Raw genomic sequence first — 60,714 nt, forward strand, 5'->3', positions numbered from 1 at the left:
CAACCTTCATAGGTTTGTTGGCGGCAATATCGTGTGTGAAGTATTCCGCTTTTGTCTGCTTCAGATAGCATTCCACTCCTTTGTAGTGGTTCAAAGCCGGAACAGTTATTTTGTAGCCTTCAGTACATAAACGGATTGTTGCCTGTAGTCCTTTGCTGATCAGTGTGTTGAAATCCGAGCGTAGAGTCGGTGGGAAGCCCTTCAGGTAGAAAGGCGGCATTTTTTCCTTCTTCTGCAGTTCCTCTTCGACATCTACTGGCAGATCAGCATATTGGTTTTTACTCAGCAAACGGTCGTTTACCTGTACATCACTTGGCTTCAGACGCTTAGCATCCTTTGGATCCTTCTCGGATCTATGGCGGTTTTTACCCATAGCTTGGGTAGGTAGACAACTGCGAATAAAAAATAAAACAAAATCGAAATTAGTCGTAGTAGGTTATTCGTCTATCAACATCGAGTGTTAGATGACGAATGATCGATTTTCGACCACGGTTCCCCTTTTATACGCATTCAGTTGAAGATATGTGCCTGACTATCTCAAAATCGTCGTCCTTGCGCGAAAAACCCAAGCGAAAGTAAAAAGTTTTCCGCGTTGTTTTCAAATTTTAAGAAAACTTAATTTTTGAGTTGTTTGTGGTTATCGCACACTGTTCAAAATATTATCCTGAATTCCTGATCATATTTTTGATGAAATGGTGAAAGAATTATGTTGCTACCATTAATTCAAGTCGAGATATTCGCGATTAAGTTCTGCCCATTCTTCCATATGGCTAATTTTGAAAAGGCGCCTCATAGTAAAGTAAGTCGTATTCACGACAAAAATGGGAAGCGCTCATAATTCCGGTTAGCCGGAACATTTGACCGACGACATTTGACCTTTTTTTTTTTTTTCGTGCAATAAAACCATAGCCACAACAGGTTGGAATTTTCTGCATTCGTTTTTGTGAATTTGTGTTGTTTTTTAATTTGATTTACAGTTTACGGTGGTTGTTTGACAGTTCAGCAATTAGGTTTATTTTATTAATGATATTACCTTTACGAATTTCGCATGTGCATGTGGATTACTGAGCAATCAGCAAAATGTCGTGTTGTCTATCTACTTCGGCATTTGAAAATGTCGAGCTCGAGAATCGGTTTTAATTGTGCATGTCTTCAATGAAATCAAAGTGTGCTGGTTGTAAGTTTAAGTTTTTTTTTCCTCGGTGTGGTTGTAGCTACACGCTCATTCAATGTTACTCTCAAGTGAGTCATTTGTACTCACTTTTGCTTATTTGGTTCAAATGTCAAAAAGTGAGTAATATTGATTTATAAGAATGAGTAACTTCGACTCAGTTTCTAAATTGACAACAAGTTTTACTCACAGAGCTTTGAAAACGTTGTGTGAAAATTTACGTGCACTGAACTTTTCCCTTTGTCGGAGGCGGAACTTTTCCCTCTGTCGGAGGTGGAACGGAGGAAGGCAGACGGATCCTTTCCAATGAGCGATGAACAGGTAACGGCTTCCTTCATTCGTTGGAAGTAAGTCAGCAAAGCATTCCTTATTCGAATCCCTTATTCAATTCGCTTGATATTGAGTAATATTTACTCACTCGAGCTAATTTTACCATTTGTAGCACTGAGTAAATGTTACTCAGAATTTGACAAATATCATATTTACTCAAAAGTGAGTAGACAAGCTTTGCTCACTATAGTCCAATCCACGTGCGAATGTGTTGGTGAGGTTATTTTCAGCAGTTGAAAGGTTAATGCTAGTGTGAGTATGTCGATATAACCCAGTGAATTTTGTCGAGCCGCATCGTGCCAATTATCGAAGACATATATGCAATAAAAAAACACTGCAATGCCAAGAGAACAGTTGAGAAAGACATAAAATCGTTCATGAAACTCTATATCACGCAATGGGACTGACTTCTGCTTGGTTCATTAGTTCATAGCTTACGAAATTCTATATGCATTTTTCGCAGTGTATGAATATGAGTCAAAAATGTTTTACCTCAGTGTAAAATTGAACCCACAACAAACTTTGACTTCGGCTCGCACACATTCTAATTTCGTATATGAATAGATCTGCGCACTCTGCATCGGTGTGAGTAACTGAGACGTCAAATTGCTCAATAGAGTAGTTCCACTTTTAACGAAAGTGAGTGAAATTGTACTCACTTTAGAGTAACATTGAACGAGCGTGTATGGCATCACTGAAAAACGTCAAACGTACTCAGAGATGCCAGGTCTGCAGATTTTTCCGCGAGCTGCAGATTTATTTTGAAGGCCTGCAGACATTTTTTGTTGCAGACTTTAGAAAATTGAGTTTTCGCACACTTTTGTCCTACAGCCTGTAATTTTAGGCTTTTAAAATGACCGAGATGATTTTTTGACCGCAAAGTCAGTTATGTGTAACATATCTTATAAAGAAATAGAAATCCGCAGACATATATGTATTCGGTTTTACAGACTTATGGAACCTTGTCTGATGATATTTTAAAATTTTATCTGGCATCTCTAAATATACTGTATTTTTCAATATACAACAGCAAAAATATTCGCTTTCTTTCGGTAGTAGTAGCATACTACGGGAAGACGCGTGTGTTAACTTTTTAAAAAGAATTTACGTTGCTGGAACTTGTTTTCCTTGTATTGTGCTAATACTGCTAAAGACAAAAATATTTTTGAGCAAATGGCCAAACGACGAATTGAAGTAATGGATCCATTCATCAAGAAGCGAAGGTAAGTGATACATTCCGATTATTTTAGTTAACGTAAAAGTCAATATGGCGGCGTTTGTAATTCATTTCAGGGAAGAAAAAGGAATGTTGGATGAAGGAGCTTCCTCTAGCAAAAGTGCAAATAGTGTCCTTTCAACCGGAACCTCGGCTTCTGGCAGAATAAATCCATTGAATGGTCAACCGTTTTCACAAAACTATTTCAATTTGTACAAGAAGCGTATCACTTTGCCGGTTTTCGAATATCGAGCGGATTTTATGCGATTATTGTCGGAAAATCAATGCATCGTACTCGTCGGTGAAACCGGTTCTGGTAAAACAACTCAAATTCCTCAGTGGTGTGTGGATTTTGCCAAAGCTAGTAGTAACAAAGGGGTTGCTTGTACTCAACCTCGTCGTGTTGCCGCTATGTCCGTAGCACAACGAGTTTCTGAAGAAATGGATGTCGTACTGGGATTTGAAGTTGGATATAGTATTCGTTTCGAGGATTGTTCATCTCAGAAAACAATTCTGAAGTACGTATTGTTTGTTTATATAAGTGCACTTAATCAATTTGTAATTATGATTAGGTATATGACTGACGGTATGTTGCTTCGTGAAGGAATGAGTGATCCAATGCTAGAGGCATATCAAGTTATTCTTCTTGACGAAGCTCATGAACGTACATTGGCTACGGATTTACTAATGGGTGTTTTGAAGGAAGTAATTCGGCAACGAAAGGATTTGAAGTTGGTTATTATGTCTGCAACTTTGGATGCAGGCAAATTTCAACAATATTTTGACAATGCGCCGTTGATGAATGTTCCTGGTCGAACACATCCTGTAGAAATTTTTTACACGCCTGAGCCGGAACGAGATTATCTCGAGGCTGCTATTCGTACTGTAATACAGATTCATATGTGCGAGGATATTGAAGGAGACATTCTAATGTTTCTCACAGGCCAAGAAGAGATAGAAGAAGCATGTAAACGCGTAAAGCGTGAGATAGACAATTTGGGTCCAGAGGTGGGCGAATTGAAATGTATTCCTCTCTATTCATCCCTTCCTCCAAATATGCAACAAAAGATTTTTGAACCAGCTCCCCCAAAGCGATCAAATGGTGCAATTGGACGAAAAGTCGTAATTTCTACAAATATTGCTGAAACATCGTTGACAATCGATGGAGTTGTGTTTGTGATTGATCCAGGGTTCTCCAAGCAAAAGGTATACAATCCACGTATCCGAGTGGAAAGCTTGTTAGTATCCCCAATCAGTAAAGCTTCCGCACAGCAACGAGCTGGTCGTGCAGGTCGTACCAGACCAGGCAAATGTTTCCGTTTGTACACAGAAAAGGCTTACAAAACTGAAATGCAGGAAAACACTTATCCAGAAATTTTAAGATCTAATTTGGGTAAAGACAATGTTCAAGTTCTTAAAAAATCAACCAAGTTATATGGTTTTTACTTATTTTAGGTACCGTTGTTCTACAGTTGAAAAAGCTAGGAATCGATGATTTGGTACATTTTGATTTTATGGATCCACCGGCACCAGAAACTCTGATGAGGGCACTCGAACTTCTCAACTATTTAGCAGCATTAGACGATGATGGAAATTTAACTGATCTCGGGGCCGTCATGGCGGAGTTCCCATTAGATCCTCAATTGGCAAAGATGTTGATTGCGAGTTGTAATCACAATTGTTCGAATGAAATACTCTCCATCACTGCAATGTTGTCGGGTGAGATATATATTCCAATAATTTTTAGGAACATTCGTAATTAGATTACCAACTTTTCATCCAAAGAAAAGTTTGCCGTTGAAGTGATTATTTGGATATGTTTGATAGAATAAGTTGTATGCGACCTGAATCTATTAAAAGGTGCATTCTCATCATACCATTTCAACGAGCTCAGTTTAATTTTATCGTTTTTTTTTTTCGAGTATATCAGTTGTAGTGCAATTACACCAATAGTCATTTCATTAGTCAAACTATTACTTTATTTCACTGAATATCCGGCCTGCAAACTCTGGCTTGTGGTGTAATCGCAAGTATAATTTCTACGGCCCTAACAAGTGATATAGTAACATTGGTAACATGCTTCTGTTATAACGACGCGAAAATTCGAAGCGAATGTGCCAATTTTCATCTCATCCTTTCCGCGACTGCATAGCAGGGTTTGGAATATGCATTCACCGGTAAATTAAAATATAGTTTCCATTGCATTGTAACCAAACAATTTAACCGCGCACAAAGAGGAAGCCTTGCCAGCCAAAAAGAACCACTCAAACAAAACGCTGATGACTGGCTCTTAAGGTTCTACTTACAGTCTTAGGAAAACAGCCATTGTTGAAAAACGCAAAAGCAGTTTACTTCGCGATTGTTAGATGAACTCTCAAGAAAAACATCATATTAAGAAAAATGGACTTCTCTTTCGAATTTATGCTTAACGACAGCGAAGAAAACTGATGCGTTTTGCAACAATGGCTGTGTGGAGGGTTCTTGTTCGTTCTTTTAGTTCTACGTATTTTAAACGCAATGTTGTAAGAGTGACTACATTGAAATGACTACGAATTTCTAATATCATAATACTTAAATACTAAAATTAATAACAGACTTACACGTTTATTTCACTCAAACGCTCAGCTTGTAGACGTACCTTCCCTCCTTCAGTCATGCAAAGCAAAACAAAGCTTTGGTATTACATTCCTGTAGTGGAATTTGACCTTCTGTTTCAACAGACTTCGCAGACGATTCATTGTGTACAGAACCATTGCATGGCTGGTGCTACTATTCTACTGACACTACGAATCCTTCCAGGTCGGGGCTCGAACATACGACAACTGGTTTATAAGACCAGTGCCCTATGCATTGAACCGTCAACCCGGGATAGTCACACACTGAACCTATTGCTCAATAATGAAAAGTCTTTTTCTTTTTCATTCCAATCTCAATTCTGGAAACTTCCCTTCTCGAACGCGATGATGCCGTCACATGTTCGAGGAGGTCAATAGCCTGCCCAAACATATGTATTTGTATTATTTCACCTCGTCCCTTTAAACCCGGCTGACATTTAATTTCTCTGTCGTGGGAGGTTTAACTTAGCTAGTTGAAATTTTGATTCAAATCCCAGTAGGAGACTTAAGATCTAACAATACTGGCTTGGCCACAGGTTTTTTCCCAACATTGTAAATTGCCCTTTAAATTTCGAATTTTTGTGTGGGCTCTGAACGCGAACTGCTGTTAATGATTACTTTATACAACGAAAACTGTTGCATATCACTTATTTAATTCGTGTCAAGTTACAAGAAGTTATACTTGAACATTATAAGCAGTAGTAGCAGTAGGGCAGGATTAGCGACGGCGATCTCAGCAAATACTGCGAACAAACAAGCGCTTCGATTGTTTGCTGCTCGAGAGAAACTAACTTCTGCACTTTTGTTACTTCTGTTAATCAAATTTCAGCTAAATAGCGTTTGATTGGGTTTAATCGAAATTGTGAGAGTGAATCAAACAGCTGGATAAAAAATTATGTCTTGTAATCAATATCCAGCATGGAATATTTTTTCATTGAATTTTCATTGCGTATTACTATGGCTTGTTGAGAGCTGTAAAAACCCTTGTCCTCATTACAGCAAAAACTTTATTCAAATGAACGCGCTAGCGGTGATAGTTGACACAAAATGAATTCTGTATAAATGAATGTAAAGCGCGTTCGGACCTCAGAGAAACATTCCACAATAAGAGTCAGTCATCAGTCTGTTGAGTATAAAATCTTCAGCACTATCCAGTCTAGTGAAGATAGTTGCTTGTTATGAATTGTGGGGTTAGACATTCTCTGTTACTGAGAGAAGGAGAAACAGTAGTATAAGTGAACATCTTTCGCTCTTCCATTGTCGCGCATGGACAGCCATTCCAATAAAACAACAAGGCTCACGCTTCCTTAAAAGCGACATATTGAATATCACACACCGTGAAGCATGTATACTCATCTTCACTGCTTCCTTCATCCAAACCCTGTTGTATAGAGATAGCAGATTTCACTTATTAATAGTTTTATATGACATGATTGGTGGAGCTGAGATGACTAAGGGTTCCATTATCCTAGTTAACATTTATAGCTTGATATTGATTCAGGTCGTATACGAAACAAACTAAATAATTAAAGTCTTAGGTTAAACCATTGAAACTGTTTGCCCAATGCAACTATATATGATGGGACGCGCGCGGTATTTCTTGCGGTGTGCCTCCCAAACCCTACTTGTGTTTAGTCCCGCAGTGTTTCGTACGTCCGAATGAGATGAAAAAGGCAGCCGATGATGCCAAGAAGCGTTTCGCCCACCTTGATGGCGACCATTTGACGCTTTTGAACGTCTATCACGCCTTCAAGCAGAGTAAGTGAAATGGAAGACCATTATTTCATAACTCAGCAAAATAATGTATGTTGTCTTTCTGCAGATAATGAAGATCCCAGTTGGTGCTACGATAACTTCATCAACTTTCGATCGCTGAAATCTGCTGACAACGTACGTCAACAACTAGCCAGGATAATGGATCGGTTTAACTTGAAACGTACAAGTACGGACTTTAACACGACTAATTATTATTTCAATATTCGGAAAGCTTTGGTGCAGGGATTTTTTATGCAGGTGAGTAATGAATGAATAATCTACATACTGAAAATTGGATCAATCAGAAATCGATATGATTTCCCATCCCGGATCTTTTTAAACGCAACTACCGACACTAGTTATCAAAAATCAATATAATTAATGTTTTCTCGGTTAACCTATTAGCGTCGAAACTTGCAAATTTCAGCTATTCTGGAACACATGTTTTTAAGCAATTTGTTTGCATTTATTTCTGAGTAGAGTGAAGTAGATCGCCCGTAGTTGCACTTCGCGATTGACCGAATGAGTGGAAATGTACAATGAACCAAAAAAATGAAGATTGGAAGAAAATCATTTTCACTGTACATACCCACTCACTCCTATTTTTTTTATTAAATGATCAATAAAGACGCTGGCTACGACCAAAGGCTGTGCTACTGAGGGAAAGGAAGGAATGTTAGTCCGATACTCGTTGTTTCTAGAGACCGCGGGTATCTCCACGAGCATCACGGGATAGGAGATTTGTTAGTAGGGAGGGAAAGAGATTCGGATATGTTTTGGTAAACAATATGATCTCAACAAAACCTGATTTTCGATTTTCAGGAGAAATATAAGTAAGAAAAATATAAAATATCTCCAAGGAACGATCTCACCAGTATCCCTTTTCTCCTGCTCGCTCTGCTGTCAGCAACGCGAGATGAAACATGACTACTGAAAGAATAAAACAAAAACACTCGCGAATGGGTCCGCTGCAGACCTACCCTAGACCTTCAATCTGAATGACACGATCGACATGTAAACTTTCACACATTCCATAGAAATCCGACAACATCGACAATGACATGCAGACGGCGCTTCGATCGGTTAACAGGTTAACGTCGTTGAATTTTTGGGGGGCCAATTTACAGTATCCGCCGCTTGAGCATCTTTAGTTTCGCGCTAGGACAGGACCAGACAACTGGCTTCTTTTTCCAGAAAAATATTTCTCTTCTTATTCCGGTTGCTCCCTGCTGTAAATAATAAATGCCTCGGGATCACTGTTGCCAGTAGAGATAATTATTCATTCTGAAAACTTTCTCCCCTTATAACATGCAATTATTTATCATTTGAAAACACTCAGACAAATGTTATATAGGTCAAAAATATAGCTCTGGATTCATTTTGAACAGATGTTTGTTTTGAAGAAAACGTTTAGTTGAAACAGCTTAATAAAATTTTTCTAAAACACTCAATTTTGGGTAATTAATTTTTGCAGCTTTATTAACTAAAGTATTCAACATATTCTATTTGAGAAAAATAATAACATACAGAAGTATCCAAAGATTCGGTGCTATTCTCAACCAACATAATCAATATTCTCGTCCATATAACACTTCGTGATTTCAGGCTTTCTCTTTGTATCATCCAGTGATTGTTAAATGTACTCGTATACTTTCCGCATTGACAGGACTTAAAATCAAATTGAACTTAAATCCTATTGAAATTGATAATTTTGAAAAGATGACCAAAAAAATAAAATATCCAATATCAAGCTACATTGTTACCGACGATACTGACAACACTTTTTCTACCACCCTACAGTAATATTGATTTCAACAACTTGTACTTGCTTATGTCAATTTCAACCAATCACGAGCTGGTCCGAAATTGGTTCTAAAAGTGGATTAACAATTGTCAGGTCCTGTCCTAGGTTTCACGGATCAATATTATTCAATAAATAGCACTCTCACTACTAAACACACACTTGCCACAACTGCACTGTCACTCAAAATAACTATTTCAACAAAAAAACTATACGTATCAAATAACACATTGAAATTCTGGGTACAAGTTGAAGGTTTAGGGCTCATAAAGATGGTTATTTAGCGTGATGGTTTGGATGTGTTGATTTTAGCTTACCCGTTGTATTACGCAATTTTTCTGCACTCACTCCTGTTAGTCTGTTGGCTTGTCGATTCGAAGTAATCGTCGGTTAGTCGTAATGCTTGTCCAAAATGTTGCTCGAATATAAAAAATGCATAGAACGCCTTTGTTCGATAATCTGCTATTCGGACTTGTCCGTATATTCGGGTACAAACGAAGCCGACGCTGCTTCGTTGCTCTCATGAAGATCTATTCATTGCAGCTGTTATTCGCATTGAACATACCCCTGAATGACTTAACGCGAATATGGAACAAATATTCATGCAGCGATCAGCGTTTGTGCTGTCTTTGAAACAAGCAAATTAAGCCGTTTCCCCCTGCATTAGTACCACAGTCTTATGTGTATGTGATGAACCATATCCCAGCACTCTCCCATTGCTGTTACCTCACGAGAAATGATGATTTTTTAGATGAAGAATGCTTCGCGAAGAATGGGATCCAACGATCATCGCAGTGACACTAATCAAACTAATTAGAAGAGTAAAGTCAATCAGAACAAATTGGCTCAAATGGCACGTTCCCCTTGTTCAAAAAGTAAATGAACGAATGACAAACGAATGTATAAAACGAACATGCACGATGTATACCAGCAGCGAAGAGAGTATTAGTAGATTCGGGTTCTCTACGATTATTGCTTATTCATTTTCACCCTTCTCTCTTTCATTCAGTGAATAGTTCAACGTTGTTCAAGACAAGCATGAGTATATACAGGATATTCGCAGCGAGGAAGGGTGAATGTATTAGTTACACGAAGAATATGTGCAACATTGCTTGTCCATAGACGAGTTCTGATACTGAGTAACCGAAATCGGTTTGAAAGGCCGCGCGCAATCCTACCATTATCATGAGAAGTTGGTCGTTTCAATGCTTTGCATCGACAGCCATAATTGCAGCTTGATGATACGCTATTGTGGGCCCATTGTTTTCGATAATTTCCTGAAGAGTTCGGACTCGAATTGTCTACCTTGATCGGTAGTAATCGTCTCGGGTACGCCAAATCGTGAAATCCACATCGAACACATGCGCGTGCAACAGTTTCGACAACATGTCATGCATGGGAGCCACCTCAGGCCAGTGAGAGAAACGGTCAACCATCGTCAGCAAATAACGATAACCATTCGATGGTGGAAGTGGTCCAACGATGTCTACATGGACGTGATGAAAGCGTCTATCTATTAATATACATCGTACTCGAGACTAAACGTTTACCTCATGACAGCGCCCCCTCTAGCATCATCAGCTATAATTTTAATAGAGCCGACTATAATAGCATGACTGCCTTCCTAATGAGTATCGATTGGGATGACATTCTCGACAATGATGATGTTAACGCAGCTGTACAGACCTTCTCCAATGTACTAATCTACGCGATTGATTACTTTGTTCCGAAACAATCTGTCCGACAATCCAAGCATCCGCCGTGGCTAACCGCTGAATTGAAACATCTGAAAACATCCAAAAGAGCTGCTCTGACACGATACTCCAAGTATGGAGGTTACGTTTTGCGCAATAATTATATTCAGATAAATAAGTTATACAAGAAAACCGTGAAGCGCTGCCATGCCAATTATTTGAAAAAGGCATAGGATAAAGTCTAACCCAAAAGCTTTCTGGAAGCACGTGAATGAGCAAAGGAAGGAATTTGGATTACCATCGTTAATGCGATTCGGTGAGCGTACCGGTTCGAGTACTCAAGAAATTTGTCAGCTCTTTTCGGAACAATTCGCTCGTGTTTTCTCTACTGAAGCATTATCCCCACAGCAAATCGAACGAGCGGCAATCAACGTTCCGGTATCTAATTGCTTTTTGCACTCCATTGACATAGACGTGAATTCGGTACAGATGACTATCGCTGTATTGAAGTCTTCGAGTTCTGCAGGACCAGATGACATACCGGCAGTTATTTTGAAGAAATGTTCGGCTGGAATAATATCACCGCTTTATCGTTTATTCAGAACCTCATTAACTACAGCAGTGTTTCCGGATTTATGGAAAGCTTCGTTTATGTATCCGGTTTACAAGAAAGGCGACAAAAGCGATATGAACAACTACCGCGGTATCACTTCTCTTAGCGCAATTCCTGAATTATTCGAAAAAGTCATTCTGACTCTAATTTATAACCATTGCAAGCAGTACATTGATGATCCTCAACACGGGTTTATGCCGAAGCGTTCAACAGCTACTAACCTCGTATCTTTCACATCTTACATAACAAACGCTATGTCAGACGGGTTGCAGACGGACGTTATCTATACAGATCTCTCTTCTGCTTTCGATAAAATCAATCATGACATCACAATTGCAAAATTAAATCGACTCGGCTTTGGTACAAACGTCATTCAATGGATACGATCATATCTCAGCAATCGACGTCTTACTATCAAAATTGATGATTGTGTTTCCGAAGAATTTGTTGCAACGTCTGGAATTCCACAGGGGAGTCATCTTGGCCCTTTGATTTTCTTATTGCACTTCAATGATGTAAATCTTTGTCTGGATGGACCACGAGTTTCTTTCGATGATGACCTCAAGATCTATAATACCATCCGCAGCTCAGAAGATGCGGCATTCCTTCAACGGCAATTGGAAATATTTGCGAATTGGTGCAAAATCAATCATATGACAGTGAATATCGAGAAGTGCTCAATCATTACGTTCACAAGGAAAAAGTTACCGTTCAAATTCGAATATTATCTTGAAGGATTCATGATTAGTAGATCGACATGCGTCAAAGATCTTGGTGTCTTTCTCGATGAGCAGTTATCATTCAAACAGCACATTAACTACATTGTTGTGAAAGCTTCACGCTGTTTGGGATTCATATTTAGAATGGCTAAGCACTTCAATGATATTTATTGCCTGAAGACTATACTGTACACTCCTTCGTTCTACTTTGGAATATTGCTCAGTAGTCTGGAACCCTCTTTACCTCAATGGGGCTCATAGAATAGAATCTATACAACGAAGATTCGTACGTTTTGTTCTTCGACGATTACCTTGGAATAATCCACATCAACTGCCGAGCTATGAAAGTCGCGGATTGCTGATTGGTCTTGACACACTACAAGTACGACGAGAGCTGTCGCGTGCTTTGATGATAGCTAATATTTTGAATGATAGGATTAACGACGAAACGAGCTTTGCTCCGTGAGGTTAATATCAATGTTCGTCCCCGTGCTCTCCGTAACAACGCCTTTCTTCGACTACCTCTACGTCGCACCAATTATGGAACAAACGGTGCCGTTATAGGCTTGCAAAGATCGTTCAATCGTGTATCATCTGGATTTGACTTCAACCTTTCACGGAAAACAATTCAAGCAAATTTTTTATTTAGTATTAGAAACTATCATTAGGACTACAATGTGTCTGTTGATTTTACAATAATAAAGAATAATAAAGAATATTAATAGAAAATGTGTCCAGGAAGCTTTAGTGTGGCGTTAAACTTTAGAACGTTGACAATGTATGCACGTTTCGACGTAAAGCTAAATGCCCTTATACATATATTTTCCCACAAAACGATCTGTTACTAGTCGTCGAATAATTTGCAGTCCAGGATGAACTGTTCCATGCACGTACTTCAGTGCTGATTGTATGCACTGGGGTGGTATGTATCTTACTTTACTGCATGATGTATCGAAGTACAGAGATCGTGTAGCTAGCGGTGTTTTGCGAAACATCAATTTCATCGCTGTCGAAGAATGAAGCGGACTTTTAGTTTCATCATCAGTTTCCTGGGCGACCGCTATTCCTTCGTAATCAATCGGCATCGGTGTAGAGATAGTGTCTGTTCGGGAAAGAACGTCTGCTACGTTATTTTACTTTTTTTAAAGGTTCGGAAGATGTAATCTCATAGATGGCGTAGCCGACAAATCGAAGGATAGACCGATTTCAATCAAATTAAATGTGTTCAAGCTTAAGCTTACTGATCAAGATCAAGTATCAAATGAAGGGCTGAAAGCAAAAGTCGGATGAGTGCAGCGTAGTTTGGGAAACCCGTTTCAGTATTTTTGAATGCAAATCCGGATAAAAATATTGAGCGCAAAAGCCGGACACGAACTTTGCAATTCAAAAATCGTCCAAACACATTTTTATTGCAAGAACCGGACAAAAATACTTTGAAACAAAAGTCTTTACAATAAGTTATTAGAGAGGAATCACTATTGTATAAAACTGTAGGTACAAAGATGAAACGTGAAAAAATAGCTTGAAAAACTAAGTTCGTATCTGTTTACATCATGACGGAACTATATTCTCCATAACGGATGCCACTGATATACTTTATTAATGGCTCGTAGCTACGATGCATAAATGTTCCCTAAATGTATGATGTTTTCGCCAATTAACAAACAAATATGTATTAAGGATTACTGAAAAAAATGAGAACAGATACGTGTTTCTTTTAATGAGGTCAATACTTCCGTTAATCATATGTACAGTCAAGTATGCGTATTATTGGTTTCAATTCGAGGAACATCATAGTTGTGTTGAAGACATTAAACTCTGGAACATTTTTCGCAAAAAAAGAAGGCTTCACTTGATTTCGATTACTGTGAATTTCACACAGCGAAAAGTGCACAAATCTAACCAACTGTTCTTGATTTGCACTAAACTGAGGATAATTATCTTCGATTTGCGAACAACAAATCCTAATAGTTCTTTAGACAACTTTTAGAGCCATTAGAACGGCACTTTGTGTCCTTTCGTTTGTAGATAATGTATTCCGATCAGAACAGGAAAAAGTTACAAGAAAAAGAAACGCCTTGGCTTTGCAATCCTTTAGTAGAATTTGACCGTCAAGAAGAGATTGATAATTTGTTGAAAAGGGAAAAGGAAACTAGACCAGATAAATTATAAGTTGGACTAATGAACCGATAGTCATCTCGTTCGATCATTCGTTTTGTTTTTTTTAGCAGATAACTCGACTTTCAATCAACAAATTGCGATAAAATCGAATTCAACATCTTTGTTTTGGCTCTAATGTTGCTGTCAGAGTGAAAGCGTCACGTGATTTCTTTTTGGCGCGCGTGCGAGCTAGTGCATTTAATCAAAGCAAACCTGTCAGAGTGAATGCGATGCGATAACAGTACATTGCATTGAATCGCTTCGCTTCGCATCGCATTCCGCGTTCACTCTGACATCAACCTAAGAAACAGTATCACAGCTTGAGAATTGAGCAACACTGCTTTTTGCCTTTCTCATATAGAAATGTTATACAATCACTGTGAAAACCGACTTTGGAACCGAGGCCCGACTCAGCTCGACGAACTGAGCAAATGTCAGTGTGTGTATGTGTGTGTGTATGTATGTATGTGTGTATGTTACAAATAATGTCATTCGATTTTCTCAGAGATGGCTGTATCGATTTTCACAAACTCAAAGGTCTTACGGTCCCATAGATTGCTATTGAATTCTATCCCGATTCGACTTCCGTTTCCGGAATTACAGGGTGATATGCACAAAAAAAAGTACGGGTGTGTAATGTCAGAGACATAACTGGATGTCGTGAATACGAATAGAACTGACACTCTTTCTTTATACTTCCGAATACAATTAGTTGATCGATTGTGTGAATTCTGCAAGTTTTTCCCTTTTACACTATTTGAAACGATACATCTAAACTACAGTACAGATTAGCTACATTAAACATTCTTTTTTCCCCCTTTATGGGCTACTCTGGCCGAGGGGGTTGGTTACAACGATCCGCACTTTCCATACCGGACGAACTAGGCTATGGTGCCCAAATGAACACTAGTAACGAAGGAGGAAACCGACCTATCATTGATAGGTTCCCTCCAGCATGTAACCCAAGCGACAGATTCCTTTACGGTTATCAATTTGCAACGAAAGATACGAATATCTTCTATTACAAGTTCGCCAGAGAATTTGACACTTGAGCAGGAAGTGTGTGCTTCACCCTGTAACCAGTCAATCATTGAGTCGTGCGTCTGTATCGTATTGGTATTTTGTCATCCTATCAACTACTTCTGTGTCTTAAATGTCCTCGTCGATGAAGCTTTTCAAAATTTCGCATTGTATCCGCTTCGGTCTTGGCCCTGCTTTCCTAAATAGTCTTTTATGTCTGAAGCGGTACTTACGATTATTACTTTAAAGATCCTAAATCAATGTAGATATGTTTGGTCTACTAACACTATCCAATCTAATCTATTCTGATTGTTTCTAACTTTGTCGATGTTACGTTACGTTTCCTTTTGCCCCATTGCATTGCTTTTTACTATACCGGAAAAACCTGTTAATATCACAAACTAATAGATTATCAAGAATAAAGGAATAATAAGATTGACAATAATAATAATAATAATAATAATAATAATAATAATAATAAAAGTGATTTTAAAAAATAGTGTTGCACTCACCTTTCTCCTTCAGCACACCACAACTTACCGAATGTTAGGTTCTTACATAAAATGAAGGATGATCACTATCGTGGTACATTGCAGGGGTCTTCCTTCTCACATCTTCTGGGCCTTGAATCCTCCATGACAATCCTCTGCTTCAGCAGACTCATTTAATTTAGTTTTTTATGATGCACATAAAATAAACTAAAATCAGATGTTAGTGATTTTGTTAAATTATATAATGTAAGGGTGCGCATTTAACACTAGCTGACCCAGTAAAGTCATACTATGAACACAATGGATGGATTGCTTAAAATTCTGTGATCTTTATTTAACTCTTACTTTAACTCTATAAGCACTAAGGCACTCTGCACCAGCTTTTAGTTATTCTGTCAGTTTTTTTTGTTTTGACTTTCTTTCTTTCAATCATTTTGAATGATTTTGAGCAATTTAGGTTTATACTAATTTTTGGGCCTTCTAGTGTTGAGCACGCATCCAGGAAACAAGAACTACATGTATTTCGTGAAGAAATACTAGGTGTGATTGGATGAAATGGTCCACGTAAACCGTTCTCTTCCAGAAACACACATCTCACACTCTTAGTTAGAAGGTGACATCTGTGTCCAAGTTGAAGAAATCTAAGTACATTCAAACCTTTCCCGATTTCAGAGTGCATTTACACCTGATTAATCAGTTCCGCCGTCGTGACAATTTGTAAGCATTACCGATACCGAACCGGATCGGAAAGGTTTGAAAGTTCCTAAACGGTTCATAAGATATCAATTTACTCCTACTCCTGATAACACTACTCCTCCTTTTTGAATTAAATTCACCAAGTTCAGGACGAATATGATATATTAACATTAATCCCAACTGGATCAAGATAATTCAAATTGGTGACCAAATCCAGGCATAAGAATGGTCGAAACCACCTAATGACCTATTGTCAGGCGCGTAGCCAGAGAAAATTTTCGGGGGGGGGGGGGGGGGGGGGGGGGGTTTAGAACATGGTGATAAATCAACACATGTACAATTTATATCACAATGTTTCCCATGGGTTATAATTTTTTGTTTAGGGGGGGGGGGTGGGTTTGAACCCCTAAAACCCCCCCTGTGTACGCGCCTGCCTATTGTCAATTTCAAGCAGTATTAGTCCAGTCCACTCCGAGATCGATCCAGATAACATAACAATTTTCATCTTTTTATTTTTATAAGCGAACGATCGATCGATCTCGCTATGGTCCGACTTTGTCAATACGAAGTGTAAATTGACTCCCACCCCCATCCACCAAAGGGGGGTACGCGCCCTGTAGCTCATCATCCAAAGCCTAGGGAGTAACATTAAACATTCTGACACACAAATATTACAAAATAACCAGTATCGTATTTTATGATAAAATAATGGTGCTTCTGGAAAGAACCTTTTATGAAGGCGTTCGTGATGGAGAGTGACGAGTTGAGTTCAAATTCCGATAGATACCGCTTACTTCCGTCATCTATTTCCAGGCTGACCTGTTGTCCGTGGGTGCGATACTGATATGTGTTCTGTTGGAGTCTCCTGCTTCTTCCGCTTGCGGTAACAAGCTTTGTATTTCGCTTAGAGATTCCTGGATCGCACCATAATTAACACGATGACAACGACAGCCAAATACGAAATGAATGGCTTCAGAGTCAGTTCTATGCATTTCATATATCAAATCAGCAGAAAGTTTACTACAAACTACAACTGGTTGAAAAATGGGCCGTATACAGTATAGTGAAGCAAAATTTCTCATAATTCTTTGGGCATAAAATTATGGTTCTAAATGGCACCTTAGAGAATTTTGATGTCGATTAATTCATTTCGGATTTCAATATATCAGTAAAAGAAGAAATGTTGTACCGGATTAATTTCTGGCATCCCAGAAGGGCCAAATTGTATAATTTTCTAAGATATTAAACACTGATTGGATATAAATGATTTTAAACACTGTTGCGAATTAAGAACTGTGAAAATTGCAAAACAATAATCAAATTATCTTAGTTTTGCACTACACTGCTAATTTTAATTTTCGATTTACAAAGAAGCAATCTTTATAGTTCTCTAGGTAACATTTAGAGCCATTAGAACGGCTGATTTTATATAATGTTGTCCACTTTTCGTCTTCTTTCTCTCAAATGCAAACGACCAGAGCTCTGTTGTATGATGCAATCGCTTTTGCTTGAGATGAAATTAGCTTTGCGTACAAACCGCAACACATCCGCTCGCGAGAAGACCTCAAAATCGTCGTCCTTGCGCGAAAAACCCAAACAAAAGTAAAGAGTCTTTCGCGTTGTTTTCAAATTTTGAGAAAACTTAATTTTTGAGTTGTGATGGTTATTTCACACTGTTCAAAATATTATCCTAAATTCCTGTTTGAATGCGTTTTCTCGCCCGGACGTCTGCTTCCATCCAACGCACAAGAAGAAATGATCGATTTTCGACCACGGTTCCCCTTTTATAACGTTCAGTCTACGTTCTGTGCCTGACTACCTCAAAATCGTCGTCCTTGCGCGAAAAACCCAAACAAAAGTAAAGATTCTTTCGCGTTGTTTTCAAATTTTGAGAAAACTTAATTTTTGAGTTGTGGTGGTTATTTCACACTGTTCAAAATATTATCCTAAATTCCTGATCATATTTTTGATGAAATAGTGAAAGAATTGTGTTGCTGCCATTAATACAAGTCAAGATATTCACGATTAAGTTCTGCCATTCTTCCATATGGCTAATTTTGAAAAGGCACCCCATAGTAAAGTAAGTCGTATTCACGACAAAAATGAAAAAAAATGTCACTAACTTTTCTCAGAGATGGCGTGACTGATTTTCACAAACTTAGATTTAAACGTCTTATTGTTCCACAGATTGCTATTGAATTTTATTCCGATCCGACGCCCGGTTCCGGAATTACAAAGTAATATGTGCAAATCTATGAGAAAATGCGCATTCAATTTTCTCGGAAATTTCTTAACCGATTTTTTCAAACTAAGACGCAAATGAAAGGTCTTGAAATTGTTTAAAGATTCCCCGAAAATTGATCCAGATCCGACTTCCGGTTCCGGAATTACAGTGCGATTAGTAAAAAATTTTAATTTCATGTGTATTTTTTCACAAGCGATGGCGAAACGAGGTGCTCATTTTCATAAAATGTACTCAATTTATCTAGCAGACCTTGTTAGTTGTTGGATATATAAATCCACTTTTGGACTACTAGTGCCCGGTTTGGGCTTCCAAACGCACCGGTAATAGTGAAGAAAAGTTCAAAACCGGAACAGACTTCGATTTCTCAGCAACGGTTAGACCGATTTTCACAAATCATGATTCAAATTAAAGCTCTCAGTGTCTTAAAAAATACTGTGCAATTTCATCCTGATCCGACTTCCGGTTCCGAAATTATAGGGCAGTATCAAAACTTTCAAACTGTCATACAAAATTATGCAAAATACACATGTAAACATAAATGCGTCTGTATCGAAGTAAGCTACAGCTAAATTAACTGTGAAGTTAATGTTATAACTTATCTTTACATGCTTTAAATTGTGATGTAAGTGTAAGTGATTCGCGACGCTCATTTTATGTGCATCTATGTAACATTTTCTAAGTGTGCAGTTATCACATAGTTGACTGCACAGATGTTTGTTAATTGGTGAAAACATTATAAAGAACATTTATTAATATTTATGCATCGTAGCTACGAGTGATTAATAAAGTATATCAGTTGCATCCGTTATGAAAAATATAGTTCCGCCGTGATGATTTATTGTTTATTGTCTATTATTGTAAAATCAACAGACACATTGTAGTCCTAATGATAATTTCTAATACTAAGTAAAAATTTTGCTTGAACTGTTTTGCGTGGAAGGTTGAAGTCAAATCCAGATGATACACGATTGAATGATCTTTGCAAGCATATAATGGCACCGTTTGTACCATAGTTGGTGCGACGTAGAGGTAGTCGAAGAAAGGCGTTGTTACGGAGAGCACGAGGACGAACATTGATATTAACCTCACGCAGCAAAGCGGGGCAGTCAATCCTATCATTCAAAATATCGGCTATCATCAAAGCACGTGACAGCTCTCGTCGTACTTGTAGTGTGTCAAGACCAATCAGCAATCCGCGACTTTCATAGCTCGGCAGTTGATGTGGATTATTCCAAGGTAATCGTCGAAGAACAAAACGTACAAATCTACGTCGTATAGGTTCTATGAGCTCCATTGAGGTGAAGAGGGTTCCAGACTACTGAGCAATATTCCAAAGTAGAACGAACGAGTGTACAGTATAGAGTCTTCAGGCAATAAATATCATTGAAGTGCTTAGTCATTCTACATATGAATCCCAAACAGCGAGATGCTTTCGCAACAATATAGTTAATGTGCTGTTCGAACGATAACTGCTCATCGAGAAAGACACCAAGGTCTTTGACGCATGTCGATCTACCAAGCATGAATCCTTCAAGATAATATTTGAATTTGAACGGTAACTTTTTCCTTGTGAACGTAATGATTGAGCACCTTTCGGGATTCACTATCACATGATTGGTTTTGCACCAATTCGCAAAGATTTCCAATTGCCGTTGAAGGAATGCTGCTTCTTCTGAGCTGCGAATGGTATGATAGATCTTGAGGACATCAGCGAAAGAAACTCGTGGTCCATCCAGACAATGATTTACATCATTGAAGTACAGTAAGAAAATCAAAGGGCCAAGATGACTCTACTGTGGAAATCCAGACGTTGCGACAAATTCTTCGGAAACACAATCATCAATTTTGATAGTAAGATGTCTCTTGCTGAGATATGATTGTATACACTGAATGACGTTTGCACCAAAGCCGAGTCGATTTAATTTTGCAATTGTGATCTTATGATTGATTTTATCGAAAGCGGAAGAGAGATCTGTATAGATAATCTGTATAGAAACAATTTTGGTCTCATCTGCGAAATAAAACTTCTTCCCGTGGAATTCCTGTCAGTGTCCACTATCGTCACCAATCTTCGTCGACAGTTTCGGATTCAGCCAACCTATTCTCGTCATTCTTTCAAAGCGTGCTAAGTAATAACTCACCGCCTTTGTCAGAATCGTACCTGAGTAGTTTGCCGACGTTTTCTTTGAGTATACCTGCTACTGCCTTTACTGAACGCGAGGTGTACAACAATCTACGACAAGTCGATGGATCGAAGGGGCCAGGATCTGACGGGTTACCTCCGACGCTCGTGAAGGAATGTTCTTCTGCTTTGGCTTTACCTGCATCTCTGCTTTTCAACCGCTCGCTTGCCGAGCACTATTTTCCAGCGAAGTGGAAAGAAGCTGTAATTGTTCCTGTTCGCAAAACTGGAAACGTGCACGATGTCACCAATTATAGAGGAATTTCTATCCTAAGCTGTTTACCAAAAGTATTCGAACGCATGGTGTTGGATGTTCTTTACCCATCAGTAAAGCATATTATCTCCACTGATCAGCATGGGTTTGTCAAAAAGCGGTCTACTACCACCAATTTAATGAGCTACGTTACTTTATTGATAGACAAACTTGAAAAACGACAACAAATCGATGCGGTGTATTTTGATTTTTCAAAAGCATTCGACCGTGTTCCTCATCAGTTCGCTGTGGAAAAATTGAGGCGTAGTGGATTCCCTGTTTGGTTAACCAATTGGATTCTATCATATCTCACGGATCGTAATGCTTCCGTACGAATCGGATCTGCACTCTCGGATTCATTTCACGTTACTTCGGGTGTACCGCAAGGGAGCCATCTCGGACCACTTCTTTTCGTGTTATTCGTGAACGATCTTTACAGTGAATTGTCGTCATTTAAAGTAACGTATGCTGACGACCTCAAAATTTATCGCATCATCACAAGCCTTGTGGATTGCTGTGCTCTACAAATGGATATTGACCGAATCCTTGATTGGTGTGACAGAAACGGTATGACAGTAAACGTTAAGAAATGTAATGTGATCACTTTCTCACGGGCACAGTCTCCAATTATTTTCGAATACTCCATGATGATGGCTTCAGTTGAACGAGTTTCGTCTATTAAAGACTTGGGCATTATTCTCGATTGCAAGCTCCGTTTCATCGAACAGTTTTCATTCGTTACTGCGAAGGCCTATGCAGTTTTGGGACTAATCAAACGAAACACTCAAAACTTCAACGACGTGTACTGCCTCAAAACAGTTTACATCGCACTAGTACGCAGTATTCTGGAGTATGGAGTTACAATTTGGGCTCCGTATCACGGTGTTCACATCGATCGGATCGAAAGGGTGCAGAAGTGCTTCGTCCGATTCGCACTCCGAAGACTACCTTGGATAAATCGTCCTCAACTACCTCGTTACGAGAATCTCTGTGCTCTCATCAACCTACCTACTTTACAAAACAGACGTATACTCCTTCAACAACTCTTCGTGTTCGACCTACTAAATGACAACATTGATTGCCCCATACTACTGGAAAGAATTAATTTTAACGTTCCGGGAAGATCATTGCGAAGAACGGATTTTCTTCGTCGCTCACTTCATCGCACACAGTATGGCCAAAACAACCCAATGGATGTCTGTTGTCATCGTTTCAATACCGTGTATCATTTATTTGATTTTAATATGAGCAAAGACACATTCAAATCGAAAATAATATTTTTAAGTTAACATAAGTGTATAGCAATAAAGTAAAAGTCTGTGCGATAGGTCACCTCTAGTCGAAGACAATAAAGAAATAAAGAAATAACGGCCGTCTGCAACCCGTCTGACATAGCGTTTGTTATGTAAGATGTAAAAGATACAAGGTTGGTAGCTGTTGAACGCCGCGGCATAAACCCGTGTTGAGTATCATCAATGTACTGCTTTCAATGGTTAAAAATTTGAGTCAGAATTGCTTTTTCGAACAACTCAGGAATTGCGCTAAGAGAAGTGATACCGCGGTAGTTGTTCATATCGCTTTTGTCGGATACATAAACGAAGCATTGCATAAATCCGGAAACACTGCTGTAGTTAACGAGGTTCTGAATAAACGACAAAGTGGTGATATTATTCCAGCCGAACATTTCTTCAAAATAACTGACGGTATGTCATCTGGTCCTGCAGAACTCGAAGACTTCAATCCAGCGATAGCCATCTGTACCGAATCCACGTTTATGTCAATAGAGTGCAGAAAGCAATTAGATACCGGAACGTTGATCGCCGCTCGTTCGATTTGCTGTGTGGATAATGCTTCAGTAGAGAAAAAACGAGCGAATTGTTCCGAAAAGAGCTGACAAATTTCTTGAGTACTCGAACCGGTACGCTCACCGAATCGCATTAATGATGGTAATCCAAATTCCTTCCTTTGCTCATTCAAGTGTTTCCAGAAAGCTTTTGGGTTAGACTTCATCCTATGCTGTGCCTTCTTTAAATAATTGGCATGGCAGCGCTTCACGGCTTCTTGTATAACTTATGTATCTGAATATAATTATTGCGCAATGGATGTTTTCAGATGTTTCAATTCAGCGGTTAGCCACGGCAGATGTTTGGAGTGTCGGACGGATCGTTTCGGATCAAAGTAATAAATCGTGTAGATCAGTACATTGGAGATGTTAACATCATTATTGTCGAGAATGTCATCCCAATCGATACTCATCAGGAAAGCAGTCATGCTATTATAGTCGGCACTATTAAAATTATAGCTGATGATGCTGGAGCTGATGAAAAGAGATACGAACTAAGGTTATCAAGCTTTTTTTCACGTTTCATCTTCGTACCAAGAGTTTTATACAATAATGCTTTCTCTCTAATAACTTATGGTAAAGAGTTTCCATTCAAATTTATAAAGTAGAGTTGACATAATTATCAAATCATATTCGATTTTCTCTGCGGAACCAGACGGGACTCAATGAAAATGAGCTTACATATCACGTCACCCGTAGCACACTAGCGATCCATGCTTTATTTTGCAGCGACAGTAGGCCAAAAATAACTTTGAATCCAAAACTCGGATAAAAACATTTGTTTTGGAAGAACCGGTTAAGTTTTTGTCCGGTTTTTGCATTCAAAGTATATTTGTCCGTCTCTTGCAATAAAAATGTTTTTGAACGATTTTGGCATTGCAAAGTCCGTGTACGGAAATTTCCCCACCGATATTCCGGATACATCTTTCGAATAAAATTCCGCTGAGGTAACGCATTCCTTGAGAACTGAAAATAGTTTTAAATTTAGATACCTTATCGTAATACCAATCAAACGGGTCGTAGAATGTAAAAACCCGTCAACTATTCACGGAGTTATCGAACTTTCACCATATTCCAATAGTTGGTGTTTTGAACTAAGCACGATGAAATGACGCTTGGAGTGAAAATTAGACACAATTTTTCAATACAATCATTTCTGAGTGATTGAAAGATTGAACAGTACTCTTCAGCGTAGTAGTTTGGCTCGATTTGTTGTCAGCACGATTTCTTTTAAGCAACATAATTGTTTGAATGTGATGTTAATGCTTTTATTGGAAGTTCTACGTTATATTCGAATTCAAAGTGATAACCCCATACATTTTTTATAACTAAAAAGATTATTGCTATCTTTAACTACTACCACTAAAAAACGAAATTTGCATATCACTCAACTATATTAAAAAAGGGAACCACAAAAATGGCCGAATACGAAAGGCGGAATACCGAAAGGTCGAAATATACAAGGCCGACGATGATGGTCGACCTACCACATAAAGTCGAAAATTCGGAAAGCCGAAGCATAATAGGCTGAAATATTTACATAAAGCTATTTTTTTTGTTGATTTAATTTTTTACCGGTTTATAGCGTTGTGTAGTGCTGTGTAATAGTGGTACAAAGTATTTGTTAAGAATTCTAACAAGATCTTATATATTTTATATAGGGCAACGGCTCCCTATTTCATCTGAGCTCCTGTTTCCATCTCATCTCTTCACCTCATAACTTTGAACATGAATAATATTTCACAACCTACCGGAAGCAAACTGTGAAATGTTTTAAAATGATTCGAAAAGCTATTGTCACACTTTTGCTATTGAAAGAAATGGTTTGAAATTCTTCGGTGATCGTTTTTTCATATAAAATAAACTCACTTTTCAATTTAGGACACATTTTCGTCTCAAAATTTTCAGTTCGTCATGTTTCTGAATATCTACTAATCGATTCGTCTCAAAACATGATCACTATTTCGCACAATTACACTACTATTGAATGCTGGATGACTTCATAATTAGTTATTGTCACTTGCCACTTGTTTAGTTAACGATTAAAAACTTTAAATATTACCCGACAAGCAATAAAAGTCTGCAAAAATATGAGATGATAGTTTTGTCGTGAAAACGACTTACTTTACTATGGCGTGCCTTTTCAAAATTTACCCTCTGAGAGAGTGATAAGTTTTTGATCGTGAATATCTCTTGTTGTATCTAACGAATCAACATAATTTTTGCTACACGCCATCGGAAATATGATCACAATTTGATGATAAAATTATCAGTTGTGTGACATAATCTCAAATAATTCAAAATTAAACCTTTCTGAAATGTTTGGTATAAACGAGTATCAAAGAGGATAATTCATAAGGCGCGTTTGCCTTGCTCGTATTTTTAAAGCTCATAGCTCAGTGATCTGTGAAAGGATTTATATAATCCAACTACCAATAGAATCGAAATTTTTCAACTTAAACGTGTAAAGAAAAAGCATTGAAGTATTTCAATAGTACACTATTGAAAAACCTGTCTCATTTGACCCATATCAACACCAGCCAATCAGAACGCGTTCTGAGGAAGAGAACAAAATATCTGCTACTGTATAACTTCGTGAAAAATGTTCCGAAAAGTGGTGAATATCGCAGTGAGTTCCTAAATTTGGTTCTTCTGAATGCTAGAAACGAATCCCTACAACATATTGATAGTTTCTTTCAATAAATTATGCAAATTCGAAATGAAATAATCGACATTAAAATTCTGTATGCGGCTGTTTTTATAGCCGTTAGGACCGCCCATTAGTGAAAAAGCTACAAACGAAATCAGGTAAAAACAACCCTCTCAACAAAAATTGGTTAAGTTTGGATTCTATCGCCACTGCGAGCAGATGTATTTTGTGTCGTTTGCAAAGCTAGTTTCGCTTCCGACAAGAGCGATTACGTCACAGCTGCGAGTCATTTACATTGGTGAAAATGCAACGGTGGAGAGCATTACACAAAATCAGCCGTTCTAATGGCTCTAAAAGTTTTCTAAAGAACTATTAGGATTTGTTGTTCGCAAATCGAAAGGAAATATCCTCAGTTTAGTGCAAATCTAGAACAGTTTGGTTAGATTTTTGCACTTTTCGCTGTTTGAAATTCACAGTAATCGAGATCAAGTGAAGCCTTATTTGTTTTTGCGAAAAATGTGGAAAAGGGGAATGCTTGCATAATTCATACAATTGATCAACTAATTGATATTCGGAAGTGTTAAGGAACATGTCAGTTGTTTTCGTATTCACGACATCCAGTTATGCCTCTGACATTACCCACCCACCTTTTTCACTTCGTTCACTTGATTGCGCTTTGTTTTCATCTCATTTGGTTTCGCAAAGTTGCCAAGTTATCTCATAATGTTACAAAACAAAAATTGTTTATCTTCTTCAAATTATCATCAAAAAGTATGTTTTTGGTATCCGTGACGTTAGTTTAATTATATTATTGATATTATTATTTCAATAAAACTGTTTCAGCTTTGAATATTACCAGCAAGAACGTGTTAAATACTAATGAAATAACCATTGTGGCAAATCTAGTAGCACTGGTTTCATTCCGCTATACGCCAACATAAAGCTGTGAAGTGTGTGTGTGTGTTTCATCGGCTGTGCACAGAGATGCCAGATATTTTCATAGAAAATATGTATTACTTTGCATAGAAAGTCTATATCTGTTCTATTCGTTTTCACTAATAAAATGATGTTAAAAGATAGTTCTTTAGATCTCCGTAAGCCATTGTCCCATTAATTAGATAATTCAACGAGTAAATTTTTTACCAATAATAATAATGTGGAAAAATCCTGGTGGGTACGGTTGTATCGTTTGAGTTGTATATCTGACAGCGGTGAAGCAGTTGGTCACCAGAATGTCTGCCCAGCCATATTTTTCATAGCTGGCAGCGTTTAGTCAGCCATCTGGCAGCCATGCGTATGCGGGTGAGAGTGTAATAGTGGAATATTTTGTTTTGATTGCTGTCGCCATTGCCAATTCATAGGATGAATAAAAGATCAACAATAGGATGGATAAAAAACCATTGAGATGAAATTAGGAGCAGAGTAGTGAAAACATCATTAGTGTTTTTAGCTGTTTTTTAAATATTAGTTGAATTTTCAAGAAATGTGAATCAATTTTCAACGTGGAGCTAGGCGAATGAAGCAGTAATATGAAATAGTTACAGTGATTTTAGTGGCTGAATCGGGGTTTGAAGGCGACGTCCTTACAAATGAGATGAAATAGGGAGCCCTTACCCTACGTAAACATAACTATCAACTAGATTTTCTAATTTCATTCTAAAAATTGTAAATTGATTTTTTTTACTGAGAACAAGGCAGCTTTTCCGATTTTCTTACATATCTAGGAAAGCCAAGACGATTCTTTTGCCCGTTAAAAGAATCGTTTCGGCCTTTCTGAGTTTCGGCTTTCTATGATGTACGGCTTTTTGTGTTTTCGGCCTTTTGTATTTCGGCTTTTCGTTTTTCCGCCTCTCGTATTTCGGCCTTTTGTAGTTGTAGTGAATGTTGATATATGGCTTAATGGCCGTTATGAAGAAAAATGCGGTATGCCAATACTTGTTAAAAGTGCTACATGACAAAATATCATATTCTCAATAGCCGTACTAATACTAGTTGTTTTCGAAATAATTAAGTTCGTCATAATTTCAGGTTGCCTACTTGGAACAAACAAAGCACTATGTTACTATTAAGGATAACCAGATAGTACAATTGCATCCATCTACTTGTCTTGGACACAGGCCGAATTGGGTTATGTATAACGAATTTGTGCTAACCACAAAGAACTACATTCGAACAGTTACCGACGTTAAGCGTAAGCGTAGATTTTCTTAAGTATTGACTAGATCTAAGTAATGTTTTCATTTCAGCGGAGTGGTTGTTATTAATAGCGCCACAGTATTATGATATGAACAACTTCCCGGAATGTGAAGCTAAACGTCAACTAGAAGTGATATCTGCGAAACTGGAATCGAAACAATTTCAACAAGGATTCTAGAAAAGTTGGTTTTTTCATCTGTAGTGTATTCGTACTTTTAGCAACACAAAAATCCTGTTCTAGATTAATATTATTTGGGATCCCCGAGTGAAAAGCACACACCATCTCACATATGCGTAATGATATGAGCTACAAATCCACACATTGCAAATAGTAATAAACGTATAGGTATCATTTCGAATTAGGAACGTTAAATGAACTAAAGAGTATACGTCTTGTCTAATTATTCATTTATTCTATCACATGGCTCTTGACATCATATTGTTTTATCAGGTCATAGAAAAAATGTTTACTCACACCAGCATTCTCTGAAGCCTCGTGAGAGTTGCATTGGAATTGTGTTTCACCAGTAAAATCTACTTCGAAATTATCCCTTTGATACGCCTACAAGTGCTGGTCTTATGCAGCGATCATGTAATTTGTATCCAATTTTACTTACAACAACAACGGTATTGGGATCGACATTTTGCACCTCCTTCAAATGGGAATTATTATCATTAAATAATTTTGTTAACATATTTCATATACATACCTGTTGGAACAACGCTTCATGAAGGTTCGGGTTGAACTTTTCATTCAATGGATTAACTTGTTCTAAACCATGGCGTTTGAAAACCTGATTGAGTTGAGCTTTTGTCATTGTAAGACCTTCATACAGATTCTTCAAGTGAGGATTTTTATCTGAAATCTTCATAAATAATATGTTAAAATATGTTTTTCTATCATTGAATACAAGTTGTTATGTAAAATCAGCACCTTTCACTAAAAGTTCAAATCCTGTAAATGTGACTAAATCGAATTTGCCGTAACTGAAGCACAGATTACCCAAATTTTACACAATTTCTTCTAGCGTGAAAGAATTAAAAGCCAAAATTTTATTTGTCGTATATAATTTGGTTTTTGTGTATATTGTGTCTACACTCGCCGAACTTAGGTGTAATCAGGCATCATATTAACAAGATATTTAGCTTTCAGGATTCATTATTCTCTTCATTTGATATTTTCAGCCAAAGACTTTCAGCCTTTAGCTTGTGCGCGCGAAAATAACGGTGAGTGACCTCTCACAAGTGAGTAATCACCCCGGTATTCGTCCGTTATCCGTAGGATATTCGGTATTGTTATGTCAGGAAAATTGTTAAAGCATTTAGTACATAACGCATAATGTGAGAGCAGTTAGTTTACTGCCTTATTGAGAGTGTGCTCTCAGTTCTGAACTACACGTTGTAGCATTTTGTGTAATATTATTTCGAAATGTACCAGAAAATAGTTAGAGTGTAATGACGTGGCAATATCGCACAACCTTTTTGCGCTCCTAGTTTTGTTTCGGTAACGATGAGATTAGATTCATTTGTTAGTTTGAACTGAACACACAGGCCATGTACGACCTGACAACTTTTTTGTAATTAAATAACTTCAACAATAAATATAGTCTAGAAAAGAGTCTACAACGTCAATGGTGTCAGAAGTGCCAATAGTCGGTGTTATATATTAATAGAAAAAGTTATAAAGTGAAATAAAGTTATAATTGTACAAATGAGATAAAGGTGTTATACATTATAGTTGGCGACGAGGAAAAGGATCTCAAACGGATGTTTAAAATCTAGAGTGAGCAGCGTAAGTATTTAGAGATTTTGCAGGCGACAAGCCAGAAATCTTGAGCCGAAGAAAGTGTGCTGGTGATATAGTGTAAAAAAAGTGCAGATCTCTATTCAGGCCACTTTTGAGCAAAAAATTAATTGAATGTGAAGACTTATAGAGGAAGCATAAAATTTCCAACAACTGTGTGCATTCTATTTTAATTATAACAACCATTTTGTTCCTCTTTTTCAGCCCCTACTCTGTGTTTCTGAAAAGTAGCGTGCTCAGAAAAGCTCGTAGGAATTGAAAAAAAGAGCGAACCGGTACGGTCTCTAGTTTATCTACCTCTCACCGATAGAATAACTCATGCAGGCTGAGATACAGACGGTTGATCAGTGAGTGCGGGAGTGAGACGAAAATAGTAAGCTGCTATAATTTGTTGTCATCGGCATATTATCCAACGAAAGTGAGTTGCCCTCAAGCACTAGGTCAAGGTCAAACCGGACTGAAAGTGCAGCTGCATTGCTTTACCGTCAAAGGTTGTTCGTTTGGTATAGTGCATCAACTCGTAAGTCTCCAAATTTTTCTTTTCTCTTTTTTGTATCTATTGATTAAAAAAAATTATATATATAGAAGGATGGCAATGATCGGATCTTTGGATCATTATTTAGCAGGAACGTCGTTTTCCAATTATATTGAACGACTTGAATTCCTGAGTCAACTGAATGGATGGGCGGAAGAGAAGAAAAAGTCAATTTTGATTGCTCTCTCCGGTTCTGTAGCCTATGACGAGCTGAAGTTGATATTTCCAGCAGTTGAACTGAAAACATTAAAGTATGATGATATAGTTAAAAAAGCTTAAGGAGAGATTCGATAAAATAGAGCCTGATATGATGCAAAGATACCGTTTTTATAACCGATTCCAGGGGTCAGATGAGTCAGCTGAAAATTTTATTTTAGCGATTAAGCTACAAGCTGAGCATTGTGACTTCAAAGAATTCAAAGATACAGCTATTAGAGATCGTTTGATAATGGGTGTTTTTGATAAGGACTTGCAGAGATCTTTGTTATTGTAAGAAGATTTGGCCTTAGCTACAGTAGAGCGAAAAATAGTGAACAGTGAATTGGCAGGAAGAAGAGCTAGGTTAATTAATGCGAATAAAATAGATGTCGATGGTGTGTTAGCAATAAAGAACCGTTTGGGACGGAGAGAAATTTTTGACAATGATCGTTATAATGATAGACGTTTTAGTGGACAACATAGGAAAAGTGGGTACGGTTATAATGAAAATCGTGTGTTACAGTTAAGTTAGTAACTTAAGGTTCATGAGGGGTTGTGTTAAGCGTGCACGAAACACTCTGCATTAAAACAGGTACATTAGTAAAAAACTCGCTTGAAGAGCGAAACGGTACTGATTATTATTTTGAATACGCCGACCGGACGGAGGGAGAGAACGCATAAGTTAGTTCTTTGGGAAACAAGCAAGCGACCGGACGGAAAAAAAGTGTTCGAGAGAAAAAAAGGTGTGCCGCGTGTGTTGGACGCTCGCCATCGGGCAGTGTTTCTTTTCTGGAGAAACGTTCTCTTTCGTTAGTTTATGCCAAAATAGTTTATGGCAAAACAGATAGTTGGCAAACGAAGTTCGTCGCAAATTGGTGCCACGAAAAGCCGCGTGGGCAAGAAAGTAGACGAGTCACGTGTCAAACGTGTTCCACACAGTCCATTGTAACTTTTTGGCTGGCACTGCTCCGGCGTACTGTCGTGAATCACAGAGGGCGACTTAAGAGAGAACGACAAGGTCCGTGGAATCAACACCTCCACCTTCCACCTGCCGAGGTTTAGTCGAACTCTCAGACAAAGGATCAGGCAACCGGATTCATTGATGGACGTGAAACACCCTTCCAACGGGCATCTGGAATACACGGAGAGCACGTTCCGAGGTTTATTGGCACGGCGTTTGGAGGTTGAGAAGATTGAACGGGAAACACTCATCGTTTCGTGTCAACTCCCATTCTGGACACGCTCCCGATCGCTCCGACCGTGTTGGAATCAAAAGCAAGCGGTAAGACGGCCAGCATGGCTGTGAACTTTGGCAACCTGACGCCAACTTAAATGGTTAGTGCACTGCTTTTTCTTACTATTGCCTCTTTTATGCCGTTATTATTGTTGGTTGGTGGGTTATTATCGCTTTGGGCTGAGAGACTAATGTCTCCCTCACACCGACCAATGTTTTTATAACACGTGTTAGTTTTAGGTGCGATTTTAGGAAAAGATCGGCTTCTGGCAGTAGAAATCGGAATTCATATGCTAGTGCTATTTGTAATTATTGTAAAAAGAAGGGCCATCTTAGAAGAGACTGCTATAGTTATAAAACCTGTTTTAATCCACCTAGTGGTGTAATGATGCCTTTCTCATGTACATATAATATTGTGGTATTCTATTCAAAAATTTTCTCTTCGATTTCTGAAAGAAACCAAGTGATTGTTTATGCATAACATACAGAATAAAACAGTGCTGGTCGTCAAATGGTGAGATAACTAAGTCCTCACAAGTCCCTATCTCATGCCTCCCCGAGCGTCTAAGATGACATTTGGTCAATAGAACGGCGTCGACTGGGTGCTATCGCCTTCTGCGTTAGTAGCAGAATGAGAGGGTGCGAAATGGCTTGTAGGTTGAAGCCCATCCTAAAGTGCAGTGTTTATCATAGTATATTACAACATATAATTGTGTTGTTTATTACATCATGTATTATTATTATTTTTATTAGAAGAGCGTAACTTACACTGCGATATTACCTGTTATATTGTATTATATTGTATTATATTGTATTATATTATATAATATTATATTATATTGTATTCTATTGTATTGTGTTATATTGTATTGCATTATGTTGTATTATATTATATTATATTATAGGGTTTATTATTAGTAGTACTACGTACCTCTGCGCAAAATATAAATTTGTTTTCCTTATAAGTTATCATTTTTAAAGTAACTTTCAACTAAATATCAAGGTCGTCACAAGCTGAGCTTCATGCCTACACGTGTGTCTGTGGTGACAGATGGTCGATGGAATGCGTTGATGGCAGAATGAGAGGATGAGAAATGACATATAAATTCAAGTAATATAATATCATAGCATATCGCAACATATCATTTTATTTATTCTATTATTTATTATATAATTCATTGTACTATATTATATTGTTTTTTATTGTTATTTTCATTATTATATTTATTGTTATTATTATTAATTTGTCATCAATAATAATAACATATATTATTTTTATAGATGTGGATATTATTATTATTATTAGAAGAGAAATATTCTACTTCCTGCAGTATTGCGAAGATAAGAGCATTACTGACACTACATTAACTGTTATTTTATATCATTGTATTATATTATATTAAATTAAAATATATTATATTATATTATGTTATATTATATTGTTTTGTAATCTATTATATCATTTTATGTTATATTAATTTCATTACACTATGTTTCATTGTATTCATCAATATAAAACATTTTGCACGGAGGCGTAAAGGGGAGGGAGCATCAGGGCATCGGACGAATTGATGACTGGACGAGGGATTGTGGATAGCCAGCCCAAGTCACTTGAAGGAAACTTGTTTCCTTCTGAAGGTTTGAAATGAGTCTGACGCGCCCTTCTCAAACAAACCATCAGGCGGGTTCAAGCATGTATAGCGATATGCTTCATCCATGCACTGGATATTATGGTTGGAAGAGCATCTTTTATTCCCGCGGAATACGAGTAAGTGACTCTACTTACGTATCCGCCCAACCCTTTTTGTTCGCTTTTCGGTAACAGCTATAGTAAGAAGGTGAGTGGATGAGTCATATCGGGGCTACTGTAAGTCTACCCGCATCCACTGGCAAGTCCTTGAACTGATGGTGGCTTCACTTCACATCACATCACAACATACAGAATAAAACAGTGCTTTGATTGCGTAAGCCATCCTTAAGAGAACGAAATGGGTTCACTATTATATACACTGCCGGCACCGGAACCCAAGAACCGGTATAGTCAAAGTAGGTTCGTACGGCCACCAACTAACATGACACACAAACTCTTCTAGTACGCACTCTTTAACTCCGGATTCGGAAGTCGGATCCGGATGAAATTCAGGAATTCCGTATGGGACCGGGAGACCTTTCATTTGAATCTAAGTTTGTGAAAATCGGTCAAATCATCGCTGAGAAAAGTGAGTGAGATTCATTTTGGTATATATGACCCCTATTTCTGGTACTTCCGGAACCGGATACCGGGAACCAGAATAGCCGGAATCGGTTTGTTTAGTTGCCTACTGATAATGACTATCGATTTGTGTAGTTTTGAGACCAGTTTAGAAATTTTTTTACGTTTTTTGTTTCGCCGGTTTAAGTGACGGTGTACAATATTGAACACACTTTACCCTATAATTCCGGAACCGGAAGTCGGATCCGGATGAATTTCAGGAATTCTGTATGGGACCGGAAGACCTTTCATTTGAATCTAAGTTTGTGGAAATCGGTCAAACCATCGCTGAGAAAAGTGAGTGAGATCCATTTTGGTGTATATGACCAATATTTCCGGTACTTCCGGAACCGGATACCGGGAACAAGAATAGCCGGAATCGGTTTGTTTAGTTGCCTACTGATAATGACTATTGATTTGTGTAGTTTTGAGACCAGTTTGGATAATTTTCACGTTTTTTGCTTCGCCGGTTTAAGTGAGGGTGTACAATATTGAACACACTTTACCTTATAATTCCGGAACCGGATGAAATTCAGGAATTCCGTATGGGATCGGAAGACCTTTCATTTGAATCTAAGTTTGTGGAAATCGGTCAAACCATCGCTGAGAAAAGTGTGTGAGATCCATTTTGGTATATATGACCACTATTTCCGGTACTTCCGGGACCGGATACCGGGAACCAGGATAGCCGGAATCGGTTTGTTTAGTTGCCTACTGATAATGACTATCGATTTGTCTAGTTTTGAGACCAGTTTAGAAAAATTTTCACGTTTTTTGTTTCGCCGGTTTAAGTGACGGTGTACAATATTGAACACACTTTACCCTATAATTCCGGAACCGGAAGTCGGATCCGGATGAAATTCAGGAATTCCGTATGGGACCGGGAGACCTTTCATTTGAATCTAAGTTTGTGGAAATCGGTCAAATTATCTTTGAGAAAAGTGAGTGAGATTCATTTTGGTATATATGACCACTATTTCTGGTACTTCCGGGACCGGATACCGGGAACCAGGATAGCCGGAATCGGTTTTTTTAGTTGCCTACTGATAATGACTATCGATTTGTGTAGTTTTGAGACCAGTTTAGAAAATTTTTTACGTTTTTGTCGTGAATACGACTTACTTTACTATGGGGCGCCTTTTCAAAATTTACCCTCTGAGAGAGTGATAAGTTTTTGATCGTGAATATCTCCTGTTATATCTAACGAATCAACATAATTCTTGCTACATGCCATCGGAAATATGATCACAATTTTATGATAAAACTTTCAGTTGTGTGACATTCTTAAATAGTTCACAATTAAACTTTTCTGAAATGTTTGATATAAACGAGTATCAAAGAGGATAATTCATATGGCGCGTTTGCCTTTCTCGTATTTTGAAAGCTCATAGCTCAGTGATCTGTAGAAGGATTTATATAATCTAACTACCAATAGAATCGAAAATCTTCAACTTGAACGTGTATTACAACAATATTGAAGTTTTTCAATAGTACACTATTGAAAAACCTGTTTGATTTAACCCATGACAGCACCAGCCAATCAGAACGCGAGATGTCTGTATCTATACAAGATCATCCATATAAAAGTTGAATGGTTCACTTTTCCTATCATTTGCTGAGCAACTCTTCCCGAAACAAGACACACGACAGCAACATCGAGGATCTGTCGTCTCATTGTTTCCCGATATGAATGCACGAGACACCGTCAGCACAATGACACCGAAAAAGGCAGCCAAAAAGTCCAGCAAGGCCCATTACCGAAACAAGACACACACGAGAACCATTTAAGATCTCAATATTTTCTACCAAAAGATTCATCAAGATGGGAGTTAAAATAATTTGCACCGTCACTAACACATTCAATTACGAACGGTAATGCGAAAGCGAAAGTGATGATTTTGAACATATCTTTATACTAGTTTACAAATATGCCTTGCGAAACAGAGTTGCCACAGATCAATATGTATTTTTGTCGCGAGTACTTTAGTATGCGGCCGAAAACAAAAATTGTTAGAACAAATGTTTCCACTTGATTTGCGCATTCTACTTTCCAGGCGTATCAGAACTGGCTAAACTTAAAGCAATTCTAAATATTCCTTTATCACAGTGATGTGGTCATCCTGAAAAGGACGGGGTTTTCAACGGATGGACAGCTGCCGATGGCGAGGGATGATTTTCGTTTTCGTTGTCATGGGCAGCGTTACCGGTCAACTCCAACACTTCGGCAACCAAGTACTCCATCACTGCCGCCAGATAGACCGATGCACCAGCACTGACACGCTCGGCGTAGTTCCCCTTCCGAGGCAAACGATGGATTCTGCCGTCAACTGGGCACTTCAGACCAGCACGGTTTGAGCGGGACTTTACCTTGCCCTTAATTGTTCCTCCACAATATGCTGTTAACAGCTCGACGACCCATTCAGTATTACTGGCTGCCGCTCTGCTAACTCTCTCTTTTATATCGTTTCACTGTTTCCCGTTCTGCGTATAGGAAAGGAATTCTAACAAAGGGGACGTCCTACCGTGCTACCACTAGCACGTATAAAAGGAAATGTGATGTGAGAAATAGCGTCATTTAAGTTGAAGCAGCTACTCTGTACGTACGAGACACCGTCAGAACGATGGCTCTGAAAACAGGTAGAAAAGCAGATTTGTACCGTCGCTAACACATTCAATTACGAACGGCAAAGCGAAAGCGAAAGTGATGATGTTGAACACATCTTTATACTAGTATGGGGTCGTGTGAAAATATGCCATGCGAAACAGGGTTGCCATATATACAGGTTAATCTGTATTATTATTATTACTATCATTATTATTAGAATCACTCTTGCATACCGAAGATCGTAGATACATTTCAGACCAGGCCATTGCAATTGTCTCGTACTGAAATTTCGAGAAGAATCAGATATCTTCGAACTTCATAGCTTCAATAAAAATAAACTACAAATTTGTCGTACCTAGCTTCCTATATTAGCAAATTAAAAAGGAATTGTTTCAAGTTTGGAATATATAGTTGTAGAATAGTAGCTGTTTAATGTAACTAATCTGTACTTTAATGTAGGTGTATCGCTTCAAATTCTATTAGTGAAAAAGAGGAAAGCTTGCACAATTCATACAATCAATCAACTAACTGATATTCGGAAAAGTGATGGGAGCGTGTCAGTTTTTTCGTATTCACGACATCCAGTTATGTCTCTGACATTACTCACCCACCTTTTTGTTTCGCCGGTTTAAGTGACGGTGTACAATATTGAACACACTTTACCCTATAATTCCGGAACCGGAAGTCGGATCCGGATGAAATTCAGGAATTCCGTATGGGACCACGAGACCTTTCATTTGAATCCTAGTTTGTCAAAATCGGTTCAGCCATCTCCGAGAAAACCTAGTGAGATTATTTGACACACACACACACACACACACACACACACACACACACACACACACACACACACACACACACACACACACACACACACACACACACACACACACACAGAGACACCGTCAGCACAATGACACCGAAAAAGGCAGCCAAAAAGTCCAGCAAGGCCCATTACCGAAACAAGACACACACGAGAACCATTTAAGATCTCAATATTTTCTACCAAAAGATTCATCAAGATGGGAGTTAAAATAATTTGCACCGTCACTAACACATTCAATTACGAACGGTAATGCGAAAGCGAAAGTGATGATTTTGAACATATCTTTATACTAGTTTACAAATATGCCTTGCGAAACAGAGTTGCCACAGATCAATATGTATTTTTGTCGCGAGTACTTTAGTATGCGGCCGAAAACAAAAATTGTTAGAACAAATGTTTCCACTTGATTTGCGCATTCTACTTTCCAGGCGTATCAGAACTGGCTAAACTTAAAGCAATTCTAAATATTCCTTTATCACAGTGATGTGGTCATCCTGAAAAGGACGGGGTTTTCAACGGATGGACAGCTGCCGATGGCGAGGGATGATTTTCGTTTTCGTTGTCATGGGCAGCGTTACCGGTCAACTCCAACACTTCGGCAACCAAGTACTCCATCACTGCCGCCAGATAGACCGATGCACCAGCACTGACACGCTCGGCGTAGTTCCCCTTCCGAGGCAAACGATGGATTCTGCCGTCAACTGGGCACTTCAGACCAGCACGGTTTGAGCGGGACTTTACCTTGCCCTTAATTGTTCCTCCACAATATGCTGTTAACAGCTCGACGACCCATTCAGTATTACTGGCTGCCGCTCTGCTAACTCTCTCTTTTATATCGTTTCACTGTTTCCCGTTCTGCGTATAGGAAAGGAATTCTAACAAAGGGGACGTCCTACCGTGCTACCACTAGCACGTATAAAAGGAAATGTGATGTGAGAAATAGCGTCATTTAAGTTGAAGCAGCTACTCTGTACGTACGAGACACCGTCAGAACGATGGCTCTGAAAACAGGTAGAAAAGCAGATTTGTACCGTCGCTAACACATTCAATTACGAACGGCAAAGCGAAAGCGAAAGTGATGATGTTGAACACATCTTTATACTAGTATGGGGTCGTGTGAAAATATGCCATGCGAAACAGGGTTGCCATATATACAGGTTAATCTGTATTATTATTATTACTATCATTATTATTAGAATCACTCTTGCATACCGAAGATCGTAGATACATTTCAGACCAGGCCATTGCAATTGTCTCGTACTGAAATTTCGAGAAGAATCAGATATCTTCGAACTTCATAGCTTCAATAAAAATAAACTACAAATTTGTCGTACCTAGCTTCCTATATTAGCAAATTAAAAAGGAATTGTTTCAAGTTTGGAATATATAGTTGTAGAATAGTAGCTGTTTAATGTAACTAATCTGTACTTTAATGTAGGTGTATCGCTTCAAATTCTATTAGTGAAAAAGAGGAAAGCTTGCACAATTCATACAATCAATCAACTAACTGATATTCGGAAAAGTGATGGGAGCGTGTCAGTTTTTTCGTATTCACGACATCCAGTTATGTCTCTGACATTACTCACCCACCTTTTTGTTTCGCCGGTTTAAGTGACGGTGTACAATATTGAACACACTTTACCCTATAATTCCGGAACCGGAAGTCGGATCCGGATGAAATTCAGGAATTCCGTATGGGACCACGAGACCTTTCATTTGAATCCTAGTTTGTCAAAATCGGTTCAGCCATCTCCGAGAAAACCTAGTGAGATTATTTGACACACACACACACACACACACACACACACACACACACACACACACACACACACACACAGAGACATTGCTCAGCTCGATGAACTGAGTCGAATGGTATATGACACTTGGCCCTCCGGGCCAATTTTCACTAGACGGTTTTTCAAGTGATTGCATAACCTTTCTATATGAGAAAGGCAAAACAGAAATTCAGTCAGATTTTTAAAAAATGATACTAGGGAAGAAAGCTATAACTTGTGTGCTGATCACATTTCACTGCCACTTGTTCCTAACTAAGGTAAAACCGAAGCCTCAAGCCAAATTTTTCAACCAATTTAGATCCCACTATTAAGATATTGTTTCGAAGGTTCAGAACAGTACATTTAATTACCAAAACGTCGGTGGTATGAACTCATGTGTCGACGAGTATTTGTTAGCAAGTTCAGACGATTGTTTTGCTCTTACCGAAACTTGGCTCCGTGAAAACACGCTGTCCGTTCCGGATTCTTAACAGTCCCAAATCTATTGGAGACGGAGTGCTCGTTGCGGTACACAGACGTTTCGAAGCGCAGTTGATTGAATCAACGCCTGGGACTCATGTCGAGCAATTGTGGATCAGTGTCAAGCCGAGTTCACACTCTTCCTCTGCGTAGTATATCTTCCACCTGAGTGATGTCGCGATCTTTCTCTAATCAATGCTCACGTAGAGACATTACATGAAATTTTTTCAACCCACGTTCTATCGACGAAATTTTAACTTCAGTTTTCCCGGAATTAAATGGCAAGGAACTTCCGCTGGATTCCTTTTCGCTTTTCGAGGGTTTCCTCCTTCGTTGCTAGTGTTCATTTTGGCACTATATCATAGTTCGTCTGGTATGGAGGTCGTCAAATGGTGAGATAACTAAGTCCTCACAAGTCCCTATCTCATGCCTCCCCGAGCGTCTATGATGACATTTGGTCAATAGAACGGCGTCGACTGGGTGCTATCGCCTTCTGCGTTAGTAGCAGAATGAGAGGGTGCGAAATGGCTTGTAGGTAGAAGCCCATCCCAAAGTGCAATGTTTATCATAGTATATTACAACATATAATTCTGTTGTTTATTACATCATGTATTATTATTATTTTTATTATTATTATTATTATTATTATTAGAAGAGCGTAACTTACACTGCGACATTAACTGTTATATTGTATAATAGCATATTGTTTCATATATTATCGTCTTACACTATTTTATGTGGTTATATACTATGTTGTATGGTATTATACTGCATTGCTTAATATCATATTATATTGTATTATATTATATTATATTATATTATATTATATTATATTATATTATATTATATTATATTATATTATATTGTATTATATTATATTATATTATAGGGTTTATTATGAGTAGTACTACGTACCTATGCGCAAAATATAAATTTGTTTCCCTTATAAGTTATCATTTTTAAAGTAACATTTAACTAAATATCAAGGTCGTCACAAGATGAGCTTGGTATATTATTTATAGATGTGGATATTAGTATTGTTATTAGAAGAGAAATATTCTACTTCCTGCAGTATTGCGAAGATAGAAGAGCATAAATAACACTCTACATCAACTGTTATTTTATATATTGTTTTATAATATATTATATTATATTGTATGACATTGTATTATATTATAGTATATTATGTTACATTATATTATTTTGTAATCTATCATCTATCATTTTATGTTATATTAATTTCATTACACTATTTTCCATTGTATTTATCAATATAAAACATTTATCACGTAAAGGGGGGGGGGGGGGGGGGGGGGCATCAGGGCATCGGACGAATTGATGACTGGACGAGGGATTGTGGATAGCCAGCCCAAGTCACTTGAAGGAAACTTGTTTCCTTCTGAAGGTTTGAAATGAGTCTGACGCGCCCTTCTCAAACAAACCATCAGGCGGGTTCAAGCATGTATAGCGATATGCTTCATCCATGCACTGGATATTATGGTTGGAAGAGCATCTTTTATTCCCGCGGAATACGAGTAAGTGACTCTACTTACGTATCCGCCCAACCCTTTTTGTTCGCTTTTCGGTAACAGCTATAGTAAGAAGGTGAATGGATGAGTCATATCGGGGCTACTGAAAGTCTACCCGCATCCACTGGCAAGTCCTTGAACTGATGGTGGCTTCACTTCACATCACATCACATCACATATCATAGTTCGTCTGGTATGGAAAGTGTGGAGCCTTGTAACCCCCACCCTCTGTCAGAGTTACCCATAAAGGGGAAAAAATGGAGAACATTCTGTTTGATTAATTTGAAAACGCTTAGGCAATAATAGTTTATACCGCTTCAGACATGAAAGACGATATAGGAGAGCAGGGCCAGGACCGAAGCGGATACAATACGAAGTTTTCAGATGTTTACTGACAAAAATTTGAATACGATAATGAAGTTTAGTAGGATAAGACAATGACGTGACATTATTACATTAACCCAGTAACATATTTTTTATATTTGTTTTCTATATAGGGGTGCTAATTAGAAATTCAAAGGTAAATACAAACAAAGTAGAAATGTGGTCAGGTTTCAAACTCTTACAGCTCAGTTAATTTTGTTTCAATTAGAAATATTATTTCACCAATTGATTGAAAAAATTACTACGCATTGATTGGAATGTTTATAGCCATGTATTTTCAATTATATATCATTAAATTGTTGATTAATAGCTAGCAGTGTCCTATTTTGTCTGCTAAAAATCTCCGGCATACCGGATTTCCCTGCCATAGACGACGCTTTTGAAGGAGTAAGCGATATATCAATGGGAAAGCATCGCTCTGATTGGTCAATCGATGCAAAAGCGAAGCTGTTGGAAGCACGCGAATAATATAAATATAAGCGAAATTATAGCTAACGTTTCAGTCCTACGTGTAGCATGCCAGATGTAGGTTGAAGTAGGTTGATTTGAAGCTTTACTTAGTATACTCTGATCTTGTGTCATGCGAGTTCGGATGAAATTCCATTTTATGTAGTTTTCGCCTGAAAAATTAGCAACTACCTAGCGTAAATTTTGAGTGCTTAAGATTAATTCCTAATTTATATAAGATGAACTCGATTAATAATGAGAAAAAGTTTATCGCTTCAACCGAAAGCGCAGAATGGTAGATAAACTTAACGCTATAAAAATAACTGCTTACATACAAAACTTGAACACAAGCTTGGCCAAGAGTAGGTTAAATATCGAATTCCGTATCACAAGTATGTACAAAGATATAATTGCATACATTGGGATATTGATGTAATCTCGTCGTCTATAAAACAAATACATATCAAGACAAATAGAGTCTATAGTTTGGGTTCGCGTGTTTGGTGTTGATTCCTAATAAGGATCAATCTAAGCAGACTCTCGTGGAGTTGCGGATTCAAAAGTGTGACGGTTGATTGAACTGTTTGATTAAAAATGTCAATCATTAGAAATTTTTGGTTGCCTTGCTCCACATCAATGGCTCGAACAACCTCATGTGGCTGATCCTTGTAGTTTTTTATACAAGCTGTCGAAAATATGATCAGGAATTCGTGATTAAATTTTCAACAGCGTGAGAAAACCATAAATAATTGAAAAACAAAGTTTTCTAAAACTTTTGGAAATAATGAGGAAAGTTCATCACGCTTGCTTGCCTTTTTCGCACCCGGACGACGGTTTTGAGATAGTCAATAACATATCAGTTCCGATTATCTACTGGACGAGCATTAAAGGTAAACGTTGATTGAAAATCGTTTATTTCTTCAGACGGAACTGGATGTTGAGGTGAGATTCTCCCACCAACATCAGTAAGAACAAACGCTGAGGTCGTGTTCTCATTTGGACTTCGGTCGTCATGTGGAACAGTCGGCAATAAAAGCAAACCTTTTGCGTGGTATAAAGCTTCAAACGCTTAGTTCGTGCTTTATTCGTCATCTAACACTCGACGTGGATAGACCAATAACCTAATATGACTAATTTCGTTATTGTTTTATCTTCAATTCGCAGCTGTCTACCTACCCAAGGTATGGGTAAAACCGCCATAGATTCGAGAAGGATCCAAAGGATGCTAAGCGTCTGAAGCCAAGTGATGTACAACTAAACGACCGTTTGCTGAGTAACAACCAATACTGATCTGCCAGTTGATGTCGAAGAGGAACTGCAGAAAAAGGAAAAAATGCCACCTTTCTACCTAAAGGGATTCCCACCGACTCTACGCTCGGATTTCAGCACACTGATCAGAAAAGGACTACAGGCAACAATCCGTTTATGTACTGAAGGCTACAAAATAACTGTCCGGCTTTGAGCCACTACAAAGCAGTGGAATGTTACCTGAAGCAGATAAAAGCGGAGTACTCCACACACGATATTGCCGCCATCAAACCTATGAAGGTTGTACTTCGAGGACTACCCGACATGATGGAAGCCGAACTAAAGCGGCACTGTCGGAGGCTGGACTAAAGCCTGTGATGTTGTTTAAAATTAAATGACACAACACGGACGAAAAATATCGAGATCAACTGTACTTGGTTCATCTGGAGAAGGGCTCCATCACCGTTTGGGATGGATGAGTCAACTGAAAACGATAAAAAGTACGGGTGTGTAATGTCAGAGACATAACTGGATGTCGTGAATACGAATAAAACTGACACGATTTCTTTACAGGGTCCGGCACTCGAAGTGTAACCAACTTCAGACCTTCGAGCCTGGCGTCAAGGTAAATGCGACATATTATCGGGAAAGTATTCTGGAGGTTGCTTTGAAGCCGTGGGCAGACAAACATTTCGGTGGCAGACCATGGACGTTTCAGCAGGACTCGGCACCGTCTCACAAAGCTCGAGTGAACCAAGAATGGCTGAAAAACAACGTTCCGAACTTCATCACGTACACACAATGACTCTCGAATTCACCAGATGCGAATCCAATGGATTATTCTCTTTGGGCCATTTTGGAGAGCTAAGTCCGGACTAAAAGATACACCACTCTCGAGGCGCTGAAAAAAGTTATTGTCCGCGAGTGGGCCAAAATACCTGCAAGTCACATTCGGGCAGCTTGCGATTCGTTTGTTGACCGTCTCAAGGCCATAGTCAAGGCAAAAGGTGGTCATATCGAGCAAAAGTGAATTGATTCTGAATTTTGTATTATTTTTACACATTTTGTACTTTGAATTAAGTAAAAGTAATTTTCCAAACTGAATTTATGGCCTTTTTAATTGGTTACGTTTCGAGTGCCGGACCCTGTACACTTTCGAATTCGAATTGATAGTTGATCGATTGTGTGAATTGCGAAACTTTCCCCCTTTTCACTACTAAAATTTTCAACAATTTTTGATCTCAATTCGGATTTGCATACTTCTTTGAAAGAAACTATCAAGATGCTTTACAGAATTCATTTCTGCCTTTTAGAAGGATCAAATTGTGGAATTCTCTACACATGCAAAATTCCGATTCTAGAAATGAGCAAAACGAGTCATGATTTGGGGAAAATAACATATTTTCATGTTATGATAACACACCATGATTAAAATTTCTCGGATCATGATCAATTCGGACTGATTTCGATGAAATTAAAACGTAACGCACTTGAAGTTGTTGGGTATAACTTCAGGCGTGTTTCTGCTACGATGGAAATTTTTGCAACATAAATTAAGGCATTATGTGTGATTTTTGCAACGATGGTCATTTTTGCAATATAAATTCAGTGAAAAGCACGACGAACTTCTTTTAAAATGAAAATATTCTGTTTTTGAAAAACGACGACGCAAGAGATAACGTGTTTACTTGCGTTCATTACTTTAGTTTTGATTTTAAACACTTAAACGAACTGCATGAAAAAAAAACGAGTGAATCAAACCTCTTAAAAAGAAACTCTATGTTGAGTTCTTGCAAAAAAAATCGTCTTATTCATAATATTTAGGTGCATCAGCTTGTGTTGTAATATCTATGAAACAAATTAATCAAAGTGGTTGAACAAAATATTTTTCTGATTTTCGTTAGATTGTGATCTAAATTCATAATCGAATTAAACGCTCGGAATATTATTCTAGCAACAACGATCACATTAAATATTTAAGAATACATTCGAACAAAATGTAACATTGATGTTTGTCAAATGAAAAGTGTAACCATGCTTAGTCTCTTATGATGTCAACTTTCGGTTCATTATCTTTATTTTTATGTTATGTTGGAAAAAACAACTCAATTATTAAATAACATGCTTCAAATAAACATTTTCAGTAGGTCTTGCTTTTCAATGTCTGAATTTTGCTTTACCATTAATCTATTAATCTATCACATCATTTGATGCAGAGGGTTCGGTGATATCCGGGTAGAACATTAGAGTTACGAGTTTTGAAAGAAATGCATTCTTCAAGTAACGCATTTTCGAACCATGATTAATTTTCGTGGGAGAAGAGTTATTGCTCATGATTTCATAAGGTCAAATGATTGGTTTCATGATTTTCTAATCATAACAGCAGTAACGGATTTCTTTCCGTGTCCGATATTTAGCACAGTTCGGAACATTTATCTCGAATAATTTTTGCACAGCGAAAAGTGCACGAATCAAATCAAATTATTTATGATTTTCACTAAACTGATGATTTCTACCTTCGATTTGCAAAGAAGTAATCTTAATAGTTCTCTAGATAACATTTGGAGCCATTAGAACGGCTTCTCGCCCCGACGTCTGCTTTCATCCAACATACAAGAAGAAATGATCGATTTTCGACCACGGTTCCTCTTTTTTAAAGTTCAGTTGAAGAGATGTGCCTGACTACCTCAAAATCGTCGTCCTTGCGCGAAAAACGTAAACAATCGTAAATGCGTAAACAATCAACGCGCAAGAATGTTCCACAGAAGGATGGAATTAATTTCCCACGGCTCCCACCGAAGAGGGATATTCCAAATTTGTCGCCACTTCCTCACAGCAATCCAAAAGATTTCAGTCGCTGGATCACAAAAAGAGTCTTCCTACAAATCCCTCCTGGATGGGGCAATAATCAACCACAAGCAAAGGATGACTCTGGTGACTTATTCTCTGCTGAACAACTGATCGTCATTTTTGAAACAATGACAACAAAACTACGAAACTGCAGAACGCGGTTAGATCAAATCAACGCCTTAGGCAAATTCATCATCGAATATGCAATATAATGAGTTGGTTGTAGTAAATTGGTTGTAGCCATGGGAATTGAGATTACAACGAAGATGGGACCCATCACCATTGCAGCGTACTGCCCCGATTGTCTTCAACGACCTCTCTCTTTCGACCACTTTCCAGTAATATTGACATTGGGATCTTCACCAGAAATAGTGTCTATTCACTAATAGTACTGTTGTTGTAAAAGTTGGTAAAGGACTGGACAATGCGCAATTCAGGCCCCAATGCTTCAAATCCGCGGCTTCGATGTCGTAGCATTGCAGGAACTTTGTTGGACGGGACAGAAGGTGTGTAAAAGTGGGCATCGAGCGGCTACCTTCTACCAGAGCTGTGGCACACCTAACGTTCTAGGAACTGGATTTGTAGTGTTGGGCAAGATGCGCCAGCACGTGATTGGGTGGCAGCCAATCAGTGATAGAATGTGCGTATTGAAGATCAAGGGCCGTTTCTTCAATTACAGCATCATCAACGTGCACTGCCCACATGCGACGAGAAGGAAGCATTCTACGCACAGCTGGAACAAACCTACGACAGCTGTCCACGGCGGGATGTAAAACTCGTCATCGGCGACATGAATGCTCAGGTAGACCGGGAGGAAATGTACAGGCCCGTGATCAGGTTGGAGAGCCTGCACGCGGTAACAAACGACAACGGTCAACGATGCGTAAACTTTGCAGCCTCCCGAGGAATGGTAGTTCGAAGCACCTTCTTCCCCCGCAAAGATATCCACAAAGCCACCTGGAGATCACCTGATCAACCGTTCTCATCGACGAGCGATTCTTCTCCGACGTCATCAATGTCTGCACTTACCGCAGTGCCAATATTGATTCTGACCACTACCTTGTCGCGGTTCGTATGTGCTCAAAACTATCGACGGTGCACAATACTCGTCGCACAGGAACGCCGGGACTCAATCTCGAGCAGCTACGTAGCATTCGTACTGCAGAGGAATACGCGCAACAACTGGAGCTAGTGATTCCAACGGAAGAGCAGCTTGGCGCGGCGACTCTTGAAGACGGCTGGAGGAACATGAGGTCCGCCGTGAGTAGCACTGCTGCAACCGTTCTAGATACGAGGTTATCGAATCGAAGAAATGACTGGATTAGCGGCGAATGTCAGCAGTTGGTCAAAGAGAAGAATTCAGCAAGGGCGAGGATGCTGCAACACCGCACTAGAGCGAACGAGGAACGATACAGACAGGCACGGAACAGACAGAACACGGTTTTCCGGAAGAAAAAGCGCCACCAGGAAGACCAAGATCGCGAAGCGATGGAACAGCTGTACCATGCAAATGACACACGGAAGTTCTATGAGAAGGTGAACCGCTCACGTAGAGGCTACACGCCACAGGCCGAAATGTGCAGAGATATCAGTGGTAACCTTCTCACGAGCGAACGTGAGGTGATCGACAGGTGGAAGCAGTACTATGACGAGCATCTGAATGGCGAAGCACAAGATACAGAGAACGGTACAGGAATCAATCTGGGTGCACGCTCAGCCGACGTCAGATTACCAGCCCCTGATCTGTCGGATAAGTGAGGAGATCGGCAAACTGAGGAACAACAAAGCCGCGGGCAAAGATCAGTTGCCAGGCGAGCTGCTCAAACATGGAGGAGAGGCACTGGCTAGAGCGCTGCACTGGATTTTTTCTAGGATTTGGGAGGAGATTCTACCGCAGGAATGGATGAATGGAATGGTATGTCTCGTCTACAAAAAAAGGCGATAAGATAGACTGTTGCAATTACCGCGCAATCACATTGCTCAACGCCGCATACAAGGTACTCTCCCAAATCCTTTGCCGTCGTCTATCACCAATAGCTAAGGAATTCGTAGGGCCGTACCAAGCGGGATTTACTGGAACCCGCGCCACTACGGATCACATATTCGCGATAAGACAAGTACTCCAGAAGTGTCGTAAATTCAACGTACCCACGCATTCATTGACTTCAATGCGGCATACGACACAATCGATCGAGAACAGCTATGGCAGATAATGCACGAATACGGTTTCCCGGATAAACTGGCAACGATGGATAGAGTGATGTGCTACGTCCGAGTATCTGGGACGCTCCCTTCGAATCTCGTAGAGGGCTACGTCAAGGTGATGGACTTTCTTGTATCTTGTTCAATATCGCCCTGGAAGGTGTGATTCGAAGAGCGAGGATCGACACGAGTGGCACGATCTTCCGAAAGTCCGTACAACTTTTTGGTTTCGCTGACGATATTGATATTGACACGTAACCTTGAGGAGATGACGGAAACCTACATCGGCTGAAAGCTGAAGCTAGGCGTATCGGACTGGTCATAAATGCGTCGAAAACCAAATACATGAGAGGAAGAGGCTCTAGAGAAGAAACACTACGCCTCCCACCACGAATATTGATAGACGGTGACGATATCGAGGTGGTTGACGAGTTCGTGTATCTGGGCTCACTGGTGACCGCCGATAATGACACCAGCAGAGAAATTCAGAGACGTATTTTGGCAGGGAATCGTGCGTACTTTGGACTCAGAAAAACCCTCCGATCGAGAAAAGTACGCCACCGCACGAAATTGAACATCTACAAAACGCTCATTAGACCGGTTGTTCTCTATGGCCACGAGACCTGAACTATGTTGGCAGAGAACCAACGCGCCCTCAGTGTTTTCGAAAGAAAGGTACTGATGACCATCTATGGTGGAGCGCAGATGGAAGACGGAACGTGGAGACAGCGTATGAATCACGAATTGCAACAGCTGCTAGGAGAACCACCTATCGTACGGACAGCCAAAATCGGACGTCTACGGTGGGCTGGGCATGTCATAAGGATGTCGGACGACAGCCCAGTGAAAATGGTTCTTGAATCTAATCCGACTGGTACAAGAAGAAAAGGAGTGCAGCGAGCAAGGTGGATCGATCAAGTGGAGGGTGATCTCAGAAGCATCCGTGCCTTGAGTGGCTGGCGACGAGCGGCCACGGACCGAGTTATGTGGAGACGTATGCTTGATACAGCAAAGGACACCCCAGGTCTATAGCTGTTAGGTAAGGTAAGTAACTGTTATTGTATCGTTTAATTCCACTATGTCGCGTCATTACACTCTAACAAAGTCACTATTTTCACGAAAGTGTATCAAACGTTATAATACAGCTACGTGTTTCGGAATGTTATTTACATCCTTCTTCAGTGAATCGGTTTTATAAGTTTATTGAAAGAATGCTGCATTGAAGTTCCTTTTATACAAACGTAAGAGGGTATAAACGTAAGTAGGTAAACCACAAAAGGAGCAAATAAAAAAATGAAAAAGAAAAAAAACAGGTAACAGAAAACTGGAAGAGTTAAGTGTTTTCTTTGTTTGTTTTTATCTTGGGTATGGGTAGTAACTGGAAAAGCCAAGAAGATCTATTCCCTTGGTCTCGGTTTAATAACGAGATGGAGTTATTTTTGAATATTTCTAAATTTTCTGCTGAATTTAATTTCCATGGATTGGAACGAGAATCTAATTTCATGGATTAAAAAGTCTTAAGATTTTTATGTCATTAGTAGTGAGTTCATGATCTTCAAAAAATGCATGCTCTGCTACTTTTGACTTGAAGTGATGTGGTAGTCCCTTTTCCAATTCTTTGGATGTATTCGCTATTTCTAAGATATGTTCCTTGAAACGAATGTCTAGTGTTCTCTTTGTTTGTCTGATGTATATTTTATCGCAATGAGGACACAAGATTTTGTATACCCTAGATTTTTTCAAATTCTTTGTAGGATCTTTTGTAAAACCTAGTAAAGTTGTCAATTGGTAGTTCATACTAGAGATGGGCAATTCGCTCGCGAACGGTTCAAAAGAACTAGTTCTTTTGAAAGAATGAATGACCAATAGTTCTTTTTTTGAGAACGGTAGTTCTTCAGTTCAAAGTCGTGGTTTTTTTTTTGCTCGCTCAATTGTTTTCGAGAACAGTAGAAAACACTAGGGCCTAACTACTAATGAGAACCAGAGTTCGAATTGGGATCTCGGTTAGTCATTCAACAAGAACTAACAACAATTATGAAAAGAACGAACGAATGGCTCTCGAGAACTAGTTCTTTTAATAGAACTTTGCATCACGGAACGGTTCTTTGAAATGAACTGTTTTGCCCATCTCTAGTTCATACTGCTGAACACTAAATCTAAACTCAATTTTTTTAGTGTTTATTTTATTGGGTGTAAAATATTTCGATTGAAGTCCACCGATATTCTTTTACAATTTTCAGAAGAGGGGGGGGGGTGTCAAAGTTGTAATGGATTGTGGAGACTCAGAGTAGGCGACGATTTAGACGGACGTCAATTTTTTTCGTGTCCAGTTTTCTCGAAATATAATTATTTTAATGAATTTCAGCAATTAGACAGAAGTGAAATCTGTGATCAAAATTATGTAGTGAAAATGACTAAAACTGAATTTGTCAAGATAAACTTAAAACGTGCAAGATCCCGGACGAATGGAAGGTTCTAGTATGAAGTGCAAAGCTTTTTGTGTCAAACAGAAAAGAAATATTTGGTTTGAAATTCAAAAGACTTGGTATGGTACAAGTTTTGCCCATTTTTCAGAGCTATTTTCGATAAGACTCAGAAAATCCTCCGAATTTTCCAGTCATTTTCACCCTGTAGATAGATAAAAGTATTCCAAAGGTCTGTATGTTTTTGGTTTTGGCGAATTTTTCAAAATATCCATCGAAAATTTCCTAAAATCACCCGCGCGCATGGTACTTGGACGATGGCCTTAATCGTCTTCAAAATTTTACCACGCAGTTTTCGGTCTACAGTTCCACTCCGACGATTGGTTCGAGGCTTCCAAAACGTCGTCAATGTTTTCTTATACCGTTTGATAACGCGCAATACGGTATTTCTGGGCAATTTCAGCTGTTTAGCTAGCCTAGATGTAGACCACAATGGATTTTCCTAATAAGTGCACAATTTTTTCCCTTCTTTCGGCTTCCATGTTGATTGCTGCGTGAAATCCAAATCCGTCCACCAGGAGCGCCACAATATGAGCAAAAGATTGTTCCAATTCTAAATGAAGCATGCTTTATTCGGCATTCGTCTTATGGAACAAGTTTTGGAGATTTTGAATGTGGAAACAAGATGACCTGAGTTTTTGCTGCATTGATCACAACTTTCCAGCTTGTAAAATATTCAGTCAGAGCGTCCAGACCTGTCTGTAGTTTATTCTTCAGAGCATTAATGACATGACCTTTGTAAAGAATGGCATCAGCAAATTGTGACAGAACACCATCACCTGGAAGATGTGGGATTTCTGATGTAAAAATGTTGTATAGGATGGGACCTAAGATACTTCCTTGGGGTTCACCAGCGAGAATAAAAAATCTTTCTGAAAGTGCATTATTCAGAGAAACCTGGAATGCTCTATCTGCAAGATAATTTTTGATAATTTTAATAAGATACATCGGAAAATTATACCGATGCAGTTTCAACACCAGGCCATCGTGCCACACATTATCGAATGCCTTTTCAATATCCAATATTTCCATGGCAGTCGTTTTGGACACTGATTTGTTTTGCTGGATGACGTTGTTAACCCTTGTGAATTGGTGGATAGTGGATCTTCCTTTCCGGAACCCAAACTGTTCTTCCAGTAATATATCCTGTTCATCTGCGAAAGCAAGAATTCGCCTTTGTATTGACTTTTTAAACAACTTGGATAGGGGCCTTCATATTTTTGAATTTTTTCACAATAGCCATCAGCTCATTCGCAGTGACTCTACTGATTGGTCAACCTCAGCTACGCTATCAGCAACAGCTCTTTCATGTGGACTAACAATGTTGAGTCCTACATTGTGAGAACACACAATGTAGGCAGCCTAGCGCATTTGCCTTCTCTACTGGTGTGACATCAGAGGAGGAATAGGCTTCGGTTTTTTCTTAAGCACCTTCGTTAAGGATCAGAAGGGCTTTGAATGTGGGAGAATTTCTCGAAGCTTTTGCTGGAAGTTCCTGTTGCTCAGCTATCCTTTCCTGGATTATCCTAGTTAAGTTGTTATAAGAGGTCTTCTTTTATAGGATGCCAGTTCGTTGATACTGCCTCCGGTAGATATTTCGAAGTCGGATGAGTTTCTCGGTGACACTGTAAATTTGAAGAGAGGAACTCGGCATATGTTGTACTGGAACCGTCCTATCACGAGCGACTGTGATTGAATGCTGGAAGGGAAGATAGGGCCGCATCGATTTCCATCGGGGAATCTAGTGGCAAATCGATATTAATAAGTTGATCGGCGATTTGTTGAAATTGGACCCAGTCGGTGCGATAATAGTTCCTCCGAAGCTGAATAGGCACTGTTTCTGGTGAAGAGCCTAACGTCAATGCTACTGAAAAGTGGTCGGAAGAGAGCTCGTTGAAGACAACCGGAGAGCTGTCTATGGCGATGTTGTTGATGAACATATCCATAATGGAATGAACTCCCGATCTGGAAAGTCGCGTTGATTGATCCGGAGCGAGGATGTTGTACTGTCCTCATACCGTGCGTTCAGGTCCCCAGCCATGATGAATTTTTTCTGTCGTCGAGTGAACATAGCCAGATCTTGCTTCAATGATGCACACGTACCGTCTCGAAGATTGGTTTGTTTGGGACAGTACGCTGCAATGATGATGATTGGTCCCATCGCCGTTGAATCTCAATTCCGATGGCTTCTATAAGTTGCAATTTAAAGGCTGACAGAAGCCTGTGCTGCTTTGCTTGTGGTTGATTATTGCCCCATCCAGGAGGGATTTTGTAGGAAGAATCTTTTTGTGATCCAGCAGCTGAATCTTTTGGATTGCTGTGAGGAAGTGGCGGCAAATTTGGAATATCCCTCTTTGGTGGTAGCTGTGAGAAATTAATTTCTTCCTTCTGTGGAACATTCTTGCGCGTTGATTATTTACGGGACGCCTGTTGTTGAATTTTTGTGAACTCAGCACGTTTGGGACATGATCTGCTAGTAGATAGGGTCGCCATCACAGTTCACACATTTTATAGCGATGTCATCTAGTAGGCAATCGTTGGTATTGTGTGATTCTGTACATTGCCCGCACCTACTTTTCATGTGGCAATTCCTCTCTCCATGGTCGTAGTTCAAACAGTTCGTGCACTGTGTGACATCCCGATGTACCGGTTTATACTTTTGCCATTCGATGATTATATGGAATAAGGATTTTATCGTTTTCAGTTGACTCATGGTGATGGAGCCATTCTCCTTATGAACCAAGTACAGTTGATCTCGATAGTTTTTGTCCGTGTTGTGTCGTTTCATTTTAAACACCATCGCAGGCTTTAGTCTAGCCTCCGACAGTTCCTGCTTCAGGTAACATTCCACTGCTTTGTAGCCTTCAGTCAGGCATGTCCAAACACTGCACTGCGTGCTTCATATAACCACCGCCACCGCGTGTATTGAGAATGCCATTGCGTGCCAGTGCACAAAGATAAACACGAAACGCAATATCCGAAGCCACGGTGCTCGTGGCGCTGTTTTATTTTCGGCACTGGTGTTTCAAGCTTCGGCATACACCGAAACCGCGTGTTTTCAGTTCCGTTAAACACCGGAGCCGAATGTTTTCAATTTCGCGAAGGCACCGAAGAGCACCCATGCGTTGGTTATATTGTCAATCAATTGAATTCAATCAGACGCGTATTGATGATAAAAGAATTAATCATTCAAAAGCATTTTTCGTCATACCGTGGCGCTATAGCTGCTTATAGTACAAGCAACGTATATGGCAAAATCGGAAACACTCGGCTTCGGTGTTTGCCGAAGTCAGGAACACTCGACTTCAGTGCTGCCCGAAAATCCAAGCACCGGTGGTTGACAATTACACGACCACCGCTACGGGTGCTTTTTCTACTGCGTTCGGTGTTATTTTTTCAACACGGGCACGAAGCGTAGCATTCAATACTCCTGGTGGTGTGCTCACGACTGATGGTGAGTACCGTGCAGAACGGATCCGTGTTGTTGCCATGCCTGCCTTCAGTACATAAACGGATTGTTGCCTGTAGTGCTTTGATGATCAGCGTGTTGAAATCCGAGCGTAGATTTGGTGGGAAGCCCTTCAGATAGAAAGGCGGCATTTTTTCCTTCTTCTGCAGTTCCTCTTCGACATCAACTGGCAGATCAGCGTATTGGTTGTTACTCACCAAACGGTCGTTTACCTGTACATCACTTGCCTTTAGACGCTTAGCATCCTTTGGAGTTGATGCTCAAGCCTATTCATTCGAACACGCATGTTGGCACTGGTTCAAGAATTCATAGGTCGATTAAAACCATTTGATCAATAATATGCTATTGAAATATTGAAACGACGTTGCCTCACCAACATTGAGTGTGAGAAATACGAATTATATATTCTGAGTGGGTATTAGCCCAAGTTGGCGATTCAATGCATAGAGCGCTGGTCTTACAAGCCAGTTGTCGTATGTTCGAGCCCCGATATGGAAGGATTCTTAGGTAAGCCGTGCGAAGTTTGTGGAAACAGAGAGGTAAAATTCCAAAAAAAAAATTTAATACCAACACTTTGCTTTACTTTGGTCCATGGTATGGTTCCCTCGAATGGCGAAGTTTGAATTTTATTTGGTCCAGATGTCTTAGTAGAGTTGAAATCTGCTGGATATAGCTCAGGTATTGCAAGCCAGATGCCCATAATAGTCATTTTCATTTCTGTAGATTATTCGTATGAAATAATTTTCCCTAACATCGCACTATTATTGGAGATTCAATCGTTTGATTACCGCGCTGAGAATTTTCAATAAGCAGTGAGCATATACTTTTAAATGGAATGATATTACGAACAAACGAAATTAGACTTCGTTGCGAATCGGTATTGTGAAAATTCATTTATAATTTTTTTTTCTGGATCGGCTATGCCTGAGCGGCAAATCCTGATCATCAGTCCTTTCGTGTCACAGGACTTGTGGTGATGCAAAGAATTGCTCAGATAGTAGTAGCAGGTATTTTGGTTCAAAATGCAATTTGAATTGATTTTTTTATCAATCGAGGAATACCCACCGAAAATTAGCTATATTTTTTTTTTAAAATACTTAAGAGACTGCCTACACTTTGCACAACTCCCCTCATAGACAAACGGAAACTGAGACCATCCCCGTTACCCGGCGAGTCTTCGTGCCTGTTTAACGATCCCTTAGTGAAATATTACAAGCTGCTGAATTATTTCGATTAATCACACTAATCTTGCGACGAAAAAGAATGCTAGTTACTAATTATATTAATGTCGTTTTCGCTTGGTGCCAGATTCTGCTGTCAAACCATGTGAAGCTATACTAAACTACAATGTTGTTTAGAACGAATCGAAATCAAATCGATTTCATGATATGAAATCGATTTCATGATATGAAATCGATTTCATGAAAAATATTTAGTTTTATCGAGCGAAAACGACACCAGAACTTTAATGCCCCGTTTACACTTCTGCTGGCTGCCAGCATGCTGGTGTCAGTGTACTGCCCTCTTAGGAAAAAAACGTTCAACGGTGGTCCTTCGTTGGTCTAATACTTTGGATCATTGGACCACAGTTGAACGTTTTTTCCTAAGAAGGCAGTACACTGACACCAGCATGCTGGCAGCCAGCAGAAGTGTAAACGGGGCATAAATCACCAATTGCACGACATTTAAAATACACGCGTTTTTTCTTATGACGACCAATTAGTCAACTGTCAATATCCACTTTGAAGTTTTTCGGTTGGCTTGACGTTTGCTGAAAATGATATCTCTTTCATTTGGTGTTGAAATATATTCCTTGAATGGTCATACTTCGTCAGAAATTTGTCTTCAAAGCAGATGTTGATGGCTTATTGGCCGTTAAGAAAAAACGCGTGAATTATTGCATATTGCAAACGCACCTCTTCTTTAGGAACTGCTTCAGTTGCATGACCTAAGATATCTGCAACTTCCAGAAGATCTTTGCAGAAACCCTGAATGCCGAAAAGTTTAGCGTCTTCAATCTGCTTTGTTAAACGGCGTCGCAAATTTTCACCATCAGCAAGTGCTCGCTTGTATTTATCCTAGAAATAATAGACACTGTTAATACTTTTTTCTAATTTTCACACTTTTCTATCTACGCTAAGTTCAGAATTCTTTTCGTTAAGTAATTCTACATCCTTCTTCAGACTTTCAATTTCGATTGTCAACTTTTTCTCAGGCTCAGAAGTTTCTTCTTCCTTTTTTGGGGCTTCTTCGTGGGAAAAGTGTCTCAAATAACTTTGACCGGGTATCACAGAAAAACGAGCATGAATCAAAGATCTGCAGGTTAGAACCAATTTTAAGGTTAATTACATCATCTTTGATCTCCTAGATTAATACTAACCGCATCATATTTTGCTTTATATGAGGAGCCAACGCCGAAGCTGTAGAAAGAACTCGTAAATTGAGCGATGTCATTTATAGACTAATTTATGTTATTGATCACTTAGTTTAAAGATCTTTTTCAATTGTTCAAGATTAGAATAAAGATCAACTGTTTTTGACAACTGACTGCTGGAAAAATGAGTAAGATGAAATCAGCGTTGCCAGGTCATTTTTCCAAAAATATGTATTCAGCGCAAAAATCTATCTGTACCATATCGGTATCCACGACGTAAAATACACTGGTGGCGTAGTAAGACAGGTTTGGTTGTGTTGGTAATTTTCTCACGAAATTAAGTATGGCGCGCCGGGATTCAAGCATGTAAACATAAACAAACGACCAGTTCAGATCGGGATGTCACTTCTAAGTTACTCCAGTTGTCGCGCAGCATTGCGAATCTTTGGCACTTATTGAAAATCTGGGCTTGCAAGGTAACGTCGGTAATCTTCAAGGGCTTGCAAGGTAACGTCGAAATATAGAAAATTTTACACACATCCGATTCTGTTCATTTCGTTGGAGGAAGGATTTCGCGGATCGCACTGTGGTATCTATTACAGTTATTATGGATAATGGAGTGATTGTGCTGTTGGTGGCATTTCAAATGCAGGTGATGAAAACGATTGAAACATCCCGGAACAAAACACCGCATTTCACTGTCAATATTTTCGCAAACAGAATCAACTCTAAATATTTTCATAAAAGCAACTCCCGAAACGTCATTTGTTTATGTTTTTCTTCTTCACGTCTCTCTGTTATTCCAAAATAAAATGACAACCGCACTAACACATAGAAAAACGTGATCACCAGGTATTTTACATCGTGATCGGTATCAGAATCCCGTAACAGAAGTACCAGGAAAATGCCACCAACGCTTGTTTTGGTGAGCAAAAAAAAGGTCCCACCGCAACCTTTTCTCATGTCTATTTAAGCTAAAAACGAAAATCGGTATTAATCTGTACGATCCGTGAATTATCGGTGTTTTGGAAGTACATATTTGTATTGCGGAATAGAAATCAAATCTCGGTTAATTTTTCAAAAGGGCGTATAAGCAAGTGACAGTTTCTCTTTAATCACTCTCTCTTTCGATTATTGTGATGCGATTCAAATGATTTTCTTTGATATCGTTATTCTGTTTGATAGTCGAATGTTTCGGGTATCATTTCATGCAAAGAGTTGAGTGATAAACTAAAAACCGCTTGGTAAATGATAGAAGAGAAAGTAAACAAAGAGAAACTGTCACTTGCTTATACGCCCTTTTGAAAAATTAACCCAGAAATATCTATAAATACCGAGAAATCGGTATCCCTGGCAACTATGGATGAAATAACATACTACACGGAAGCAGAAAAGTACAGAAGAAATTTATTATCAATACACACGGAGTAAGAAAATTACGGCATTTTCTTTTAATAAATCTCGGTGAATCCCTCTTGTGAGGTATTCTGACAACCATCAGAAGGCTGACTGCATTCCGGCTGCTGTCAAAATTATCCAGGTGAAATTCTACAACTGATTTTTTTGTTCGAAAGATGACGTTTATGCGGTGGTTTTGAACTATATTACATAAGGAAAATCTTTCGGGGAAGTGGAGAAAATCTAAAAAATTGTTTTGCATGGAATTGAATATTTTCCACTCAATGCATGCTACACGCTCTTTGAACATAACTCATGGTTTGAGTAAATACAAATAATAATAATGTAGCAATCGTCCTAATTTGATGTACTACGTTCTCAACTGAGAAACCGAGAAGGACCAAAATGAAGCAATCGTCCTAATTTTATGTATTACGTTCTCACCTGAGAAACCGAGAAGGACCAAAATGTAGCAATCGTCCTAATTTGATGTACTACGTTCTCACCTAAGAAACCGAGAAGGATCAAAATGTAGTACTGATACACTTCAATACTACTTGTTAAAAAGAAATAACTCTAATGAACAGTTTAACAAAGATTTATTTTTGATGAATTTAAATTTACGACTATCTTTCTACTAATAAAATTTTCTTCTGTATAAAATTTTTATTCCGTTTCTAGTTGCTTGCTTTGATCATCATTTTTAGTTCGTAACGAATAATAATGAGTTATTGCTCACGATATGCATCATTTTGCTCATAGAATCATCAGTAATAGCAAAGACATCATATTAACAAGATATCCAGCTCTCACATTTACCGAACAAATCATTGGCAACATCCTTTTTTCGTGCATGGTTCCCTCAGGCGAGTCCACATCGAATCTTATACATAGAAGTAGGGGAGAGAAATGTCAAATTCGTGTGCGCCAAAACAGCAGCACTGGGCACTCATACAATTGACATGATATGTTGAATGTGATGCCGTGCGATGGCGTTGCTGAACTGAAGATTGAGATCGCTCCAAGCTGACAGGGTCTGGTAATAGGCATGATCTCATAAGAAGACATGTTTCATGATTTTCATAATTTCTCGATCATGGTACCGGCAATGGATTTTTAACCGTGTTAATTTCGAAGTTTTCCCAGAAATTTTAAAATTTTATTTGAATAACAGTAAAAAGCTTTTATCTTGAACGATTCTGTATTTTATTAATTAGCATTGCAATATTAAAAAAATAATGTTGGCTTACTGATGTCAAGACAGTTATTCTAGCTCGCTGATGGCTTCACGTCCATTATCATTCGTCTACCAATTTCTGAGTTGGAATTTCAGCTTGTCTGCATAAATTAAACAAATATCGAAATATAGTTAAACAGGTATCAAGCTCTACTAAAATTGGTAAAAAAAACTCACAGAATACTTCAAGATGAACTTCTTCAGCTAAACGTCCTCAACTCAATGTTCATATTACGTACGTAAACAAGATCTATTGAGTAGGACACTTTTCGATTCTGTGGAAGTCAATGGCCCTTATTACCGTTCTTACTTCCACTTTCACATTCACTTCACTTACATGTCACTTCACTTGATTTTCCCTATTACCAGTATCACGCATAGTGAAGTGATTACTGTAGTGGAAAAAATTCATTTTTTCAACGAAATGTTGGTGGCGTGATGTTCATAATGACATCAAGTTCATCCAAATATTTACTTTTGCCTTTGAAGCGACTTCCGTACTGAGGACCTAAACTCACATCACTCGATTTTCACCGTGAAGTGATGCCGGTAATAAGAGTCACAATCACTTCACTTGGTTTTCACCGTGTAGTGATACCGGAAATAAGGGCCAATATTAATTTTTTTTTTCGATAGCATAGGTTTCATCGCTCTTTAGACCTGGCAGGCGCTAAACAGTTATCAGTGGTTTGCCGAGCGATTTTTACTTTTCTCGCTCGTTTTGTCGCTGCGATAAGGATGGGAAACAGCTTTGACTAGTAGTTTTATAGAATAGCAATGTCGATCTTAATTCTGCGGAGTATAATTACAAAAAACTGAAAAAATTACGTCTATAAAAAAAAAGAATTGAACTTTTAATATAAGTAAATCAAAATTGGAACTGATTTATCGCTTACTTCTGTCATTTCGATAGTCCCACGACAAAAGGGCCTAACTGCAAATGAGAGCTCTTTGTTTACTTTCACTTTTGATTATTACGGAGCCATTATTGCAAATTCTCTAAAGTTTCCAATATAAATCGAAAGCTTCTAGCTTTACCTTGAAAGTTTTGCGAAGAGTGAAGCGTCAAATATAAAATCAGTTCGATAAATCGTGAAAGAAAAAGTAAACAAAGAGAAACTGTCATTTGCAGTTAGGCCCTTTTGTCGTGGGACGGTCGATTTAACATTTCAACTTGATGCTTTCGTTCAGACATTAAAAGTATCATTAAATACTCCTGCATGTTCTTTGGTCAAACGAGATCAAAACATAGGCACATAGTAAAAAAAAACAACAAACAAACTAATCTCGTATCGTACACTGAAAATAATTTTCTGGTAGATAAATAGTAAGTTTTACAAAATTTTTCTTCGATTAAACAAAACAATATTTTAAAATACTATGAATGCCTCTTGATATGCATAGTGGATTTTAGTATAGTCTACATTTAATCTAAATCCAGTGGCTAATTAAAATAACTAGAATATTTCTGTTAATTCTGTTGAAATAATTATTGACGATATCATTGCTGGTGAAGGTTTAATCTCAGGTATGAATTTTCAAAAAAAAAATGAATAACATTATCCGAAAGTGAAAAGATTTTACTCTACATGCTGACGAAATTCCGGAGATCCGTGATATGATTGATTCTTAGATGCTAAGCCCCGCTATATATGCTATTCTAGTAGGTGAGTGAATCACGGCTGTTATATAATTTCTTTTCAGAGTAATTTTAATAATGCTGGCACGGTGTCGA

General features: G+C 38.7%; 2 protein-coding genes across 3 annotated transcripts; one reads left to right on the forward strand and one right to left on the reverse strand.

Moving 5' to 3' along the window:
* Positions 1-2,523: 2,523 nt before the first annotated feature.
* On the forward strand, positions 2,524-28,037 carry LOC131437036 (putative pre-mRNA-splicing factor ATP-dependent RNA helicase PRP1). Of its 2 annotated transcripts, XM_058606080.1 has the most exons (9): positions 2,524-2,724; positions 2,795-3,235; positions 3,290-4,110; positions 4,173-4,436; positions 6,968-7,090; positions 7,155-7,345; positions 27,483-27,645; positions 27,701-27,832; positions 27,892-28,037. In XM_058606080.1, exons 1-8 carry the CDS (start codon positions 2,675-2,677, stop codon positions 27,826-27,828), a joined length of 2,181 nt encoding a protein of 726 aa, XP_058462063.1. In that variant the 5' UTR covers positions 2,524-2,674; the 3' UTR covers positions 27,829-27,832; positions 27,892-28,037. The 2 variants fall into 2 exon arrangements, with proteins under 2 accessions (XP_058462063.1, XP_058462062.1); XM_058606079.1 differs by having other exon boundaries at positions 27,701-28,037.
* A 4-nt stretch (positions 28,038-28,041) lies between these two features.
* On the reverse strand, positions 28,042-56,537 carry LOC131437038 (grpE protein homolog, mitochondrial). The gene is made up of 5 exons (XM_058606083.1): positions 56,351-56,537; positions 56,106-56,286; positions 55,887-56,048; positions 28,361-28,516; positions 28,042-28,303 (listed from the first exon to the last, which is right to left on the reverse strand). Exons 1-5 carry the CDS (start codon positions 56,422-56,424, stop codon positions 28,196-28,198), a joined length of 681 nt encoding a protein of 226 aa, XP_058462066.1. The 5' UTR covers positions 56,425-56,537; the 3' UTR covers positions 28,042-28,195.
* Between the last annotated feature and the right edge of the window lie 4,177 nt (positions 56,538-60,714).

The sequence above is a fragment of the Malaya genurostris genome, chromosome 3 (genome assembly GCF_030247185.1).
Source record: "Malaya genurostris strain Urasoe2022 chromosome 3, Malgen_1.1, whole genome shotgun sequence".
Taxonomy (NCBI): domain Eukaryota; kingdom Metazoa; phylum Arthropoda; class Insecta; order Diptera; family Culicidae; genus Malaya; species Malaya genurostris.

Bases quoted from the DNA above. Each gene is read 5' to 3' on its own strand.
- LOC131437038 (XM_058606083.1), bottom strand. From the start codon at position 56,424: ATGACATCGCTCAATTTACGAGTTCTTTCTACAGCTTCGGCGTTGGCT. The intron at 56,287-56,350 runs GTTAGTATTAAT...TCTAACCTGCAG, and splicing joins ATAAAGCAAAATATGATGCG to ATCTTTGATTCATGCTCGTT. The intron at 28,517-55,886 runs GTGCGTTTGCAA...TTATTTATGAAG, and splicing joins AAGCAGTTCCTAAAGAAGAG to ATTTCAGATAAAAATCCTCA.
- LOC131437036 (XM_058606079.1), top strand. From the start codon at position 2,675: ATGGCCAAACGACGAATTGAAGTAATGGATCCATTCATCAAGAAGCGA. The intron at 2,725-2,794 runs GTAAGTGATACA...AATTCATTTCAG, and splicing joins CCATTCATCAAGAAGCGAAG to GGAAGAAAAAGGAATGTTGG. The intron at 4,437-6,967 runs GTGAGATATATA...ACTTGTGTTTAG, and splicing joins CATCACTGCAATGTTGTCGG to TCCCGCAGTGTTTCGTACGT.